Source organism: Sceloporus occidentalis, unplaced genomic scaffold, assembly GCF_023333645.1.
Source record: "Sceloporus occidentalis isolate IW3139 unplaced genomic scaffold, rSceOcc1.0.p SCAF_36, whole genome shotgun sequence".
NCBI lineage: Eukaryota > Metazoa > Chordata > Lepidosauria > Squamata > Phrynosomatidae > Sceloporus > Sceloporus occidentalis.
In genome coordinates this window covers 1245139-1317227 of record NW_028317016.1, presented here as the reverse complement: position 1 = coordinate 1317227, position 72089 = coordinate 1245139, and the positions used below count along the sequence as shown (strand labels likewise).

The 72089-nt window shown below is 43.1% G+C and overlaps 2 protein-coding genes across 4 annotated transcripts; both read left to right on the top strand.

Moving 5' to 3' along the window:
* Positions 1-14701: 14701 nt before the first annotated feature.
* Positions 14702-23340, top strand: LOC149297850 (calnexin-like). 3 transcript variants are annotated; one of them, XM_089488043.1, is made up of 14 exons: positions 14702-14914; positions 15117-15190; positions 15852-15910; positions 16800-16941; positions 17509-17590; positions 17846-18038; positions 18283-18472; positions 19369-19482; positions 19563-19719; positions 19939-20154; positions 20341-20460; positions 21008-21128; positions 21559-21665; positions 23287-23340. In XM_089488043.1, the coding sequence occupies exons 1-14, from the start codon at positions 14702-14704 to the stop codon at positions 23338-23340; spliced, it is 1842 nt and encodes a 613-aa protein (XP_089344169.1). The 3 variants fall into 3 exon arrangements, with proteins under 3 accessions (XP_089344169.1, XP_089344171.1, XP_089344172.1); XM_089488045.1 differs by having other exon boundaries at positions 21008-21156; positions 21599-21665; XM_089488046.1 differs by having other exon boundaries at positions 14822-14914; positions 21008-21143; positions 21571-21669; positions 23279-23340.
* An 18960-nt stretch (positions 23341-42300) lies between these two features.
* Positions 42301-71774, top strand: LOC149297849 (mastermind-like protein 1). The gene is made up of 5 exons (XM_089488119.1): positions 42301-42627; positions 67079-68485; positions 69008-69265; positions 70311-70428; positions 70798-71774. The coding sequence occupies exons 1-5, from the start codon at positions 42301-42303 to the stop codon at positions 71772-71774; spliced, it is 3087 nt and encodes a 1028-aa protein (XP_089344245.1).
* The last annotated feature ends 315 nt before the right edge of the window (positions 71775-72089 follow it).

Below are 72089 nucleotides of genomic sequence, written 5' to 3'. Positions count from 1 at the left end.
TTATCAGTCTCGCACATTGTTGTGGAGGAATTTTGGCCCACTCTGTTACTTCAGTTCATTGAGGTTTGCAGGCATTTGTTTATGCACAGCTCTCGTTAGGTCCTGCCAAAGCATTTCAATTGGGTTGAGGTCTAGACTTTGACTGGGCTATTGCAACACCTTGATTCTTTTCTTTTTCAGCTATTTTGTTGTAGATTTGCTTCATTTTTTTCTAATGGTACTGTAATGAACTTTAACATTTAACATGTTAACTGAGGCCTGTGGAATCTGAGATGTAACGTTTGGGTGTTTTTGCAATTTCTCTGAGCATTGCACGGTCTGACCTTGGGGCTACTGGGGCGCCCACTCCTGAGAAGATTGGAAACTGTCTTGAATGTTTTCCACTTTTGAATAATCTTTCTCACTGTAGAATTATGTAGACTTTAAATTGCTTGAAAAAGCCCTTATAACCCTTCCCAGGTTGCTTTTCTAAGATCTGCTGATGTCTTCCCTTAGCACACACACCTGAATGCTTCAGACTAGCAAACTGCTACAACTTCTTTTATAGAGGTGGTCACACTTGCTGATAATCAGTTAATCAATGGCATTTGATTAGCACAGCCTGTCAGATCCTTAGCAATTCCTAAGAAATCAGTAAGGGTGTACTTAGTTTTCCATGGATGGCTTCTGCATTTTGGCTTTATTTTTGTTGAATAAATCATGACACGGTGTAATATGTCATGTGCTGTTGTTCATCTGAGGTTTATTTACCTGTTTTAGACCTGCTAAGAAACAGATGATCATTATTATGTCCTGATATGCAAAACCATAGAATTCAAAGAGGGCGTACTTTCTTTTTCACACGCCTGTAGAAATACATGTAACCACTAACACTTTACACATACATGCATACACACAATCTTACAATATACAATTACAGATACATACACACACTGCCACTCTAACACAATACATTTACTCATTCATACACACACAGGCTCCCTAACAGCATAAATACATGCACACAGCCACTCTAACACCATACACTTACACATCTAATCATATATGCATACAAGCACATATGTACAGGGCCGGACTGGCCCACCGGGATACCGGGAAATTTCCCGGTGGGCCGGCAGATTCGTAGGCCGGGCGGCTGCCCGAAATCTAATCTAAACGGCCGGCGCTACTTCAATTCTTTTTTTATTAAAGTATTAAAGCAGCGCCGGCCGGCGGCATCAGCACTCAGCTGCCGTGTGCGATGGCCGCCTACTGATGGGAGCAGCGTGAGGGGTGAAAGCCCCGCCCCCTCGCACGGACCTTTCACCCCTCATGTTGCTCCCATCACTATGCGGCCATCAGATTAATGGAAATTTAATCGAAATGGCCGATGCGTGCTGACACCGCCGGCCGGAGCTACTTTAATACTTTTTTTATTTTACTTTATATGGCAAGCCGATCTGGCATATTCAATTTAAAAAAAAAAATAATTAAAGTAGCTCCGGCCGGCGGTGTCAGCACGCATCGGCCGTTTCGATTAAATTTCCATTAATCTGATGGCCGCATAGTGATGGGAGGAGCGTGAGGGGTAAAAGCTCCGCCCCCTCACACTCAGACTGCTGGAGTACCGGATGTCCTGTCACTGACATCCTGTCAACATAGAAAACGGCGGCCTGCAGCTACCAGAGGACGGAGGCCAGGATGAAAAAGCCCCAAAGTGGAAGAAGTAGAAGGTAAATAAACAAAATTTTTTTTTTAACAAACTGTATAATATTTTTTTATATAAAAGCCTTATGCCCCCCATATGCCACTCTGCCTCCCTGATATGCCTTATGCCCCTTATATGCCACTCTCCTTCCAGAAATGCCTTATACCCCTATATGCCACTCTGTTCCATGATATGCCTTGTAACCCCCTAAATGCCAGAGTGGCATATAGGGGTATAAGGCATTTCTGGAGTCAGAGTGGCATATAGGGGCTACAAGGCATTTCTGGAGGCAAAGTGGCATATAGGAGGTTAAAATGCATATCATGGGGCAGAGTGGCATATAGGAGGGTATAAGGCTTTTCTGGAGTGCCCCATGGTATGCCTTTTAACCCCCTATATGCCACTCTGCCTCTATAAATGCCTTTTAACCCCCTATATGCCACTCTGCCTCTATAAATGCCTTTTAACCCCCTATATGGCAGAGTGGCATATAGGGGGTATAAGGCATTTCTGGAGGCAGAGGGGCATATAGGGAGTTAAAAGGCAGAGTGGCAAGCCTGGGGCAGATGTCTGGCACTCCACCAGAATTGATCTGCGTTTGTTTTCTGGATGTACCCTGCAATACGAAAAGACATCAGATTCTACTAACTTAATCAGGTTCTATTAACTTAAGTAATTGAAAGCTCCTTGACATGGGGCTCTGTGCAAAAGAAAATAAAAAGGGGGTAGAAGGGGCTGTTGGCAGGTTGGCAAATAAAAGGAAATAAAAACAAAAACAAAAAATGTCTCAATCTAAAAATGTCTGCAGTAGTAAATGTTTTGATTCCATTATGTGTAATATATTTCATTTATTAGGGCCTTTTAACAGCTTTGCTTTCTGGTATTTTAATACAAATAATATGATAAAAAGAATGTTTTATAGTTATTTATACGGCAAATAGTGTGACTCGGGTATGTATAAGGGGTGCGTGTGGGTATAAGAGCTCAATCGCGAGATAAACTATATGGGGCTGCTCTCCAAATGTTTCCAGGGCTGCTTTTCAGTCCCAGTCCGGCCCTGCATATGTACCCTCTACATGCACACACAATCTAAAAACATACACTTATTTACACACACAGCCACTCCAACAATATACACTTACACATATGTACATACACACATTCATTCTCTCTGATAACCCATGCAGCTCACACACATGCCCCTCCTTCAGCCTCTCTCTCTCTCTTACATTTTAGCTCTAATATTGTTTAGGAGAGCTACAAGTTTATTTGCACTGTTTACTACCTACTGTTAAAGTAATTTTCCTGTTTAAAATAACTTTCAGTAATATATTGAAAAATATTTGAAGATGGTCTTAGATGTTCCCAGGAGCCAGCCTTTTTATCTTTTTTGCCTACTTTGCTTTTTACAGCTCCTGATAAAGAGGTCATGAGTCTATGGTAGAGGGTTTCCTTAAGAGTCCATTGCAGAACCAACAAGTTTTATATAATCTCTCTCAGAGATGTCCAATATTAAGTTTTTTAGAGTGACCTAAAAACGTACCACCCGCCTAACGCTTGCTGTTCCCCCTACTCCGTTACATTAAACATTTGTATAACTACAGTGGGGCAAAAAAGTATTTAGTCAGCCACCAATTGTGCAAGTTCTCCCACTTAAAAAGATGAGAGAGGCCTGTAATTTTCACCATAGGTACACTTCAACTATGAGAGACAGAATAGGGGGAAAGAATACAGGAAATCACATTGTAGGATTTCTAATGAATTCATTGGTAAATTCCTCGGTAAAATAAGTATTTGGTCATCCAAAAAACAAGCAAGATATCTGGCTCTCACAGACCTGTAACATCTTCTTTAAGAGTCTCCTCTGTCCTCCACTCGTTACCTGTATTAATGGCACCTGTTTGAACTTGTAATCAGTATAAAAGATACCTGTCCACAACCTCAAACAGTCATACTCTAAACCCCACTATGGCCGAGACCAAAGAGCTGTCGAAGGACACCAGAAACAAAATTGTAGACCTGCACCAGGCTGGGAAGACTGAACCTGCAATAGGCAAGCAGCTTGGTGTGAAGAAATCAACTGTGGGAGCAATTATTCAAAAATGGAAGACATACAGGACCACTGATAATCTCCCTCGATCTGGGGCTCCACGCAAGATCTCACCCCGTGGTGTCAAAATGATCACAAGAACAGTGAGCAAAAATCCCAGAACCACACGGGGGGACCTAGTGAATGACCTGCAGAGAGCTGGGACCAAAGTAAAAAAGGCTACCATCAGTAACACACTACGCCGCCAGGGACTCAAATCATGCAGTGCCAGACGTGTCCTCCTGCTTAAGCCAGTACATGTCCGGGCCCGTCTAAAGTTTGCTAGAGAGCATTTGGATGATCCAGAAGAGGATTGGGCGAATGTCATATGGTCAGATGAAACCAAGGTAGAACTTTTTGGTAGAAAATCAACTCGTCGTGTTTGGAGGAGAAAGAATGCTGAGTTGCATCCAAAGAACACCATACCTACGGTGAAGCACGGGGGTGGAAACATCATGCTTTGGGGCTGTTTTTATGCAAAGGGACCAGGACGACCGATCCGTGTAAAGGAAAGAATGAATGGGGCCATGTATCTTGAGATTTTGAGTGAAAACCTCCTTCCATCAGCAAGGGCATTGAAGATGAAACGTGGCTGGGTCTTTCAGCATGACAATGATCCCAAACACACCGCCAGGGCAACAAAGGAGTGGCTTCGTAAGAAGCATTTCAAGGTCCTGGAGTGGCCTAGCCAGTCTCCAGATCTCAACCCCATAGAAAACCTTTGGAGGGAGTTGAAAGTCTGTGTTGCCCAGCGACAGCCCCAAAACATCACTGCTCTAGAGGAGATCTGCATGGAGGAATGGTCCAAAATACCAGCAACAGTGTGTGAAAACCTTGTGAAGACTTACAGAAAACGTTTGACCTCTGTCATTGCCAACAAAGGGTATATAACAAAGTATTGATATGAACTTTTGTTACAGACCAAATACTTATTTTCCACCATAATTTGCAAATAAATTCTTTAAAAATCAGACAATGTGATTTATGGACTTTGTTGTCTCATTCTGTCTCTCATAGGTGAAAATTACAGGCCTCTCTCATCTTTGTAAGTGGGAGAACTTGCACAATTGGTGGCTGACTAAATACTTTTTTGCCCCCTGTAAATGCTGCCTTAAAAAAACATTAGTCCTAGTCCTCGACCACATATTTCCCATAAATTACTCTGTAACTACGTGGTATCAATTCATTCAGTAGTAAGATTTAACATGGGACACTTGTAAACATTTGGATATGAATAATTCAGTAGTTGTAGTTTAAAAACATTTTTTTCCCCAAAAATTCTAAGCATGCATAACTTTTCTATAGCGAGAGTTTGTGTTTGCTGTTGTTGCCAACGGAAACCTTTTGTTGCAAGACTCCAGCGACAACAAGCATGCAGCCTCATGCAGTGGAGAGTCTGTCTCAAAGATTAATTTCTATGGCCGCAAACAAAGATCAGTTGTGTGAAACTGTTAGATCTATTTTAAAAGATGGTCTATTAGACATGTGTGCCTTTATATTACAAGGACTTTTAGCCATTGTATGCACTTCAATGTATAGGATAGCTGAGGCCCCTTTAAAATTTTCATGGTGTCCAACTAGCAAATGCATGGGGGGATATTCTGGCATGTGATATACTTACTGCCAGCCATCTCCGGCACTGGCTCTACTAAAGTTGCAGGGGGTGAGGGGTCTAATGGAAATCATCAGACCATGGAGGAGGGGAAGTGTTTCTTTAATCTATTTTAATTAAGCATTAAAATTCACAGCACGCACACATACTAAAAGGCAAGGCGCTCTGAGTCCCAAAAGTTTGGGGCCCCTGATCTCTGCTTGGCAGGTAGATGGCCTTGTATAATGCACAGCTGGCCCCATACAGGCCCAAAACTGTTTTTTCTGGGTTTGGCCGTTTAAACCGCGTAGCGGGGTCAGAGAGATTCAATTTTCCAAATGATTGCATGTCAACGGTTACAAAACCGAAAGGGGATGGCGCAGGGACACCAAAACAACTTGAAAGACAATAAATATTATTATTATTATTTATTGTTTTATATAGCCCCATCAAGTTCCGTAGCGCTGTACAATGGGTAGACAAGACAGAACAAGTAGTATGTAACATAACAAATTGACTAACAGAGACAACAGGTGAGGAGGGCCCTGCTCAAAAAGCTTACAATACACAACAGTTTGACCCGGAGAACTCCAGGTGAAGCACCGCTTCTCCGGGTCAACGGCTGAATCCTCCGGGTCGCGGGGTTTTGACACACCCCACTCCCACCCGTTTCCCTTTTAAATGTCAGTGGGAACACCCCTCGTTATCGTTGGAACCGCCCGCTGACGTCAGTGGGACCGCCCACCGACATCAGGATACCGCCCGCTGACATCAGTGGGCAGTCCTGGCCGCATCCTGCAAGGGAAGGCTCAGGGTAGCAGATGGGTAGGAATGCACACCATATAAGAAAAGATGAAGCTCTGGCCTGAGTTCTTTCTTCGTCAAAAAAAAAAAACTTCAATAAAAAAAACATAGAAATACCACCAATGCTGTAATATCCAAGAACCACAGGCGTACCTCAGCTAAAGTATACACTTACAGGAGCCACACTGAAACAAGTTTGGTACCTGCAGGCTCATAATAACACGAGGGACGCGATCACCCCAGAGTTATTAACGTACAAGGTACCATAACATCAGAATATGACATATTGAAATATCAGGTTTTTACAACCCAGTCGTAAAGTGCTTGGGCCACACACTCCCCTCCCCATGTGACACCAAATGGGCGTCTCCCAGAGACAAAGGAAGAAGATTCCTTGCAGAATAAAAAAATTTAATTTCTTTATATTTTGTACTTGGGACTGTAACAGCGACAACTTTCTGTAGGTTTTCTGGGATTTTATCCTTATTTTATACTGATTTACTATGTATTTTTTGTATGTTCTCTCTCTGTAACTATTACCAGCTGTCAAGCTCGTTTTTACCATTAACCATTTCACACTCACTTAACAGCTGAGTGATCCATTATAAAATGGAATAATGTACTTCTTTTTTACTAAACTTTATTTAAAAACATCGTTTCTGCTATTTCTGCACATATCATTGGGACCTACTGCTTTAGAACACTGTGATCCAGCCATACTTAGCAAGCATTCTGAGATCTTAAGAAAGAGGAACAAAGGGATACGGGTGACAATGAAGTACAGTGCCTCCTAAACAGGGACACTTAGGATGTATGTGACCTTGTTATCAGAATTAACTGGGTGACATGAAGAAGTACAAAATGACAAAAATATAACTTAATATAAAACAGATCCTTATAAAATGCTGGTTAACGTTACGTGCACAGATTGTAAGCACGTGTTAAGATTTTGTACGTGTATGATCCATTCAGCCATGACAGGGGGGAATGAATGGGGCTTTATCATCCATTTTGCGCTAAAGCACTTCCTTGTCTTCTTACCCTCGCCCTCATCCGCCTACAAACCTTAGTAACCCAATTACCTTTCAGCGCTTCGTCGTCAACTAACCAATCAAATCTATCCACGAATTGAAGGTCCATGAAGGTATCCGCCCTGTATATGATGGACATTTCTTCTAGTCAATAGGTTACCAGGGTTTCTCTGTAGGCCAGGCTGGGCCTCTCCCTCCATCCAATAGCATGGCGGAGAGAGTGCGCACACCGGACAGTTTCGGCTTCCCTTTTAGGCTGAGGCTCCACCCTTTTTGCTTCACTCCCGGCTAGACACGTGACGGTTCCGTTGCTGCAGCGGCGGGTGGTGTACCGAAGTGAAGAGGCGATCGTGTCCCGGCGGTGAGAACATTGGGGCGGAAATTGGGGCGCATTGGTCGGGAGGGGGTACGGTTTCGCGCTCGCTTTAATCTCCTACTCGGAAATAGGCCCGGTTCTGCATTCTGAGGATCCAGGAGGTAGTAGGCCTCGCCCCAAGTAACGATGTTCGAGGGGTCTCTTTATCCGAAGCCCGTAATGAGGTGTCATCTGTCACTGAAATATGTCTTCCTGCATTGTATATGTCAGCGAGTTTATTTCATAACACGCTAATCCGAATAAGATGTATTTTGATGAATTAGAGAGATTCTCGTTTTCCTAAACTCCGGTTTTCGTTTTTTTAATAATGCATGTAAAGAATGTAAACAATACGTACATGTCATGTGTGCATCATATGTAGTGAATGGGAACAGTAGTAATTTAGTGGCTTGGAACCTCCATGTTAATTATACAATGTGTACTATTGCTCAGATATTTAATATATACAAATGATGTCACCTTCCCCTGGGATGATGTCAATAACCATGCTTTCTGTGAATAGGGGAAACATACTCTTTGTCTTATTGCATGGATTCTACATCACCGTTGTGATCGTAGATTAGAAGGTGGTTCAGGGTTATACATGGTTCCAGCCACTGATGACGGAAGGCATAATGGAGACGCCTACCCTGGGGGCTGCTATTAAATTAATGATGCATTGCACAGATCAACCCATTGTACAGCGCTACGGGATATGATGGCACCATATAAAACCAATAAGAACCGGGCTTATTCATTCAAGATAGGTGCTGATATAACCCAGCCCTGGTGCTTCCCTTAGACCGCTGTGGAACGTTATCTACAAATCTGGGTAAAAATTAAGATCCAGGTGGAAACTATAGGGATTTCTGCTTATAGATAAATCCTACAATTTGATGGCAACCATTTGACTCTTCATATCTGCCGGTTTGTTTCCTGATGTAAAGACTCAGATCTTAATCAGTCTTTTGTATTCTGCCAGAAGACTTTTCTTCCACCGTCTCAGTAACACAATACTTCATTTAAATATTAGGAGTCTGGTTTAACAGATCACTAGGATTAGTGGGGGTAGGTTATGACTGTAGAAGGTCCCTGGCCGCCCGACTGTAGAAGGTGCCGGAGCGCCTGGCCGCCCGACTGTAGAAGGTGCCGGAGCGCCTGGCCGCCCGGCTGTAGAAGGTGCCGGAGCGCCTGGCCGCCCGGCTGTAGAAGGTGCCGGAGCGCCTGGCCGCCCGGCTGTAGAAGGTGCCGGAGCGCCTGGCCGCCCGGCTGTAGAAGGTGCCGGAGCGCCTGGCCGCCCGGCTGTAGAAGGTGCCGGAGCGCCTGGCCGCCCGACTGTAGAAGGTGCCGGAGCGCCTGGCTGCAGAAGGCGCCTGGCCGTAGATTATCTTGATCTGATCTACCAGGCAAAGTAAATTATACATCCTTGTGATAAACAATAGAATGGCTCCAGAAATATCATGCCTGGCAACAATGGCGGTCTGAAGATAGAGGAAGTTTCTTCAGTGCCAAACTACATATAGAGAACTCTTAAAGAATTTTTTTTCTTCATGGGACTTTTAAGTGCAAAAATAGAAACTAGAGTTAGACGATTTTCTATTTGATTTGATAGGATCAATTAAAGAATTGTTGCTGCTATAAAATATGTATCATGCGGAGAATGTGACAACTTTTCTTCTTTGTATAGCGGTTCAAATGAATTGGTAACAATTGCACGCGTGGGGGGGTTGCTGTTTGATTTAAAGTGCGGTCGTTAACTGGATAAAAAGACTAGCTGGGTAAATAAAATTTTATTCATAGCAGCTTCTATTCTGAGTGCCCTGCACTGCCGTTCAGGAGCCACTAGGTGGTGCTCTGTAAACCAGCAGCTTCCCACGAGAATGCCATTCACCAGTGTTATTTTCTGTAGTAGACATTCTCTACGTGTATGTTGTGTGGGTTGGCTACTGGCCCGCGAAGCAGCTTGGTCAAGCAACAGCATCTTTGCATAGCTTTATGTAGCGAAAACAAAATGCCTCACCAATGTGCCTTAGATTTACTTCAACTGTCCATCGGTTCCACATCACCGGCAAACCACAAATTAGTAGCAATATATGTCACCGGATCCATCCTGTTCTGTATAGAACAGTCTGAAGAATCAATGCTCTTCTTAATGAAAAATGTCCTTAGATAACCAGTTTGCAGTTAAAAAAAAAAAAAAAAAAGTTTTATTCAGTTCTTTAAATTTCTAGTGCTTGACTTTCAGTTCATCTTCATAGTACAGGACTTCCCAGACTTTGGGAATTGTAATCGGTCGTAATGTGAAAGTGTAGGAACAATTCACGTGTTCAATTTACACCAGAGGTGCTCCTATATGTAACATCTATTGCGTGTCTGTTTAGAATTTTTGCCATCTGATGCTACTGTGCCAAGTGTTTTTTTTTTTTATTATTTTTAGGTTTTTTTTCCCTTAAAAAAAAAAATAAAAAAAAAGCTTTTTCCCTGTTTGTAATTTACAAAGCTCCAAATATTTTTTGTTTTTAATAAATCAGAATGAAATGCATTTGGAGGAAACATCTATGCAAAGATAATTTTCTATTTAGGATACATTATAGGTTCATTCAATTCAACCTTCATTCAAAGGTTATTCAGCATGAAATAGAGCTTAGTTATTTTTTAAAGATATTTTGTTCACCCCCTTCAGTTAATAAGCATCCATCAACGTTTAAGAAAATACAAGAATATGTACTAAATAATTGTCTTTTAGTTGAATAAAACAATTTAGATCTCAAAATATGAGTGATTAACCTATTAAACTAAAATCAGTTCTGATATACCTATACTTTATACCTTACCTTTAACTGACCCAGTCATTCATAAAGCTTGACTATAATTGTTAAACATAGGCTATGTGTTATTAATTGATATATATTAATCCCCGACTATCTGAACAAGCTTACTTATTAGTTAAGGCATTTCACACTCTGATGGAGCAGTCAAGGGAAAAACCTAAGGATGCCTATGAGGGTCAAAGTTCCCCAGTTTACTTTGGTTAGAATATCCACACCTAACTGTAATAAAGCTGGCACATGTAAAGTAATTACTCATGCATAGGAGCTTAAGATATTTGTGAGCTATAGAAAGGTCAAAGTTGTTTTAAAAAATAAAATGTTTTTTAGTAAATGTAGACAGTTGAGTGCATATGATACATGTATACATGACACTGTATGTGAAGTCTTCATGCAGCTTTAGTTCTTAATTGTACTACTTAAGTAAGCATTACAGGTTTGCACAGTTGTTGCCTTTCAAGATGAATACGATAAAACCAACTAACTTAATTCCCAATGATCATTTACTGGAAGCATAGAAATTTGGAATTGGGCTTAGGTTAGATTCAACCTGTTTTTCCAGATGCGGGTTCCAGATGCTGGATTTTCAACACCCACAGTGAGGATCTGACAGAGTGTATGTGTGTGTGTGTATACTGTAGTATCATAATCGGTGTGTGTATGTGTCAATGTATAGTGCCAGAGTAAATATGTCTACAGTATTGTAGTGCCAAATTCAGTGTGTATGTATGCATAGTGGTAGTGTGTACATACTTAACCAGTATATGTATAGTGTTAACCCGTGTGTGAATGTTTTTGGGTAGTATGATACAGTATGGCACTAGCATGCGTGTGTATGTCAGCATATAGTGTATGTATTGGTGTATGGTGGTAGCGTGTGTATATGAGTGTAGAGTGTTGGCGTGTGTTACGTTAAGGTTTGTGAGCATAACACGTTAGCATATGTTTGTTACTGTGTGGCGTTAGTGTGCGTAAGTGTAGGAATGATTAATACAAGATTGAGTCTTAATTATACACCTTGTCATTAAGGGGTTAACTGCAGTGCTGTACAAAATGGTGCAGCATTTCACTGTGTTTTATTTGCCCCAATAAACATCCTTTAACTGCAGACCAGGGGGTAATAAATGGAAAATGAAAACATTATTGTGGAAGAAAAAAAGCTGGCTCCTAAATTTTTTGGCTTGATCCTAGATCTCTGGCTTAAAGGTGCGCATACTCTATTTTAACAGACCTGTCATCAACTGATGTGGGTGGCTGAGTGCGATACATATTAAGTGTGACACTTTTAGTGCTAGTGAAATTCGTTTGTTAAAACCATTTCATTAAGAACATTCTAGGCTGATTAGTAGATGCTGAGCCTGCTTTTATTTTGAATGGGTTCAGGATGTATTGCACAAGATACAGTCTGTGGTTTAATTGCGGGTGTGACTGCTTACCAGTGTGTGTGTTGTAGTAATTTCTGTTTCAGAGGGATGCAGGGTGGAGCTGGTGGATACTAATGTCTTACCCCCCAGTGTCAAACTGGTCCGACTCCTTTTTAATAAGCAGAGATGGTTAACCCCTACCAGGTATGTTGTGGGTTAAAAATGGCTCCACATTGCTACAATCGCAAGGTCATTACTGGGTCGGTTTTCGGCAGATTTCTTGTGCAACCAATCACATGCACAGACAGTAAGCACAAGCTTTGTCTCTGTTCTCTGCGTCTAATATGATCGAGAGCTGGAGAGACAGAACAGCAAGAAAAAGTGACTTTTTTAACGTATAGGTTTAAGTGGATTTTGTGTAGTTAATATGGAGTTGGTTTGATGGGTTTAATGTTGGGTAAGAGCTATTAAAAACTGTTTTTGAAAAAAAAAAAAATTTGAATAAAATGATATAGCGATATAGGGTGGTTTGTAAATCTTGTCAAGAAAACAGATGTATTTATAGGTTTTTTTCCATTTATTCTAGCTGTGGATAATTTTATATATGCAATATAAATGTCTCCCATGTATGAATATGGTTAAAAAAGCCATACTTGTCACCAAAAAATATAATTTAATGGGTACACTAAATTATAAAGAAAGAAATAAGTTAAATAAAACATAAATATGTAGTGTAAAATATCCCTGGTCCTTAAGAGGTTAATGTGTTTGGTGCTAGGTTAATGTCCAAAACCTAACTTTTTGTGAAGCCATAGACACTCTCATGTTTAAATAACACATTCCGATTTGCATTTAATGTGACTCATTAGTCTCTTGTATAAAGGGGTCCTTCTTTGAGACTGCATAATTTATAAACTCCTCCACACTGTACATCTGGTGGTGGTAAGCCCTGCCTTTCACACAAATGTTCTTGCTAGTATTGGTATATGCAGAATAAAGGAGTGCAACTTAACATAGAGACTACAACCAGTGTTGAATAAAGTATATAAAAATATATAATCACTTCATAATCTTAGTAGCCATAGATCATTATAACGCTCTACTGAGCTTTGTACCATTCTCCATTAATTTTATGGAGACATTCCTTTCCTGTCCCCTAAACGAGAGTGATCAGTGGAGACCTGAAAACGCCATATACATTTTACACCCCTTACCCATTTGTACTGCACTAGATATTCTTACTGAGTTTTGTGCTGTTTGGCTTCATATAACTTTATTTCTCATATTATAATGGCAGTCACATGGACAAAGCATGCATATGATTGGGTTACTATATGTCAGTGCTCTTGTGATTGTACCATATAATTGTGTATAATGGTTGATCTGTAGAATAAATAATGCTCCATTTTGACCCATCACTTTTTTATGCCATCACATTGTTGAGTATGTGGTTCCTTTCGCAATCTAGTTATTTAATTTCTCAGAAAAGGTAGTCCCCAGACAGTTGAGTATTAGGTTAAAAATCCATTAATGAATCTTACGTCTTCAAAGGAGAACCACTGAAGCTTTGAGACACAACATGCTTCTTTTCCTCTGCTGTGGAGGCTCAGCCACTATTACTCTTAAAGCAGATCTGTCACTTGAAAGTCTTACATTTTATAGTTTTTCACTCTATAAACCTACGTAATGTACTACAAAGCATTTTAAAAATTGAATTTAATAATGTTAACTTAATGATGCGTGGCTCACGTTTCCTCTTTAAACCTAGGGACATTTATTTTTCTAAATAGTTTGGAAATGTAAAAAGAAAATGCAATATAATATCGAAAGGCCAAATATACGTATGATTACTGGCAGTTTTGAAGACTGTATAATTTCTCCATGGGTGTAGGGGCGTTTTTTCTTCATCTGACCTCAAACCAGTAACACTGGGATTTAGGTATAGCAATTGATTCTGTTCTAAGGTTTGTAAAGTGGATTTATCACCATAGCAACTGCTGGAATTGACCATTGCTGTTTAAGCTATATAGGCAGAGCAGGACGTGCTTTCTAGAACCGTTGTAGATGTATGATGAGAACATTGCACCTGAGGTGTGCGGAAAAACTTTTTTTGCTTCTGGTTATTGGCATGATGGACATTATTTTATATCCAAATAATGCTGCAGCTTGCGTATAAAAAGGGATTTGCAAAGAGGTCCTCTCGCCTCAGCGATCAACGGGTTTGGGCATTCAACTCTTTCCACTGCTTGCCACGTGTCTCCTAATGTATGTGCATCTGTCACTTTTTACAAAACCTACATTTTACAATTCCGTACACTAAATTATCCAATAAATTGTTGTATAAAACCAAGCAATGATATGTTTTATACAGCACCATCGTATTCCTTATGTACATATTTTAAAAAAATACATACTATACGATGGGGAACCTGCAGCTCTGCTTTTCCCTTCCTGCTGCTTTATTAAATCACATTGGTGTCCTAGACAGACAGTGTTATCTTTTTTTCGTAAAATATTACAAATCATCTTTATTCTTCCACCTCAGGACAAATACATTGCCTTTTTATTATATTAAAAGATCTTATGGCTGTCCAAGCTGTTCATTCCAGGTCATGTAAAAGATCATTTCATGGAAGCTGAGATCTGTCTCTAGATGTGGCAGGGCTGAAGTTATTGACGTTATGTAATAACCTTTAGTTACCTCGTTTCTCATCAGCCTAACTTTGCGAAAGGTTATCGACAAACTGAAATTGAAGAATAAACTGTTTATGTACCTCCACCTCTCTTGCCAACGTCACCTCTGGTGAATAAGCCCCAGTGTTTAGCTGCCTTTCTAAAGGTTGCAAGACCAACTCCCATTATTGTCAACTCTTCATTGGCTGTGAATTTGTGTTCTTTTCTATGCTAAGTGGTAACTCAACAAATATTTAAATTGTGTTCTGATTTTAGATCATGGATATGAAATGGCTTATCTGTTTGACCTTCCTGATCTTTGGAGTAGTAATAGTTCACTCTCATGGTGACCATGATCACCACCATCATGACCACGATCACCACCACCACCAACACGACCATGATGATGATGGCTTGGATATAGATGACCTTGATGTCGAGGAACCAGAGGAGTTAAAGCCAGAAGTCAGCACCCCGCCTCCTGCTCCAAAGGTTAGTGTATTTATCTGAAAATAACTCCCACTGACATATTATTTGCAGTATTGGATTAGTAGAGTCTGGTTTTGTCAGTTTAAAGTAAAAACAGATACTATAAAGAATGAGTTGAATTTATATAATTGACCACCCTCTATGTTAAAATACTGGAGCATGACAAAGACACACTAATCTGACTCTATTGTATTTATTTTTGTAGGTTACCTATAAGGCCCCCGTCCCAACTGGAGAGGTCTACCTCGCAGAGTCCTTTGATAAAGGCACTTTGGAAGGGTAAGAATAAAAGTACAAATATTTACCATCAGAGCTACATATATAATGGATATGGATCAACAAGAAATAAACGCGCATAAAACATATCATCGATGGCTCCTGTAATGCATGGAAAAAAAGAAGGGAGTGCAAACCTTATGGCCCTGGGCTACCTGATTAAATGTATCAGTGCGGTTACATTGAAAGAGAAATTTCCTGCTGGCGACTTATGACCAAAACTGGGTCTCCTGCCACATTACCTTGCATGTTTATGAATGCTGCAGCCCCTGCTGCTGTACAGAGGTACCCTACTGGTTTGCCATTTAAAAATGTTATTTGTACAAAATAATTTCAATTTATGAATGTGGTTTCAAAAGAAAAGTCCTCTCCACTGAGAGAAGGAGAATGCAGTTGAACAGAGACATAGTAACCCTGAAGTGGCGTTGAACAAAACCTCAGGCTGTATGTAGTTTCATTTTGCTGTGACAGTTCTCGTGTAAATCCAAGAAGTACGATTGAAGTGTACATTGCTACTCTATTACTTTATTATGTTTACGCCATTAAAACACTGCACATTACGTACTGTGTGGCCATCCACTTCCCATGTGAGGGTAACGTTTGTTGGTATTGTACGCCTGCCAGACACTGACCTATTCACAGAGCATACAAAATCTTCTTGCAGTTGGGTCGTTTCCAGGGCCAAGAAAGAGGATACTGATGACGAGATCGCCAAGTATGATGGTAAGAGCTTCTGACAAGCTTCCATTACGGTTTCTTTTCTGTCGATCACTTATCCATTTTTTTAAAATAACGGTTTCATGATGCCTAGCCTTCATTCCTTACGAAGACGAGCAGCAGTATTGTTTAGCTTGAGTTTAGTTGCGTTGCCCGGCATGCTTGCATCAGATGCTGCTAGGAGAAAAGGCATTGGGCGATGTGCTACTCGGGTATAAAGCACATACTCCTTGTCTGATTAATTCAACAGAAGGAAAACTTGAGACTTCAGACGTGTCATCTGAAAGTAATTAATACAAATTAATAAAATGTAGGGACGTTATATTAATGTATGTTAACATTTTAAGCAATCATTCTGTTAACTCTCTTGTGTGCCAAGGCCACGTGGCTGTCATAGAATTCATCGGACCTCTTCGCCATTATTGTGGAGTGTTCTTGATTTTTTCCTTTAGTCTTTAGCACTTTCTTGTGTCTGTTACAGAACTGCTGGTCTTTCTTATGTAACGATTTTTTTCCATAGAAGGTGACCCTTAAAATATTGTGTACTGTGTCCATGGATGGCCATGAGCCTTCATGCTCCTTAAGTAATATATTCTTGTTAAGTTTTGTTCTGTTTGGAAGCCTTTTCCATCAGCTTTCTACGCATTTTTCATTGGATATGCTACATCTTCCTTCTGTAATTCTTTGCGTGTAGTTGGGAAACATTATGATAAAGGTTAGCAGTCGTTCTGTAGGCCACGTAATCAACCGATGGACCTGTAGCTTGACAGATCCCACAAAGCCCTTTGTCCAGGCTGCAGGAAGCTCTGAAAGGTTATCTGCTTGCGTGGCGCGGGTTTTGTGTTTCATTTTAAACAATCAACAGGACGGATCAGTGATTGTTGCCCTTTCGCAGGTAAATGGGAAGTGACTGAAATGAAAGACTCTAAGCTGCCCGGGGATAAAGGACTCGTGCTGATGTCACGCGCCAAACATCATGCAGTTGCCAGTAAACTGAAGAAGCCATTCGTCTTCGATAAGAAACCTATGATTTTGCAGTAAGTATGGTGAACTCTTACTTTGTGCTGGGGAAACATCTTTAATAGCCATAAATGTCCTAGGATTTGTCTGTGCAGTTGAAATAGATAGTAGAATTCATAACCCATCCTAGGCTTCATATGTTAGAGGATGGTTGACTTAATTTGGACTGGAGATGTTTCACCTGTATGTAGGGCCTTCCTGGCCTCATCTTAAATTTAACTTGCCACCTTCTGATTAGTTGATGGAGCAGTTATGTTAACGTGACTCAAGGAAGATTTCTCCATGAATATTCCAGGTCTTGTACTTTAGCAAATAGTCTTCCAAACAATGACTTTTGCTCCTACCGCACAGATATAATTAAATAAAAGCATGAAACCTATTTTCATGATCAGCTCCCTTTTTTTACATAGGGTTTTTTTTGTTATTTCTATTGGCTTGCAGTAGTTTGATTCTTACCGATGGCGCCTCCATGCGGTGCGCTTGGCTGAACATTAATCCTAGGAGGCATTTGTATTCCGTGTTTTCATTACTTTTGATGTTGGGGAATTTTGTTTAAATGTCAGCAAATGTTTCTCTTTTTAAAGGTATGAAGTCAATTTTCAGAATGGAATAGAGTGTGGAGGAGCTTATGTGAAACTCCTGTCTAAGATCTCTGGTCATAACCTGGTGAGTATGGTTAAGATTATACTTTTGAAACTCAAGTGTTGTGTATATATATATTTCTAGAATGATTCAGATGACTTTATTACTGCATTTGTATCCGAGTATATATCGGCTCGTTAAGTTGCGCTATAACAGTCTTGAAGTTATCAGCATTTGGCTGCAAAACCAAACCACTTAAAACGTGAATGTGCTGTTAATTCCAAGTTTTGTTAATGTCAGCCATTCTAATGACCAGCTGAACACTTTCCCCATCTTCAGGATCAGCTCTATGACAAAACTCCCTACACAATTATGTTTGGACCTGACAAGTGCGGAGAAGATTACAAGTTGCACTTCATCTTCCGTCACAAGAACCCCAAAACGGGAGAGTACGAGGAGAAACACGCAAAGAAACCCGATGCAGATCTTAAATCTTACTTCTCAGACAAAAAAACTCATCTCTACACGCTAGGTAATGCTTTGCTGGCACTGTGCGGCTTTTTAGTTTAGAGATTATGGCTATTTTGTACAAATATCGGTGCCAGGTTTTACCCATGCATGTAAAGTATCCTAATATTACATATTTGTATAATATATCCAAATATTGCATTTTATTTTTTCCTAAATCTTCCCTTTAATCTAAATACGTTTGCTGTCTTCCATGATGGATAAAACAGGCTGTTTTTTTCTAAAGCATGTTTCTTTCTCCCACTCAGTTCTGAATCCCGACAATAGCTTTGAAATACTGGTTGACCAAACTGTTGTAAACAGTGGCAACCTGCTTACTGACATGAACCCCCCTGTGAACCCTCCCAATGAAATTGAGGATCCAGAAGACGAGAAACCCGAAGACTGGGACGAGAGACCCAAAATTGCAGATCCCGATGCTGTCAAACCAGATGATTGGTAAGTAGTAAGGAAGTTAATAGGATGTTTAAGTGTTGGAGCTGCTTACCACATCAGCCTTACTCTGCTTAGTTACATGATTTAATATCTGGTTGGATGATAGAGAGCATAAGATTCCACAACATAAACTTGCTCTTTAGTCTGCGAATTCAGATTTAAGCACAATGAGGGATGGAAAGTAACACTCTTAACTTAAAAATGATTCAGACAAATATTTCGGTTTGCCTTTTGGCCCATTAGTTTTCAGACAACAAATTCCATTTTCTGCCCATTAGTTTCATTGGGGTTTTCTAATTTTGTAAAGGAAATTCTTTGTCCCTTGCCCATTCACACACACACGCATCACACGCTCTGGATGTCTACCTACCTTCTCTGCCAACCGTTCCGCCTCTTCTCTGGCATCTTCTTGTTTTTCTGTCTTCGTCTGCATTTCTGTGGACATGGCATCCTGGTAAACTTCCTTAGAAATGGTGGTTGGGAGACATTCATAGAGCTTTGGGAGTGAATGAGCCCACCAAATTTGAATGAAAAATGTGCTTAATATTCATTCGTTTTGTTGGGGGCTTGAATTATTTTCGCATGAATAGTGAAATAATGCAAACTTTGTGTGAATCCAGATGCATTTATTCTACTAAGCGCTACTATGTATTTATACAAACGTTTTTAAAGCAATGTCCATGTAAATTGTAGATAGGTGGGGTAAATCCGCATAGAATGTGAGATTGTTAAATATGGTGTCATTTTCTGTTACAAAACTGTAATCGTTTTCATTTTTCCAAAGGAATCATCGGTGATCTTTGTCGTTCTGGTTATTCTTTAAATGTCTATCTAACTTGTGTGTTCTTTGGGAATTTGTTCCGGGTTACTGATTTCTGTATGACCCTTTCCGTATACAGGGATGAGGATGCACCCGCAAAGATCCCTGATGAAAACGCTGTGAAACCAGAAGGATGGCTGGATGATGAACCCGAGTACATTGCTGATCCAGATGCAGAGAAGCCAGAGGACTGGTATGTCCCATCAACACTTGTCTTATTCTGCTTTGTGACTGTAGATTTCCAAATTTTATGATGTTTATTATTTCTCCTAGGGATGAAGATATGGATGGTGAATGGGAAGCCCCTCAGGTGGCAAACCCCAAGTGTGAGTCTGCCCCTGGCTGTGGAGTCTGGGAACGCCCAACTATTGATAATCCTAACTACAAAGGCAAATGGAAGGCCCCAATGATTGACAATCCTAACTACCAGGTGAGGACTTCTTCCTGGTGTACCAGTGATCTGTCTGGAAGCCACCCTCTGTACAATGAATAATGCTCGGTGGCTTTGATTACCCTTATTTCTTATCTTTAAAGCTGCGATTGTAAACAGCAGTTAGTTTTCATTTTTATATGGCGCGAACACTCCTATGAGCCATAATTGAAATAATTTTAGTAAATGGGTTTTGAACCATGTGCCATTTTGTTACAGGGCATCTGGAAACCACGAAAGATTCCAAACCCAGATTTCTTTGAAGACCTGGAACCATTCAAGATGACTCCATTCTACGCCTTGGGGCTTGAGCTGTGGTCAATGACATCAGATATCTTCTTTGACAACTTCATTGTGTGCTCTGATAGAGCTGTCGCTGATGACTGGGCTAATGATGGATGGGGCTTGAAGAAGGCAGCGGATGGAGCTTCTGAGGTAGGTCAATGGTGTCACCTCCCAGAAACAATTGCTCAGTTTATATATGTAGCCGTTTGTATGCACTTTATGTACTACTGTTAAATGTAATGATGGCGTAACTCCTATAGAAATGGACATGTGAATCTGACTTGTTAATTTTATGTTGATTATGTTTTTAATGATAAAACTTGTGATTCTTTTCAGCCTGGTGTTGTGGGACAGATGATGGCTGCTGCTGAGGAGAGACCCTGGCTTTGGATTGTCTACATTCTGACTGTGGCTCTACCAGTCTTTCTCATCATCCTGTTCTGCTGCTCAGGAAAGGTAAGACATAACATGGCAAGAATGACTCCCCTTGTGCACTAACTGATTAACAAAACAAATTGGAATAAGTATTCCTGCTACTTGCATATAAATTGATCACAACCCCTTTAAATGTATAGCTGTTTTTTGAGGCTGACATTGATACGGTGTTTCTCCTGCCCCAACTCGACTCTTTCCTAGCACACATGTTTTGTGGAACCTCTAATCACTATTAAGTAATGTTACCTAATCAGACACTTTGTTAGAGGAGCCAAACATGTCTCTAATGGCATTAATGGTGTAAAAATGGGTAACGTTTGTTTGTGGTCAATCTAACACTCAACTGGTTTTAATAAAAGTTGGGAGTCTATAAATTAAATTAAAATATATAAAAAAAAAAACTCTTCAAGCTTTAAATCTGTTTGGTAATTGTCTGTTTCTCTCTAATATAAGGTGAGATTCGGTGTTCTGAGTGTGGTGTCTGTTTTTCCTCTCTGTGCTTTCGCTGTATCCGGATGACTTTTTTGATCCTATATTCTCCTCTGATCACCGCTATCCATAATTGCAGAAACAGACAGCAGATGCATCCTATAAAAAGACCGACGCTCCCCAGCCTGATGTGAAAGAAGAAGAAAAGGAAAGCAAGGGTGTAGAGGAAGAAGAGGATGAGAATGCAGAAGAGGAAGAAGGTGATAAGGAGGGAGGTAGGTACAATGAGTTACTTTGACATCCCTTTACAAATATCTAGTACACAGTGATAGAAAAATACTTGAAAAGTGTGGTCCTTGAGTGCACTGCAGTTTTTCTGCGTATGTTAACAGATTGCACAGATTGACTTATCCTCTGTGCTCTTCATCATGGGGCTTGTTGAAGGCTTCTGAGGTCTTGCTGGACATAAATAGAATAGCACTGTTTCCTATGTTTCTAAACACAAGCCATCTACTTCAGCAACTCAGCAAAATGTCTGATATAAAGTTAATTTGGGAATTTTATGAAAATATTTGGCAAGGTTAAATTTGTTGGATGTTTAAATGGCTTCTTGAGTTCAGCTGTCCTCCACATTGCCCCTTAGTGAAATTAACTGGTACGTGTGATACGGTGTCTTGCTAATAGTGGAAGAGAATCAGGAAGAAGGTGAAGGAGATGCTGGACGTGGCAGCCAAGAAGAAGAAGAAGAGGAGGAGGAGGAGGAGGAGGAGGAGGATGAGCAAGAGACAGAACCCAAGGTGAGACAACCAACCTAGTGCACCCAGGGTTTGGGTGGGCTGGATCTCACTAATACCTTTTGTGCATACACATCTGCTACAGAATAGCCATCAATAGCTACGGAGTAGTCATCAGTAGAACATAACGACTGTTGTCGTCGTCTTTACGTTTTTTCAGAAGATACTTAAAAAGAAATTCACATTACTTTGTTTGGCGCCTACCACTGGTGTGCACAGAATGCATTGCAACACGAACGTCACGGTGACAGCCATATTAAAGGTTGCTGTTGTACAAACGTTAAGTTGTTGGGCACTGAAATAACAGGTCCTTGTCTTGGTTTGTAGGCTTGGATTTGGTAGCTGGTGCCAGAGGATGTTCTCTTTACAATAACGCAGTGACTGATCTGATGATGCTGTGTTGTAGAAAGAGAGACACTTGTACAGCTGAAAGTTTACATACAACTAGGCTAAAGACATTTAAACTCCTTTTCACAACTCCCTTCACGTATTTCAAGTTACCATAAATTTTGTTCGGCATGTCAAATAATGCAACTACACTGTTGACATGTTTGGGGCATTGCCATTTAATTGCTTAATTTGAATCAAATTCTTGCAGTAGCCCTCCACAAGCTTCTCGCCATACCTAGCTGGAATTTTTGCCCATTTATCCTGACAGAACTGGAATAACTCATTCAGGTTTGTGCGCATACATGCTCAGACACGCTTTTTCAGTTCCGTTCAGTCCAGTTTTCTATGGGCTTCAGGTCAGGGCTTTGTGATGGCCACTTCAGTCCTAAAAGCCATCATGTTACAACTTTGGAGGTATGCTTAGGTAGGGTTACCATATCCTGGTGAGTAGAAAAGAGGACTCCGTTACCACCCACTCACGTGTGGACACAATTTTTTTTTCCACACAAGAGGACATGTCCAGGGAAAATAGGATATATGGGAACTCTAGCTTGGGATGTCCTGTTAGAAGATCCAGTTGCAGCCAAGCTTTAGCTTTCTAGCTGCTGTAGTAAAGTGTTTCTTCAGTATTTCAGGATGATCCCTTTTCTAGCAAAACACCTCCACATTTATGATTGTCACCCTCATGCCTTACAGTTGGGATGGAGTTTTTTGGGGATTAAAAACCTCTCAACCCTTTTCCACTATACATAGCGCTGATCATTATGGCCAAACAGTTCTTTGTTTCATCTGACCAGAGAATGCTCCTTCAAAAGGCGAGGTTTTCATGCTGGTGATCAACGTGCAAACCTCATTCAGGCCTTTTTATGCTGGTCTTGGAGTAGGGGCTTCTTCCTACTTCCTTTGTTCTTAATGGTGAATATAGATACTTTGGTACCTGATGCATGCAACCCCTGCACCAGCCTCTTTTTGGACGATTGGCCAAAAGATCCTAAAAAATCTACATCAGTTTCTGGAAAGACAGTTGACTAGGTGTACGTAAACTTTTGACCCACTGAAATTCTCAGTGGTTTTAAAATAACCTTTTATGTGAATGGAGTAGTTGCCTTAATTAAAATGCCAAAAGAAACGCATGGTAACATGAAATCTAATGTCTTTAGCCTAGGTTTTCGGCCTCACAGAATATAAATGCAAGAACATAAGATCATTTTCTTTGCGGGGTTTTTTCCGACAGGAGGAGGAAGTTCCAAACAGATCTCCCAGAGTCCGGAAATCGAGAAGAGATTAAAACTATACGAAGATATCCAGTAAATGAACTGAAATATTTGGCAAAGTTAATATAAATAAAAAAAAAAAGCTTACCGTTTGTACAGAGTTGCAAAGAAGACCACCACCTGGGAGCACAATGCACTGAAAGCCACAAGGTCTCGTTACCCCCCCGTTTGAAGCGGAAAATTTGCAATTTTAAAGCGACGTGTCTAGATGTTGCGATTGCAAGTGTGGCAAAAAGTAAAATCCCATCATTCCTGTAACATGAATGCATTTAACATTAACCGACTTTTGTGGGATATGCAGTGTAAAAAAAAAAACTAACCTCACTGTTTTGGGTTTAAAGTTCGTTTCAAAAGAAGAAGAAAAAAAACAGTATAGTATTGCCAAAATGTTCAATCTTCAGTGTAATGAAATGTATTAATTCTAGAAAATAAAATTATGGAAAACCTTAGGAAAATATTGTTAGGTTTAAGATGCAGGATGTCTTGTGTGTTTTTATTTTTGTTTTTCATTTGGTTTTTTTTTTTTGGATCCCATTCTTTAACTCCTTGAGCCACCCTTGCCTCCTCGTTGTTTTAAAGAGTACCTCTAAATGTGTAAAAGTACATGCTTCTTTGGCACCAAAAAGCATGTTTGTTATTCTGACATTGCGCATGTTTGCCCTGGGTTGCTGCCAGCTGTAACACAGGAGGGCCTTACTGACCAAAACATTGGAACTCTGGTTATAATAGGTTCAGCAGGGATCTCCCTCTTTATGTGCGTGTGCATATGTAAATATAAATATATACATATACCTTTGCTTTGTGTGCTTATTTGGGGGGGGGGGGGGTTCTACAAAAAATGTCAATTTAAATATAATTTATACTTTGTTTCTTAAAACAACAATATTGAGTAGTCCCACTTTTTTTAATGTCCGCTACCTGTTTGGATTGATGGGAGGGGGTTGTTGGTTTTTTGATGACCCTTGACAAAGAAGAACGACTTGGCATGTTTCCACAGTGTTACTTTCTTTCTATTGGCCTGCGCTTCGGGTTGAGTGGTGCTATAACAAAAAACTAACAAAAATTATCTGCAAACATTCCTATCAAAATTGAGTGTTTTTACTAATGGATGTTCAAAAGTCCAAATGAAGTCTTCCAGTAGATCATTTTGCATGTAAGGATGCATGTTTATGTAACGGGGGGGGGGGGGCATAAAAATATCTTCAACGCTCCACACACCTGCCCTAAAATGTCCCTAAGACCCCCTCCCCGGTAATTTTTCCCAGGACAATACATAGTGCTGGGATTGAGTCCCATCTATATGTTTATACGGCCCACGTACTGCAGGGTATGTAATGCATCATCTAAATCTTTAATAAATGTGTCTTGGGAGAGAACGGCTGAGCTACTCACCCTTCTTAACAGCCGTTATGTGACAGAGGCTCCGTGTAGGCATCGGGGTTCTTTTTTGATTAGAGGCCTTAGCACTGTGTTCCTTATTAACCTACTTTGCCTCCGAGGGGTTTGCGTGACAATAAAACAGCAGCGCTCTAAGAGCCACACAAAAGCTGTTAGTTTAGAGCAGTCCACTGAAACTGCTCGCTATTGAATTAACAATTCCCGTGCTTCTCTCCAAACGTCTTGCCTAGCAGATAACCATGGGAGGTTACCATTGTAGAACGGACCAAGATCTTCTGTAGACCAAACGCCCCGTGATGCCAGTGTGTTGGATCTGTTCAACCTCACTGATAACTAAGTGGCTATTAGATGAGTGGTTTTATTTGTGAGAACACCCCGTTGTAGTCCAATGCTGCGTTTCTAACTCGTTGCTGCTGCTTTAAGAATAAATGTCAACTTCAAAAGTGGCACTTTTGTTAAATGAAATGACCTTTTCTGTCCTGTATAGCTAATATACGGTACTTTGGTTAAGAAAAACACCCTTTAAAGAACTTGTATTAATTGGGAAATAAGCATTTTCTCTTGGTGCTTGCAATGTTACCTGCTAAACGTCTTTACTGCGGGTGTAACCATTTTCCAGGGTTACGCAAGACTTAAAATACTCAATGGCTCGAAACGTCAAAAGATAAAAATGCTTATTTGGCAAAGATAATGTGATGGTGTGTTCTAGCAGGCAGGCCTTTCAATGTCCAACTGTGATGTTTTTCATTTACTCTTGTAGCATTTGCACCATAAAGTATATTGTTAATGTTAGGGTATAGCGTATAAACACAAAATAATAAACATTTTATATATAAAAAAATAAGTGTTGCTGCCATTGTTGTCTGTCAATCGATGTGGAAACAGCCAGCCTTCTAGAGATGTACCAATGGAGAAAATGGGTTAGTATCCCTTATATGTATATACAGACTGTATATATAAATTTAACCCCTTGATGACAATTGCCGGTCCGGGCACGTCACCGAAAATCGTGACGATTATGACAATTGACGTGCCAGGACCGGCACGTCTTTAAACGGGTGAAAAAATCGATCCGTGATCGATTTTTTTCACTCAAACGGTGTTGCTCTAATGCCTCGACATCGAGGCATTGAGCAACACCAAAAAAAACATTCCTGGCCCCCCCCCCCCCCGATCGCTCCTAGGAGCAAATAAAAAAACATGTTTGAAAGACTGCACGTCTTTCAAACATGGCGGCGCCCGCCACCAAAAAACGGGTTTAGGAAGCGATCGCGAGTCGCGTCCTTTGCTTAGCTGGTGTTGCTAAGATGCCTCAGTATCGAGGCATCTTTGCAACACCTGTTTAGCAAAGGAAGCGACCCGCGATCGCTTCCTAAATGCTTAACTTACCTTCCCGGTACCGGCGTCTTCAAAACACACGCGGTGTTTCAAGATGGCGGTGCCCATCAAGCCGGGGGCGGAGCCTGCTGTCATCATCGGGGGGGGGGGTGTGTTGCTGGATGTCATGGACATCCAGTGAATAACACCCCTAGTGGTCAGATCACTCATAAGAGTGATCATGATTTGCTAAATCAACGGCAATGTTTTCTAAACATTGCCTTTGATCAGTATTGGATCTGCCTCCCTCCTTCACTTGCTTCTAGTGAGGGAGAGAGACAGATCAGTGTGTTTTCAGGTATTCTCAATAATATATATATATATTGATCCAAAGGCTCTTATAAGAGCCACCCATTTAATATTAACCCCTTCATTGCCATTGATCACTGCATAAACAGTGATCTTGCATAGTGGCAATTGTTTTTGGGGTTCTTTTTTTTTACATTTTTTTGTACTTTTTTTTTTTTTTTTTACTTTTTTTTTTTAGGTTTTTTTTATTAGAGCCATTAACCCTTTCCTTCCCCACTATTTTTGCTGCAATTGTTGCCATGCAGCGGTATACGGCTGAGGAGGCATGTTCCAAATTTGGCCCTTTTGCCCCCAAACAATCTGACAAACCCATGCATGTGGGGTATCAATGTACTCAGGAGATGTTGCTGAACACATATCGGGGTGTTGTGTGACAGCAACAGCATACCAGGAGCTGTAATTTTACACCTGAAGTACAAAGTATGTTTAAAAAACAGCAAAAACAATTACTATCACAAACTTTGACAAGGGTTGGTGGTAGGATTAGTGCATGGAAAGGGTTAAACTATCAGCATCTAAAATACCCTGGGGTGTCTAGTTTTCAAAAATATATGGTTTGGTGGAGTAAATTTAATTTGCTGGCTTCAAAGATGCCCCAAATACCACATGGAGACAGAATTACCAGATTCAGAGAAAAATGGTTTTGAAATAGCAAAACGCTACTTGTACTTATTGCCCCATAACGTGTAGAAGAAAGCAAAAAAACATAAAAACATTGGGTATTTCTAAACTCGGGACAAATAGTAGAATCTATTTAGCAGGTTTTTTCAGTAGTTTTTTATGATGAATAAAAGATTTTTCAAATAAAAGTGAGAAATTTTTTTTTTTTTCAATTTTTCGTCATATTTTATTATTTTTATTATAGAAAATTACATCATATATAAAAAATTATGGTGTCTGAAGAAAGCCCTTCTTGTCCTGAAAAAAACAATATATAACTTGTGTGGGTTTAGTAAAAGGGGTTAAGAGAAAATTACAGCTAAACACAAACACCGCAGAAACGATAAAACAGCCATTGTCACGAAGGGTACAAAAAATAGAATCAGCCTTTGTCACGAAGGGGTTAATATATATATATATATGTATATATATATATATATATATATATATATATATATATATAAATATTGCCCCTTTCCTGATTACATCTATTTTTGCTTATTTGTTGCATTTAAGTATTTCAGATTAATTCATTTTAATATAAGACAGACGACATGAGTAAACGCAAAATGTAGCTTTTACATGATCTTTTAATCACTCGTGAAAAAGTAATTGTCCCCCCAAAACTAATAGGTGTTTGTGCCATGCATGGCACCTAAATTAAAGTCAGGACTTTCACTAGGCCACTCCAAAACCTTCGTTTTGTTCCTTTTGAGCCATTCAGAGGTAGACTCCCTTGTGTGCTTTGGATCATTGTCCTGCTGCTAAACCCAACTGCACTTGAGCTTTAGCTCGTAAACTGACGGCCGGACATTCTCCTTTGCGATTTTCTGATAGAATTCATGCTTCCATCAATTATGGCAAGCAGTCCCAGTCCATCACACCACCACTACTGCTTTGTTTTGCTGTTGGTATGAGGTTGTTACTGTGGAATGCTATTCGCTTTACACCAGATATATAATGGGACCCATGTCGTCCAAAAAGTTCCACTTTTCACTCATCAATCCACAGAATATCCCAACCCTGCAGCTTTTTTCCCATGGATGCCATTTTTGTAGGCTCTTTCTTATCGTGGAACTGAGAACGCTGACCTTAACTGAGGCAAGTGAGGCTTGCAGTTCTTTACATGTTAGCCTGGGCTCCTTTGTGATCTGGAGTCATCAATGTGCTCTTGGAGGACTTTTAGTAGGCCGGCGTCTCTTGTTTTCTCCATAGATGATGGCGCAGTGGCTTGCTGGAGTCCCAGAGCCTTAGAAATGGCTTTTGAACCCTTTCCAGACTGTTTCTAGTCTGGAAGAATCATCTGTTCTAGAATTTCTTCGCAGCATCATGTTTTGCTTCTTGAGATCTTTTATGTTATGAATTTAATTTGGTTTATTGGTTGTAACTAAGGGGGCAGTAGATTGGAATGATTTTTTTTCTTTCTATTCATGAAATCCTTTGAAAAATGCATTTTGTGTTTACTCTGGTTATCTTTGCCTAATATTAAAATTTGAAAATTGTGAAAAATATGCAAAAATAGAAGAAATTCAGCATGTTGTTTTCACTCTCTCCCTCCCTCAGTTCCCTCGTGATGTACCACAATTTGACCACTAGGTGGTGTGAGAAACTTGAATGACTTGGGATCTTAAAGGGGAATTACCACCCTTTTAGTTCTACTGTTGCATTAAGGCAACATTTTCAAACATGTTTTGTTTTCTGATTTAAAACATCTGAAAGCTGATTGTTGTGATTGTCCTATCTGTGTTATATTAACTAAATCAACTAAACACACAGATACCGTAACATAGTACTGCGTAACTAACAATTGAACCTCTATGGATGAAAGGATTTCACTGGATAAAAAGCCCTTCATTAGCTTGAGTGTCAGGGAATGGCAACCAAATGGCACATGGCTGCCTAAAGGTTCACAGATAAAAGCTTTACTGGAACAAAATGATATAAACTTCACATCACTTTACACATCACTGTATTTCATGATCAATGCCATTTTTCTGTGGGACTACTTCTTTAAAAGGAACATAACTTCTTACAACTGAGGAAAAAAAAGTAAAGTTACTCTACTTTGTCCTGCAGACTCAATCTTCCAGGATTTAAAAATAAACAAATCAAACTTGTTGGCCTTTTTAGAACCTGGCCTTGGTTTTGCACCTACATCAAAGTTATACAACGGGAACCAGATTGACCAAGAGGCCCATAACCTTCATTACCACCTTACTCTCAGGCTAAGGTTCTCCGAGTAAGGTGTCCTACTCTGGGGAAAGTCTACCAAAAAAAACCCATACCACCAATAACGACCAAACCCACCAATCAAAATGCAAAGTAAAATACACTTTATTGGGGGGGGGGGGACAGGTTTTCAAGGACAATGGTGACCTGGGTAAACACGCAGAAACACAAATCTAACCACCTGCTGTTATCTCCTGCAATGGAGCATTAAGCATGATGGGTGAGGGTTCATTTGGTCGACCAACAGATTTGAATCAGAAAAGGGGAAACACAGTGAACAATTCGGAGTGTCTTATTGGGTGGGAGTGAAAGGGGTGACCAACTAGAATGCTGCTTACAATTTGATTTCTTGCAACTTTTTTTTCATGTCTTCCTGACAGTAGGTCATTTTTCTAGTGCACACTGATGAGCTTAAGTATTAAGACTATTTTGTGGTTACGTGTCAGGCATTGTGAAGGCTTTAGTATTCCCATTTGTAAAGACAATGTCTGTATTTGCTCTTAACGATGGTTATGCTAAGATTTTGTTTACCTTTTAACCTGACACTATTTGTGAAGGTTTTCTAAGTGTATCCACGATGCAATGATCTGACCTCAAAAGACACCAATCTAGTTTGATCCGACATTAGGAAATACAGCCACACTCTGTCCTAGATCAAGTGAAACATAAGTTTCTTTAAACTGCCTTTTAACCCCTTAAGGACCGGGCTCATTTTTCGTTTTGTACCCTGTGGGACCGAGGCTGTTTTGACACTTTTGTGGTGCTTGTGTTCAGCTGTAATTTTCTCCTCACCCATTTACTGTACCCACATAAGTTATATATTGTTTTTTTCAGGACAAGATGGGCTTTCTTCAGATACCATTATTTTGATCATATCATCTTATTTACTATAAAAAAAATAAAAAAAACATGGTGAAAAATTGAAAAAAAACACATTTTATGACTTTTATTTGAAAAATCTTTTACTCACCTAAAAAAGCAAGTAAAAAAACTAGCTAAATAGATTCTACTACTTGTCCTGAGTTTAGAAATACCCAATGTTTTTATGTTTTTTTGCTGTTTTTTGTAAGTTATAGGGCAATAAGTACAAGCAGCGTTTTATGATTCCAAATCTTTTTTAACAAATCTGGTCAGTCTGCCTCCATCTCCTCTTTGGAATATCTTTGAAGCCGGTTAACTCAATTTAACCCATTTAAACCATATATTTTTGAAAACTAGACACCCCAGGGTATTCCAAATGCGGTTATTTTAACCCTTTCCATGCACCAATTATAGAACTACACTTTGTCAAACTTTGTAATAGTAATTTTTTTTTTTTTTTTTTTCACACAAATTGTACTTTAGTTATAGATATACAGGTCCTGGTATATGTCACTGTCAAACAACCCCCCAATATGTGTTCAGGAACATCTCCTGAGTACAGCGATACCCCACATGCATGGGTTTGTCAGATTGTTTGGCTGGTAAAAGGCTACTTTTGGGGCATGCGTAATCCAGGTGGTCATTTGGTCATTCTGCCTCCATCTCCTCTTTGGAATATCTTTGAAGCGGGTTAACTCAATTTAACCCATTCAAACCCTATATTTTTGAAAACTAGACACCCCAGGGTATTCCAAATGCTGTTATTTTAACCCTTTCCATGCACCAATTATAGAACTACACTTTGTCAAACTTTGTAATAGTAATTTTTTTTATTTTTTTTTCACACAAATTGTACTTTAGTTATAGATATACAGGTTCTGGTATATGTCACTGTCAAACAACCCCCCAATATGTGTTCAGCAACATCTCCTGAGTGCAGTGATACCTGACATGCATGGGTTTGTCGGGTTGTTTGAGATTTAAAATGCCACATTTGGGAAGTGCGCTTTTTTTCTCCATTTTGGTCAGTCTGTACCTATACCCTATCTTTGAGCTCGGCCACTCCAATTTACCCCATTTTATATATTAGACACCCCTTGGGTATTTGAAGTGCTTTTATTTTAACTCTTTGTTGAGATTTTTGAAATTTTAGCACTTGCTCAAAATAATAAACTTTATTATTTTATTTTATTTTTTTAATACTTTTTTTATATTTTTTTTACACATTTTGCTGGTACTGGATGGTTCATCAAGTGACATCACTGCATAATTATTTTTAAATGTTAGCACATTTTTTTTTATTTTTTTTTTCCATTTTTTATTATTTTTATTTTTTTTGAATATTTTGCTAATCACATAGTGATTAGAAAGCTGGGTTCCACTGACTTGCTTGGTTGAATGCAGTACCTGTATTCAACCTGCAAGTGGAGCCAGAGTTCTCTAGAGGGTCAGGAGACCGTCTAGCTAACTCTTTCTTCTTTATTGTTTTTTTTCCCGGGCCGCCGCCATCTTGCTGATGGCGAAGATCACCGGCAGCTGCGGCTGTGACCGCTCTCCGGAGCGGTCACAGCCCATCCAAAGGTAAGTGTTTGGTGTCGCTGGATGCCTCCTGATCGAGGCATTCCAGCGACACCATTTAAGTTTAGGAGGCGATCGTTGATCGTTGTATGGCGGCTGTTGACGCCCCGGGGAGGGGCCAGACATGGCCCCCGATGCCGATCTCGGCGTTACTGAATGCCTCGACATCGAGGCATTACAGTAACGCCGTTTAAGCGAAGAAAGTGATCGTTGATCACTTTCTAAGCTTATTTAATTTTTTGACGGTTCAGGACCGTCAAAGGTCATTTAGTGACCTTCTTGTCATGACGGTCCTGAACCGGCAAAGGTCGTGAAGGGGTTAACTTTAAGTTTTACTGTTTTGTTTTTTACCTGAACTGATCTTTAGGACACATACCTTAGTAGTCTAGATTGTAAGCTCGTTTGAGCAGGGCCCTCCTCACCTGTTGTCTCTGTAAGTCTAATTGTTATGTTACATACTACTTGTTATGTCCTGTCTACCCGTTGTACAGCGCTACGGAATTTGATGGCGTTATATGAAACAATAATAATAATAATCCCCTTTGGAAATTTCAAACTTATACATTTTTCTAGTAGGTATATTAATTCCATCTAGTGATGTTCTTTTATGTATGTGAGTGACTGTTTGCTGGCCACCAGAATCAAGCTGGTTCGCATGACCTGGAAGCCTCTTGGAAATGATGGAATGATGGAAATAATGCCTATTATTTCCATCATTCCATCATTTCCAAGAGGCTTCCAGGTCATGCGAACCAGCTTGATTCTGGTGGCCAGCAAACAGTCACTCACATACATAAAGACAACATTAGTCATATTACCTTGTTTAACACCCGGGTTCAGTACTGGCCACACTTAAGCACAGCATCCCAATTTGGACTGGCCCTGTTTGAAGAATTTGGACTGGCCCAGGGAGCAATACCCCTTATGGCCAGCTCACCCCAACCATAGTTACATAGATGTGACCAATTGGCCCATCCAGTGTGCCCTTTTGTATTCTCTTTTAACTTTAAATTCTTTAAGATCCCTTTGTACTCATCCCAAACTTCTTCAATTCATTTGCTGCTAATTCCTTTAAACCCTACTCTCAAAGCAGTATTTTCTGTTAATGCTTGTTCTTTTGCCTATTGCTACTTTTTTTTTTTTTTTTTAAATCTTGCCCTCCATTTTGTATAGGTTGAGTCTTCTCGGTCCATTGCTGTGCTTTGTGAATGATCATCTTATTATGATGGCCAGCTTAGCCTCTTTTAGAAAATGTTGGCAGTCTCCCAGTGAGTAAATCATTCCTTGCACACTGCCTGGTGTTGCGCAATTGTAAACACTGGCAGGCATGGGATACCACAACAAGAGAACACACTGCAAAATATACTAGTAGTCTCAACAAAAACTAAACTAACAATTAGAAGACCAATATGGAGAGGGACATACCAAAAGTCAAGGGTGGCAGTACAGTCTGTGCAGAGAAAGTACAAGGTGGGCAAATAAATAAAAGAAATAAAAGCTGCTGTAAGCAGGACCAGCCCAAAACATTGTGCTGTGTGAGTCAGAATTAAATACTGCCCCCCTCCTACCAAAACCACACCTGCATCCATTATGTTACATCATGAGTAATAACTTTACTCACTCACACACTCAGGTGTTCTCTCACACTCTCATTCACACTTCTCACATACTCTCTCAATGTCCCTTTCTCCTTTCGCGCAACTTTGATTCTACCCTTGCCTCTTCCTGTTCTTCTGTTTTCTTTCTTCGTCCTCTTCTCCCGGTGTCATATATCTTCGGCCGCTTCTCTGTGAACCTGGCCTCCCGGTGCACTTCTGCAAAAGGGCGGAGTTTCCAGACACACCCTTACCTATGATTGGAAGAACTGGGGAGAGCCTGTCCCAGTGGCCCCGCCCAGAATAATGCAGATAGATTTGCAGATAAAGAGAGGTGCAGAAACGCTTCTCTTTCTCCACAAATCTGACCCTGAAAGAGCCTGCCTGGGCCCCACGTAAGGGCTGGCTCTGGCTAAAAGTATAAAAGACTTGAGATTGTGTTTAAATCAAGAAAGGCTGTGGGCAGGAAAATAGTTAAACAATCCAAGGTCATGCAGAGGTTATCATTTGAGAAGGTTTTCTCAGGCTATGTAGACTTACATGTCAGTTAACATCAGAATCCAGAACCATAGTGAGGAAACAGATACACGTTATGAACAACAGTATGTGGCCACCCCTTCTAATTAGTATGTTTACATGTTTCAGCCACACCCATTGCTAACAGGTATATGAAATCAGCCACGTAGGAATGTCATCTCCAAAGACAAACACTGGCATTAAAATAAGTCATGCTAAACAGCTCAGTGACTTTAAGCATGGCAGTGTCATAGGATGCCACTTCTACCACAAGTCAGTTTGTGGACTTGCGGTCCTGTTAGATCTGCCCCGGTCTGCTGTAAGTGCTGTTATTGTGAAGTGGAAGCATCTATGATTAACAACAGCTCAGCCACGAAGCAGTAGACCACCCTCACAGAGCAGGGCCACCGAGTGCTAAAGTGCACCTGTCCTCTGTAGCATCAATCAGTACAGAGTTTGAAACTGCCTCTGGAGGCAACATCAGCACAAGCGCTGTGCGTCAAGAGCTTCATGAAATGGGCGGCCATAGCTGTGCAGCTGCACACAAGCCAAAGATCACTATGCACAATGCCAAGCATGGGCTGGAATGGTGTAAAGCGCACCGCCACTGGACTCTGGAGCAGTAGAAACATGCTCTCTGAAGTGGTGAATCGTGCTTCACTATCTGGAAGTCTGATGGGATGAGTCTGGGTTTAGCAGCTGTTGGAAGAACGCTACCTACCGAAACTGCATAGTAATGGTTTGGGGCTGGTTTTTAGGGTTTGGGAACCATAGTTCAAGTGAACATTAATGTTAATGCTACAGAATTCAAAGACATGTCAGACAGTTGCATGCTTTCAGCTTTGAAGCACCTGTTTGGGGAAGGCCCTTTCTATTCCAGCATCTTTTTTTTTTTACATCAAATCAACTTATAGGGGTTCACATATCACAGCATTTTATACCTAATCTAAAGATATCACATTGCCCATAATATAAATATAAATATATAAATAAATAAAGATAACACTGCCCATGCTAGTAGTTTAAGTACCCTCACTTCACTGTTCTATTGTGAAATAACTTATAATGTTCCCATGTTAATATAACTGTTATATAAAGCTATACAGTTTAGATAATGGCAGTGTTCTGTGTATTACAAATCCATTATGCTGTTTATGTAGCTGATTACACACAGATTGTACACCTGGGAAATTCCCAAGGTAGACTACATAGATCTTATTCTTTACCTCTCTGGAAGTGGTTTCATGAAGGAGCATGGCTGGCAGCAAGTTGAGGAGGAGCTAGCCTCATACAGTCTTTTAAGAGAAGTGGGGCAAGGAGTGCCCACAGAAAGAAGGAATTTAAGCAGGGCTTCACCCAGAGGCTCCTGATCAAACACAGAGAATTCACATGTATGATTATATGTACAGTCTTGTGAAAAAGAATGTACACCCTCAATGAATTCTCTGCTTTTACATATCCGGACATAATAGCAATCATCTTTTTCTTAGCATGTGTTGAAATTAGGTAAATACAACCTCTCAGAATAACACACGGCATAACACAGTGGTGAATCATAAGGTGTACTTAGTTTTGCATACATGGCTTCTCCATTTTGGCTTTTTTTGTTAATAAATTATGACACCTCAGGTAAAAAAAAAGCAATATGTCATGGGGGTTTTTTTGCCTTTTTTTTACCTGAGATTGTATTTACCTATTTTTTAGACCTGCTAAGGAACAGATGATTGTTATTATGCACTGATATGTAAAACCATAGAATTCAAAGAGGGTGTACTTTCTTTTTCACACGACTGTGTAGCCACTTCTAAAAAATAGGACCAGACCTAGGTTCAGAGACATAACCACTTTTACATGTTTTATTTCTATGTCAGACTAATACATCATCTGTGGGTTCTCCTTTTCTAAACAACCCCACCCCAAAAAAACCTGTGATCTGTTGAATCATAATGCTGGAATATGATGTTAGTTCAGAGGCATAACTGCTTTTACATATTTTACTTCTCGGTCAGACTAATACATCACCTGCAGGTTCTCTTTTTCTAAACTGCGTTTTGAGATCTGTTGCAGCATAATGCTGGAATATGGTGTCATATGCCTCTGCTCCACTTCTATAGATCTCCAAGAGGCAGCATCGTCAATTTAGCAGTTCAATGGGTCAGTTGAGATCCCCCAATCAGTCTAGGATCACCAGTACCTGCAAAAGCAAGACTATGGGGCAGCTCAGCAGGACAGTGCCAAAAGCAGGACTACCCTATCGAAAATCTGACACTTTGGAGTTATGCCCTTCTTCTTTCCCTTCCTTAAGGAGATCTGCATTGACAAAAAGTTAAATAAAATGTATAGAAATAATATAACGTTTAGGGTTCTTCTGAAAGCGGTCACAGAGAGATCCAAGACAGCTACCTATTGGCAACCCCATTCTTAGTCCATCTCGTCCTGGCTCTGTAGCTGTTAGGCAGATCATGTTACATGCTGTTGTGCATTTCACACAAAAATGTATGACCCCATATACCCCGCCTTCTATACATTGTTTTACCCCCTCAGTTCCTTTTAGAAGCATTTCCTTCCCTGACTACCCTCCTCTGTCTGACGTTCACCTCCCCCTCAATTCTGGAAGTGTTGAACTGCTTAAAAATCTCCATCACAGTGATCATCCTTAAAACAGTCAGAGTGATCACTTAAGTTTAAATAAATGCCTACTATAGTTTGGAAAATGTAAAAAGAAAACAACCAAAACACCTCCACTGGTTGTACTGCACGCAAATACCCCTTAGCCAATATTAGGATGGAGATTGTGGTTTAAAATTTCCAACATTCCAAAAGTATTTAAAATGTAGTAATCTTATGAATTTTCAAAAAGGTATGTGCATATATGTAAGTAATGAAAAGACTCCTAAACAAGTTTGTCCCTCTTAGGCATCCAAGTTAGTTTTTATTTTATAATCTAAGCACACTTGGAGTCTCTGAGAAAGCTCAAGCATTTTAAACAAATGTGATCTTTATCACAACTATGGAGGTTCATCAGAAAATACACATATCTGTAATAGAGGAATTATTTGCTATGAGGATTTAGTGCATCTTTACATAAAACATTTTGTTTGTCTGTAATACAAAAGCTATCTTTTGACATTAACTGGGTCTCTAACCAGCTATGGTGGAGGTGGATGTTTATTGATGGTGGTTATTGACTACAAATATTTTTCTATGACAATAGTGCATGGTATGTAGACATCAGCCATGTTTTCCAGGACACATATAATTGTTATGAATTACTGATCAGCCCAGATAAAGTACTGCCTGCAGTATGGGGGATATATATCACATACAGTACTGGGTGGTATAATGGACATCTCTTCTCCAGAAGGATACCTTCCAAGTGTACCATTATAAGCTGTATTGTCCTAATTTATGAGCTCTACCTAGTTGTCCCCTCAAGCTGCCCCACTGTCCTGCTTCTACTTTGAACAGTTTATTGGGCTGTGAATACATTTGTAGGTCCCACGAGGCCACCTTATGACATGACATACCCTACTGCTTTGCTTCAGTACATTGCAAGGTGGCTGGACAGCTAAGGTAGATGGATGGGCCTGATCACTGCCCTGTCTCTAACCATTCGCTGCCCCACCACTAATCACAGCCGCAACAAAAGTGTCCTTCTTTGGGGGCACAGAGTCCACAGAAGGACTATTCAAACAGGAAATGAATGATGACCATGGACAAAAGCGTCTTAAAATTTATGGTTGTAGGAAAAATGTGAGGGGCTACAGGAGAAATATTTCAAATACATGCATAGTACAGGGAGAGTAGGTTGTAAAGCAGCATGAATGCTAGGACAAAAAGGCAAATACTAAAATAAGGTAAATTGTCCAGATGTATGGTAATTCTCATGGTAACCCCCTTGAGGCTGAGGACACATGGAGTAGGTTTGAGGTTGGGAGGGGGTCATGGAGTGTCTCTTTACCAGCCTGCCAAGTCCCCTCTCATGTCTAATTTTCCCTGTGCTCAGTGGGGACACAGGCTGCCCTAACCAGACTCCCATGGACTAGATGGCTATGGGGGCTCTACATGGCTGGAAACGCTCCATGTGCCTGACCGGGACCTAGCCGCAAATCCATGGAACTGGATTAGGCAATGCCCACCAACATTTGTAATTGAGTAGTGTTGTACATCTGTTGCCCTACCACACATAGGCGTAGGAACCCCTAAAAATCTGAGGGGGACAGCATTTCCCCCCACTTTCTCCCCATCTCTCACACTATCTCCCCCCTCTCACACTTTCTTACTATCTACCCCCCTCCCTAACCTCCCTTCTCAAACTATCTACCCTCTCCCTACCCCCCTTCTCACTAGCTACCCTCTCCCTACCCCCCCTTCTCACTAGCTACCCTCTCCCTACCCCCTTCTCATTAGCTACCCTCTCCCTACCCCCCCTTCTCACTAGCTACCCTCTCCCAACCCCCCTTCTCACTGTCTACCCCAGGAGTGTCCAAGTTTTTTCTGCAGTGGGCCACTTCATCAGAATTGTATACGTGCGCGGGCCGCACTCATTTTTCACTGTGAGAAAATATGGCCTTTAATAAAATATGCAGATTAAAATAAAATAAATGACACAAAACCTTTACTTTTTCTCTCACTGATTTCTGGGCCTGGAAAGTTTTGTGACTACAAATTCAGGACTCAGGATAATTAAAAATGAAATAGTTCTATTTATTCTAGGGATGCACCAAAATGAAAATTCTGGACCAAAACATTCACAGTTCACTTAGCCAAAACCGAAAATGACCCCCCACCTTTAAAAATAATAATAAAAACTCACATTTTTAATAAAAGTAGGTAACACACCACAATTGGACAAAAAAAAATAGCAATATGACTTGGCATGCCAGTACATGCTGCTACAGGGTGGCTGTAAGTGATGTGCAGACCCCATATTGCTGGCAGCATGAATACAACAGGGGGGCTGCTAGCTAGGTTTCAGCATGTACTGGCTGACTTGGCATGATAGGAGTGTGATTGCTAACAGCAACCACAGTCCCATCATGCCTAGGTTCCAGCACTTACACATCCAACCAGTAAATGCTGGAACCTAGGCATGATGGGACTGTGATTGCTGTTAGCAATCACACTCCTATCATGCCAAGTCAGCCAGTACATGCTGGTACAGGGTGGCTGTAAGTGATGTGCAGACCCCATACTGCTGGCAGCATCAATAGACAAGGGGGGCAGCTAGCTAGGTTTCAGCATGTACTGGCTGACTTGGCATGATAGGAGTGTGATTGCTAACAGCAATCACACTCCCATCATGCCTGGGTTCCAGCACTTACACATCCATGCTATCACACACACACTCATTCATTCATATGCTCATTCATTCACAGATTAATTACTTCAGCAGGGGGCGCAGCCTCCCTCTACGTTCTCTGGTACTGCACAGAGGAAGCAGGATGTGATGTGATGTCACATGAACTCTGCTGGGTTCCGCTTCCTCTGTGCAGTACAGAAGACCCTCCCACAGGTAAGTAGCAGGGCTCTTGTTGTAGCAGGGCTCGAGGTGCGGACCGCGTAAGATCGGTTGCCCTGGCTGCCGATCTTACGAGGGCTGCACCTCGAGGTCTCGCGGGCCGCATTTGCGGCGTTTCTATTGGGGGGGGGTTACTGCGGCCCTGGGGGGGATTTCTTCATTATCGGTCCCCCCCGCATGAGTTACTGGGGGGTATCTGTCCCCCCCGGTTCCTAAGCCCATGCTACCACACTATGCTTGTGGTGGGTCACATTTGGGGGTGGTTACAGAGAGGGAGCTCTTTTGAGAGCCCTGGTTTTATTACCCATCCATAGAATCAGGGTTTACCCAGCACTGGTTATGGAACTTTGGCCCGGCTACCGTGCAGACTATTCCTGGGGACCTTCCCGACACTGTCGCTCAGGGTCCTGACGTCAAATCAAGTGGCTTTTTGGAACATCTTTGGACCCTGAGCTCTCCATCAAGAGGTAGGGTCATCGTTTGATGCCACTCCCCCGGGATCACCCCGAAATAGTGACTCTTTGTAGGGTGGGCATTGCTGCCCATAGAACTGTATGGAAGCGCCGGGCTGTCTGGTAGTTGATGAGATTATACTCCTGATCCAATTATGTTTTGTGTATAAATGTCTGTGCTGTTCCCAATAAACTCAGTCCTACACTAAATCTCGGCTAATGCTTGGGTGAATATGAATAACCCCTTGAGCAGGAGTACGGATTAGAATGTTTTCTCTTAACTAATAAGGTTGTATATAAATGGAACAGCCTCCCATCAGAAATGGGAGAAATAAATCCTGTGAGATAATGTAAGCATACATTGGATGGGCATAAGGCTGTCCTGACCATACAGTACCACAGGGCCAAGGATAAGGTAAGGTTTGAAGTATTGTGGCAGGTTAAAAGAAATAAGCTAACTAGATGGTACAAATTGCTCTTATGTGATATCAAATTATGTTTCCACATTTAATTGCTTTCATCATTATAGAAATGTGAGATACTTAGTAAGGTCATAACTCGATGTGCAAAAAACGTGCCTCCCGAGATGAAGATTCTGGCCTAAATCTCTCTTTCCTGTTCTCTTGTCCTGCTGACAAATAAATGACTAAAGGCAGAGGGGTATGACATCATACCCTGACACATCACATAAGAGGAAGCTGGGGAATAGAGAGGTGTGCCACAGGAGGCAACGGTCTCCCTGCTCCAGCTGTGCTGTTGGGCCCCTCTGCCAGAAAATAGGCCTGCTAAAAACGTGGATCTGTGAATGCCACCAAATTCTCCATGGCTGAGGTTCTTAACGTACTCATGGACTCTCGAGTCAAATAAAGTATCTTGATATCTGCGCTTGGTAAAACTCAAGTTTACCAGAGGTCTAGGAAATCTAGGAAACATGGGAAAGCTGATATCCCAACTTCTCCGAAGTAAAAGAATCCCATTATTTTTAAATCAAATATCTTCAAAATAATTGTGCTGATTACAAACTCTGCAGACCAAAAGTGGCTTAATAAATACATTTATTTTGGAGAAATGTGTGACTCTGACAGTTCATCTTGAAAGGGACAGGCCCACAAAAGTGTATTAAAATACTTAGCAAGTACTTAAGTATCCACTCTTATCAAAGCTCCACAGCTGCCTTCTCCCTCAGTGGTCTGATGATTCTTGCCACTGATTGGCTGCTTGAAGCAGCAAATTAGCAGAAGGAAAGTGCTTTCATTAAGATCAATGGAATCACTTCCCGGGCATGCTTACAGGGTTCTCGATAGACCCTGCCCGGAGTGTTTGCCTGGAGCTGACTGGCGCCGAGTATATTAGGGGCAGGGAGTGTTTGGCGGAACACATCTCCTGCATAAATAATAGATGGAAGGGAGCGAATGCATATGGTGGGATTCCGCAGAATGTATTTGCAAAAAGGGACACAGCAGTGGATATGATGGGTGGAGTGTGCCTTTAAGTAAAGGGTTTCAGTGCACCTCCCAGGAGGGACAAATAAAGGCCCCAAAGAGGGACACTTGCCATGGAGAAGACCTATCGGCAAAAGGGCCATCGGGTACGTTTAGACGGTTGGGCCAGTAAACCAGCATCTATTTTTTAGTTAGCGCCTAGCAGAATCTATGAGATACAAGTCCCCCAATTCCACGAATACTGATGGTTAGAGGGGCAGGTCGGATGATGTCTTGAAGGGCTTCCGGGTGGGCAATGTCAAGGTTAAGGTTTTAGGCCAACCTGAAGCCTGGCATAGAAAGCACCATAATGAGGGCTCCACACCAGAACATCATGGTCTTCAGGAAGAACCTGAGGAGCATAAAGGAATGTCAACAGCATCGAGCTTGCTAAAAATAGCTGATATTCCTCATTGTGTGGGCTGTTTGCTAATCACAAGGAACTGCCCTTCCTACTATTTTTAGAGACTCTGCAGAATCTGATCTTTGTTCCAAAACCGTATAAAAAAAACTAAACAAATAAGCCACTTGTTATGTTTTGTGCTGGTGACTCCACAGCAACTCCTGGCATAAGAGCATGCTGTCACTCAAAGTTCTAGCGCCACGCCTACTTAACTAGTACGTCAATCAATCTCAGGGGTGCCTGTGATAGGTCAGCACTGACTTGCCTCGAGTCACCGCCTTTTTTTCCCAGCGCACAATCCCCTCCCTGCTTGCGTAGACAGACAACTCCGTTTACAAAACACAGACGTCACAGCCTTAGCTACGCCCCCACACAGTTCTCATTGGCAGATGCCCGTTGCCCTGGGTGCCGTGACGTCACGCCCCCTTTTCTGTATCCCCTCCTTCTAAGAAAAAAGTGAAGTAGGTTCAAGATGGCGGCAGTGCTGACAACAATGGCGAGCGAGAGAAGGGGGCCTGGGGGATTGTGAGACAGGAGGAGGGGAGCGTCGGGTGCTCGTGTTTTCAGGCCGCTGTGGTAAGTTTCCCCCTCCGAATGGCGGACTTTGTAGTCCCCCGGCACAGCGCCGTGATGGAGCGCCTCCGCCGGCGGATAGAGCTCTGCCGGCGGCACCACGGCTCCTGCGAGTCGCGCTACGAAGCCGTGGCCGGGGAGAGGCTGGATCTTGAGAAACAACAGACCTTCCAGCTACACCAGCGCTGCCTGCAGGCCAAGGCCAAGCGAGCCGGCAAGCACCGCCAGCAGCCGTCGGCCAACCAGGAGCCCGGGGCCGGCAGGGGCAGTCAGGCCGGCAACATGGATCCTGGAGACGGAGGCGGAGGAGGCACGGGGGAGCAGTGCAGGAACAGCACCCTAATCGCGGTAAGGACACCTGCTCACACGCTCCGGGGGTTAATACGCTGATGAGGGGTCAGACCCCTTTGTCTTTTGCCCACATGTGTGTTCGGCCGGGCTGCGTTGTACATCGTAACAGTGGAAGCATTGATCGGCCAGCCAGCAGAGGTGGAAGATGCGGAATAAGCACCCCTAAAATAGGTCCTGTTGGGCAGAGTGGGTGGTAATGGGGGCATAAACTTTTCAGTGCCACAAGGGACCAAACGAGGGGGCTCGTAATCCACTGGGGTGAAAAAATGACTAAAGGAAGAGTCAACAATGGGCTTGCGGAGTCATTCATCAGGTGATTTGTCTTGGAGGGGAGATGAGATTACGTCTCGGGGGAGAACGTATGTCTGAGAAAAACTTTAAGCGTTGTTCTGGTGTGGCGCTATCACTAAAAGTTTTTGCTCCTGTAGTCTGCCACCCGGCAGGGTTGGTAGTGTAAATCGGGTAACATGATTTGGGCTTGATGGTAATACGCACTGTGAAAAGAATGTAAGATCTGCTTTGGAACGAGGGACTTTCCAAAGTGTATCGGGTGTTCTATTAGAATCTGTAGAAAAGTTTGTGAGTTGGTAGTAGTTGATCCATACGCTGGGAACAGGTAGTGTTGGTAGAGCCTACATCGGTTTGTTAATACTCCTGGGGGGGGCTTAGCACTGTTAATGAATTATTACTCCCATGGCAAGGTGATTTAAGAGGAAGTCTGGCTGAGGATCATGGGAGTTGCAGCCACACCACATGAGCTACCTGTTGGTTTTCAGCTGTTTGGAGAGGGCTTGTTAATTGCATGAGCAGTGTGTGCTTTTACTGAAAGAGTAGTGGGTGGATGGGCTGGTGTTATGGCAGAGTTGGTAGGGAAAAAACAAGTATACACTGTGATGACAAGTAAAGTATTGGTTCCCCGGGTATCTGGCGCATTAAACATGGCCGAGAGTCACTCAAGATAAGATACAAGCCTCTACCACTTCTGCTGGGAGTCTGTTCCACTTACCTACCACTCTCCATTTAGTTTTACATTGATGTTAGTGTGGAATATGCTTCCTGATAGAGTGGCAGCTGCTGGAATGTGATTGGACGCTTTGTACCAGATGACACTTTATCACTTGTGTCTCTTTGTTACCGTTCGTTAACCCTTTGAAGGCGACAGGCAGCTCCAGCGTATAATACCGTATTTGCTCGATTATAAGACGAGGTTTTTTTCAGAGCAAATGCTCTGAAAAATACCCCTCGTCTTCTAATCGGGGTCGTCTTCTAATCAGACCTCAAATAGAGGTCTGATTATGAGACTAAGATCCAGATCCCCCGCACCGCTGCAGGGGACCTGGATCCTCCTGTCTCCCCCCCCCACACTTACTTACCGGTGCTTCCTGCTGTATTGCCGGGGCAGCGGGTTGACGTCTATGCGATCCGCGTAGACAACGTCCGCTGCAGCCGGAAGGAGGTGTGGCTAGCAGCGGGGGTTGTCTGCGTCCGTCGCGGATACCTTCCCCGACTGTCAGAAATCAGAGTTCCCCGCACAGGTGCCGGAACTCTGATCTCTGACAGCCGGGAAAGGTATCCGCGACGGACGCAGACAAACCCCCGCTGCCAACTCCACCTCCTTCCGGCTGCAGCGGAACGAGACGTCAACCCGCTGCCCCGACAATACAGCAGGAATTTGGAAGCACCGGTAAGTGTGTGTGCGTGTGTGTGTTAAATGGGGGACATAGGGCATTTCTGGAATGCCTTATACCCCTATATGCCACTCTGGCACTTAGGGGGTTAAAAGGCATATTATGGGGCAGAGTGGCATATAGGGAGTTATAAGGCATTTCAGGAAGCAGAGTGGCGTTAAGGGGGCATTTAATAGAGCACTCTGCCTCCTGAAATGCCTTATACCTCCCTATATGCCACTCTGCCCCATAATATGCCTTTTAACCCCCTAAATGCCAGAGTGGCATATAGGGGTATAAGGCATTTCTGGAGGCAGAGTGGCACATAGGGGGTCAAAAGGCATACCATGGGGCACAGTGGCATATAGAGGGTTTAAAGGCATATCATGGGCCACAGTGCCATATTGGTGTGGCAAGCCTGGGGGCAGATGTGCGTAACTGGGGGACAGGTTGGAAAATACAAGAAATAAAAACAAAAAAAATATTTTTCTCAATCATAGCTTTTATTTAAAAAAAATAGTTTACATGAATTAACATTTACTGGTAAAACTTTTTTCCTTTAGGGTCGAAAAATTCAGGCTTTTTCTAATATTCAGATTTTGGGGGGTCGTCTTATAATCGAGCAATCGTGTCTGTGAGATTCCACTCTATCAGCCCGACAGAAGGCTAGATTGTGGCTCTGAAAGTGTTAACGCGTGTGTGAGTGCGCGGTTTGTCGCGCGTGTCATCATGTGTCACATGGCGCGCTACCGTGTCTCCCTTGTAATTCTCTGTGCGTTAAAACTGTAAGCGCTTAACAGTCATGTGACGGCTACGGGAGCCACGCTAACTGCTCGCCCCCTGCGTGCCACCCGCTGTATGCCAGCCCAGAAGCGGTGCTAGACGGTTACCGATGACGGAAGTCCCGATTTACAGCGTGTTCCTAAAGTACCGCGGAGGAGTTCCGCAGCATCCTGTCGGGGATGTCGCGCGTGCTCGTGTTTATCTACGGTGCGGGGGTCCGGGAGTATTAATGTTATTAATGTATTAAATCAGGGGTTAAATGTACAGCCTTGGAGTCCACATTCACTTGAAGGTTCTGCATTGCTCATTTTCATTACTATTCTATTATTGCTATTTTTATTGTATTGTATTGTTTTTATTTTTATCATTTGTATCGTTGTTACGTTGCCCCTGAACTGCCAAATCTCGGAATCTGCTTGTTCTCGCTCTGCGCTGAACGCCGGCTGACCGCGATGTCCGGCCGCTGAGGGACCTCCGCGCCCTCGGGCCGCGTTGGCTGGGCTCGGCGTCCTCTCTCGTCAGCGTGCCTGTCGGCTGCCGAGCCGCGAGGTCCCTTTGCTCTGCTGGCACGGCTGCTGGTTGGCAGGCAGGCAGGGATCTGTCTGCCGACGTCGTTAGCAGCCGCGCTAACTGCAGACGGCCGTGGAACTCGTCTCCGCTGTCTAGCTGTGAAGTTTACGAGCGGGTCTCGAGATGCTGGCCTGGCCTCCGCACGACACTTGTTTCTCCATCTTTTCTTCGCGTTTTCTTTCTTCGTTCGTTGACGAGCTTTCTAGTGTTCTTTCTAGCTCTATTGTGTGTTGGGTATGTGTGTAAGAATTGTGTATAGTGTGTGTTGTTGGTGCATAAACGTCTGTATGTAAAGAGGAAGTGGTGCTCGGGCTGTACATACATGGAAACTTTCTTCTGGAATCCGGTAGCTGATCTTTCTCCACCGCCAGCGATGACGGCTGGAAATTAACCCTCCGTGCGCTGGCGGGGAGGAGATGCGTGGCTCCGTGTGTATTTCTGTTCATGTATGTATTGCTGATTCAGTCGCACTGCTTGGAAACTCCCCGTGTAGTCACTGGAAGTGTCTCTGCAGTTGCGTCACGTCGTATATAATTCTATTTAGCGCCGTTTAGTGATCCGGTGCCCAGTGATACGGGGGTTTAACCCCTGCTGTGTGTTGCGTGGGCTTCTGCTCATTAGCGTGTACCTGCGGCAGCAGCCGGTGGGAGCGAGTGGGGCTTCCCTGTGGATGTGATTGCTGAGAGCTCCTTAAATCCTGCCTTTGGTTTATCGTGTAGCTGACAGCCGCACGCTGCGGGACCTGATCTGCCGCCGCGGCCACGACAGTCCACCGTGTCCTTGCCAGATGGCCGGGGAAAGGTTTCTCAGCAACGCAGCCATTTAGGCATTCAGCCCTTCTTCCGATTCACTCCCTCATTCAGCTATCCTTTCAATGAACGACCCCAGCAGGTGTAAAAGACCCCAGCAGGTGTATGGTGGTAAAAAGCATTAGGTGGCTGGGGAGGAAATGTTCCGTGCGAGGCGCCGGTTCCGTGTATCTTTGTACTCGGAGGAACGCTGCGTCCTTTGAATTTCCGAGTTGTTTGATGTCTTTGGGTTATTTTTGCGGAGACACCGAGGGCACTGACTCGCGATGGTGCGCTGATCAGAAGCTCTTTAGAACTTGTTTAATGGCTTCCAGCTGTGAATGCCGATTGCCACGCTCTCCGTCCGCTGCGGATCTGGAGCCGCTTGGTGATTTTACTCGCTCTGCTCGTACACATTGATCCATCCGAAATGAAACCGCTCACAAGCCGTCTGAGCGCTGCGTGTTATTGGACGCGGTGTCTCTGTATACGTTTTTGAGGCATTTCTATTGGTTATAAGGTTATTAGTCTTAATGTAAAAGTATGTTCTCGATAGCTGCTCCAGAATCGGGTTTCATGGTGAGATTTACCAGGGGTCCGAAATCCACAAGCAAAGTCCCCGGGTAACACACATGTCTACTAAATGGCTCCCAGTTGGCCCGCGGGCCTTATCTCTTTAATCTGTCGTATCAGCCGGCCGACCGCCGCTCAGTCAGATTCTGAATTTTGTCCTTTTTTTGGTGCTGTTGGCTACAGCTTGACTTAATCCCAAACCCCGAATCCCCCGCCGCCCCTCTTCCATGTAACGCTTCGCTTGTTTAACCCCTCCACTCCCATGTCTTAGGCTTGCCTCAAAAAGCCTTCTCCTGCGTGTCATCACCGGGACGAGGGATAGGCTTCTAAACTCGCCTCGTGTCCTCGCATCAACCCCTCGCTGCACATTCCAAAGCTCCATGTAATCGCTCGTTCTTCAACCCTGAGCTATCCTGTTAAAGGTGCAGTCCCACTGAGGATTGGCATGCTGTGCAGGTCTGTTCCGAGGCCTATTGGGCATTAAAGGTGTATTAAATACGCTGATCTGAGCTGGCGAGGCGGACCTGATGGTTCCAGTTACACAAACCACAATTCTCATAAATATCTGTTTTTTCCCTGGCTTTGAGAAATCTTTTACTTTAGATCTATAAAAGGCTTTGTAGATATGGGTCAGTAGACCGGATGCAGGTGTTTAGGATGTGTTGGAAGCAGAAGGTTAATCCGTCTGCGTCTTGATCCCTGCTGGGTACAGAACCCCGAATGTCCATGTGAGGAGAGCCTGGAATCCATAACTGTAGATGAAGGACCATTCCGTGTTGAAGTACTCGGTATTTTAGGAGATGACGGCCATAGCCGCGATTCAGCTGGACAGGAGATACCTTTTGGGGGTGTAGGCATTACCTTATTCTTATTACTGTTATTATGGTTAATGTTGTGTTACGGATAATATTACTGTCTTTTTATATTATTGGAGCGAGAGCTTCCTTTGGCCGCAGGAACAAAAATAGAATGGGATCAATAAGCAGTAGCTGAAGAATGGTGTGTATAAGCCGTGGCGTTTGCGTTATTACACTGCGAGCCCTGCCTCTCGGGCAGACTTACTCGACTGGATTGACGTGATTGACTTCCGCTGGGAACCTGAATGGAGCAAAGGTGATGTTTGAGCATTTGCTCCACTCTTGGGGATAAGGGCATGCTTGATTCAAACAGAAGACCATGGTGGGCTGGGGGTAAAGCAGAGTTCAGGTGTCCCCTGTGTTGACGTGAAGCTGTTCTTGGTTGAGTCTCCCTACAGTGTGTGAATCTCCGAGTCTCTTCCTGTCCCCATCGTTCTACCTGAGATCTCCTAATTACCATCCGTGGCCTGCAGTCATTTCCGCGGCTGGGCTTTTGGAGACTCTGGCATGGTGAGGAATTTGTGGCTCGTAGAGCGTCGGGTTACAGCGGGGCCCCTCTGTGAGACCTCTGTATGCCAAACCCCCCAGACTCTTGTCATATGCAAAGTATCTTTTGTGTTGCTTTTTAACCCATCGCAGAAGGTTCAAGAATGTAACTTAAGCAGCAAGCCCGTTTGCCAGCGTGCTCAGGAACACACGCTTACATAGCCCATAACCACCGATACCGGAGAATCCAAGCTGGCCAGGCCCTCCTTCTGGACAATAATGTGTTAAAATGTTCTGATGACATTGTATACATTTCCATTACGCAATAACTGCATGCAAATGAGTGCGTGTCGCACACAGTGTACTTAAGTACACTTTCTGCACACTAGCGCTTGTTGGCTCAACTGAATGACTGCCAGTTAAGCTTCCGTTGACATTAGTTGGCTTTTTAACTCGTATGCTTATGGTGGACTCACCATGTGCATTAAAAAGCCAAGAAACATCAGGAGTGTGGTCTTAATGTACTTTGCTAGATTCTTGTAACACAATCGGAAGTTTAAAGGGTTTATGGGCTTGCCCAACAGGATTGGGAAGTTAAATTGTAAAGAGGAGATTGTTCTTGGCAAGCTGTACAATATGGAGTTATGGCGTAACATGTCTTAAAGGGGCACTCCAGCATTAATGCACACAATAGCCGGGCGCCGGCTAAACACATCTGCTTGCTGCTGCACAGGCGCGATATACTCCCGGCCGGCTCCTCGCACACCTTTCTTTACCCTTACAGATTTAATTCATCATTATAAATTAATCATTCGTCCCGTTACGTACAACGGGGATCTGTTGCTTGTCTCTGCGGACCTGTAAGTCCATCACAAGGCCGCTGCGATGGACACATACTCCAGTAGCTCCAGCAGCCATCATTTGTCTTGGTGGAAGTGGATGATGTTGACAGGATACGTCCTAGAGAGGAGTCCTGGCTTTAGGTGCGACATACGCAGTACCTGGACCAGGAGAACCCCTCTTCCTCCCCGCGTTTATCCAGTCACGCGTGGAACCGTGCATTACCACTCCCTTGGCGTGTGTGTTTTATTCTTTAATGCATGCCTCCCAGTAAGTGCCGAATGGGCTTCCTGTTGCTGCGTTGGGGGCCGCGCAGGCTCCTGGCAGCCCCCTCCCGCCATTCTCTCTGCATTCCCAGACTGCTCCCGGTCTGCCTCGCATTCCCCGCTGTGGATGTCATGAGGAGGCGAAGCTGCATTCCTTATCTCCGGCAGCACTTCCCGTGTGTGACACGTCTGGCCTGCAACCCTCTCCACCGACACGGCAAACTTCTTACACCAATAATAATAATAATAATAATAATGCTGCCGCGGGGGACAGCGGGAACACCACATCTTGGCAGAGGCATTGTGAATAACATGAAGCTTAACATAGCTTGGGGTTTTCAGAGCTTTCCGTCAAGCCTTGGTCAATATATATATATATATAATTTTAGTTAGTATTCTGTTAACATGCTTTATTGGGGACTAATGAAATCCTGGTCAGCTTAGGCGTTTTTGACATCTTTTTCCTGCGCGCGCTGCCGTTACAAATAAGAAAAAGGAAGTGACCGCAGACGAACAATAGAGAGGTGGCCAAAGGCTCCATGTCCCCGGCGGCCAGGACGTGTGCCATCATCTGGCACTCGCAGGGTTAACATGTCACTGTGCGTCTGTGTAACAGGTTAACACGCGTGTACTTGGAAGTTAGGCCAGAGTTTCTGTGTTTCATTTTGTTCCTGCTCTGTAGCAGCCGCGATATCATTAATCTGGAAGCTGTTGATATAAAAAGTCGTGCCGGCCGGCGCGTGCTTTCTCTATACATTACGTCTTTAATGCCTGTTGCCCGGTGCACATGTGTGGTATTCTGCCAGCCGGCTTCAGCGGGTCTATGACGACCCCCCTCTCGACATGGCACCGTATTTTCACAAACTGGGCCTTGGACCGGGAACTCTCCCGGTGTGTGCTCTTTGTTTTTCCTTCTCTGCGGAGGGGGTGGTAGGTAAATGGAACAGCCTCTCATCAGAAGTGCTAGAAGCTAGTAGAGTGAGGGAATTTATTCTTGCGTGGGCTCAGCATAAAGCTATCCTGAATATATGATGAGACCGATGGCTAATGAAGGTCTGGGTCTTTTCATCAGAAAAACGGACAGACCGAATTGTTCTTATCTGGTGTCAGGTTCTGTGTTTTGCTAAAAAGTTTCTCTGCCCCCATCAGAAATGTATCCTGATGTATTCATTAGCAGTCAGAGGCTACATCAAGCCACCATGAAGAGGGTGATGGCACTTCCAATGATTAGACCCTTCTCCATTATAACATGACAATAGACCTCTCCTTTGATCAGTTTCCTATTGTATTGGACAATAGTCCCTCCCTTAGGGCAAAAGGGGCTTCCCATACCCTAAAGAGATAAAAGACCTCTGCGCGCATACTTCAGTTGCACTTACCCGGCCTCCATTAACGAAGGTCAGAGCCCTCGGGACACCCGTTAACTCGCTGCAACCGATGACCAGTTTGTGCGCATCGCCCGGTGAAAGCCACAGCTCCGTCTTGTGACCGGTATTCCCGTAATGCTTGTGTCTCGGGTATTAGAACGTTTTCAATTCTAGAACGCTTGTGTGTTGTGCTCTGCTGCTTGTAAAAGGCCTCATTGGTTCCTAATATAATCTGGAGCTCTCTGAGGGATCTGATTGGGCGCGAGCGATCATAAGCCCAGGAGCTTTCCTTCATCATATTCTGCTTCTGCCTCCTTTCCTGCCAGAGCGATGACCTGGGGTGCGTGGCTTCCCGAGCCGGTTGAGCAGCTATTTTTTTATTAATTGATTTCTTTTCACCGCGATGAAGCCAGCAGGTGTTCTTTTTACCCCCCCTACAGGGTGCAAGGTGTTCAATCAGCTCACCACTCGTTACTAGCCCATTGCTTCAGGACCCCCACCAGATCCACTGCGGGAAATGAAGTGCACCTGAAAGCTGAAAGAGTTAATTTTAAGCCCTCGGTCCTGGTTAGAGTGCTGTAGAGAATCGCTGCTTGTTTATCTGATAATCGATCACTTTTCTGGCCCTTTTAAATTTCAATCTACAGAAAGAAAGCAAATGCTGTTGAGTTAAACAGTAAAGGTCCCTTTTTAAATCCCGCTTTCTGAATCTGTTCCGTTTACCGAGCTGTAGCCGAGTCCTTCCGCGGGGCTGTTAATCCATTGTTTTGTTTATGCAAGTTTTAAGAGCGTCACGGGGTAATCTTGTCAGCTGGCCGCAAAAACAAATCCAAAATACAGCTCAACTATCGATGGTGACGGCAGCCGCAGTTTACTGGAGTGAATCTTACTTTATTATTCCGCAGGGAGGGGTTAACTGTGGTTCGTTTTCCCCTGGGATAAACCAGCCCTGCACAATGCATAGTTCAAGAACTCACATTAATGCTCATTTAATGCTGCATTATACAAGAAGTTCAGTCCCTTTTTTTTTTTTTTTTTGCAGGAGATTCTCACTGGGGTTGGCCCTTTAATAATGGATAGTGGGGTCACCGACCCCCTTCACTGAATAACCCACTTGGGTCTCCTAAAGCGGGGTAGCCGATTTAGTTTACAAATGCACTTTACCCTAAAATGTAAGCGTGTGCGCGCGTGGTGTGTCTTTAAGGAATGTATCAGTGAGTCACTGCATAAATAATTTCTACAATCCTCTCTGACCTCAGATCATCGGAGTGTGATGGAACAAAGTGCTAGTTTACCGCAGATCAGCAGGAGGTTTTATTCGAAGAGCAGACCCCATTAGAATCCTCATCAGCCGGGTCTGAACGTAGACATTGTACTTAACACTTCTCTTTCTTTTTGTCCAAATAAAATCCAGGGCAATGATCATGGAAATAGGGGAGTTGCCCCTTACTGATTTCCTTGTGTGTCTTTCCTTTGAAGCTCGCGAGCTATACTGTGCGTCGCAGAGAACAGAGTTGATCCCTTGAAATCAAACAGATTAATGTGCATTTAAAGAAGCTCTCACACCAATTATTAGTTTCAATATTTCTATAAATTAGCTTTTTCAAAAATATAATGCGGTTTCCTTTTAAATTCAGTGTGATGGCGCGTAATGTTAGCCGTTTGTAGGTGTTCTAGTTCTGTTATCTTAGCCCAGTCTTCCCGACTCCTTCTCCTACTGCCTTGTTCAATACAATAGAACGGCTCAGTCACTAATGAAATTCTCTTCAGGAACAGACTTCATTAGCGTTGCCATAAAGTATCGGCTCAGTGTGGTGTTTGAGCAAGAAAGTCACCCGACTTATTATTATGAGTGACAACAATGGCAGCCTCTGGGTCTGTAGGTAAAGGAAGTTTAGTGGAACAAAATGGGGCAAAAGCAGTTTTTCCTCAATACCAACCTAACCTGCACTGCAAAATGACTTTATTCTTCAAAAGATGTCGGTCTTCAGCTTTAACAACTTAAGCCCTCCATTTTATTTATAAAGACAGCCTCGTCTCCTTTTCCAGTACAGCACAGCCGTGGCAGCTTAATGACCCTGCCGAAAAATAGAAATTAATTGGTAATTAGCATCTGCTAATTATCCAGTGTGTGTTAAAAGGTAATCCTATTGTGCCGTGTATGTGTGTGTGGCTGCCCGGTGATGTGGAGGAATCCTTTTGTTTGGATTGAGAGCCATATACATGGATAGATGATACGCCTGTATGTAAGATGCAAAATAATTTACTTTATGGTCTTGGGATGGACACGTTTCCCACCAGCGCTTCGTGCCCCGGCTTTACGCATCACAATAACATCTTTATATTGCCAAGGGAAGACGTGCCCACAAGAATGAACCATCTGTAATGGCGTTGATTCGCATTAAATACCAGTTGAAATCCTGTTACTAAAGTGCAATGCAGGGTTTACAGCCTCTTTGTTTCATGCGAGGGCCAGGAAGTGTAAATTGGATTAATTCACCCCAGTATTCAAGCAAATGAGATTAGAGGCCACCTATCCTCTGCTGTGCCTGTAAATGAGAATATTTAAGCAACGCTCAGAAAAGGCTTTATTTCATCATAGGGGGATAGATACTCGTTAACCCTGGGGTATCCGATACACTGCTGCTGGTGATCACCTGGGACGTAAAAGGGCGATTATCTGACAGCCACGCCAGAGAATGAAACTACTCTCAAAATCCTCCTCCGTGGTCCAACAGTTCTGGCCACTGATTGCTTGTAGCAGGCAGTCGGTGGCAGGTAAGCACTCCCATTGAAATCGTTCAGAGTGCTTTCTTCGCAGGCACCCAGTCCTCGCAGGCACCCAGTCCTCGCAGGCACCCAGTCCTCGCAGGCACCCAGTCCTCGCAGGCACCCAGTCCTCGCAGGCACCCAGTCCTCAGTAGACCTCTCCCCGCAGCAGTTGCCAAGTTAGCTCTGGAGCAGACTGGCAATAAGTATGTTGCGGGACATATTTGGCCGAACACATCTCCAACACGGAATATGCATGTGGGGGGCATTTTGCAGGCGTAAGTGTGTGTGTGTGACGGTATGTAAGCACATATGATTTCATTGCATGCTATGTATGAAAGCGACTCTGGGTTTGCCGATATTGTTACTTTTCATCACTACAGGGGGTCTGTTTTCAGGAAACCGATCCACGCCGTGTAGTCAGCGTTTCTCTCGCTGAAGAGATGTCCCTTTTCAGAGGACCTTTTTTTCCCCCCTTGGCTCGCTCTGTGATTTCACCATCCGCAAACACGTCAGGAAACCAGTTCTTCTGTTTTACGTGGAGTCCGGAGCCGTGGTGCGTGAGAAGGCTCTGTGTGAAAGCAGACGTCAGCGGCCGGCAGGCGTGACGGCACGAATCCTCTTCCACGCACTCGCAGAAACACAGCGCTGGGAGGTTGGGTAGACAAATCCCTCAGATCTTTCTCCGTCTCGTAGCACGAAGCGGTTTGGGGCGGGTGGATCTTACGCCACTCCTCGGTGCTCACAAGCACAAACAAGGCGACAGATTGTTCACGGTGAGAGGATCTTTTTGTCTTGATTGTTCATATCCTACGCCGTTTGGATGTTAAATCAAGCGAGCCACCGGCATCCAGTATTATGCCCTCTAGCGAGCCACTGGCATCCAGTATTATGCCCTCTAGCGAGCCAGCCCTGCAGCCTGGAGTCTGCTGGCGCTCTATAAAGACACGTAATGTATACAGCGATTTACAAACTTTCTAGATTGTAAACTCCTTTGAGCAGGGCCGTCCTGACGTTGCCCTAATTATTACGTCATGCACTAATTATATCCCGTTTACGCGTTGTACAGTTCTGTGGAAATGGTGCTACGTAATACAATGAGAAGTTATGCAGAAGCCTCCGATGATAAGAACCCGGGGCTTATTCCCCAAAGTGAGTTTCATTGTGAAGGGCCGTCCCTGGCGATGTTCTCTGCAAGAGATGCCGAGCTGGCCTCGTGTGATGTATAGTTCAATTTGTGGGCATCGACGAATTTGGTTTAGATAAAGGAACCAGCCCAAAAAACTTAGGAGCCGGTTTTTGACCCCCAATAACTGAGGCGGCAGTTGCGGGCACCCGCGTTACATGGCGCCGGAAGACAGCAGATGGCTTACAGGTCTGAGGAAGTGTGGGGGTTATTATTATATGCAACAATCCTCTATATGTCACTTTTGCATCAACTCAACTTGGTGTTGTGAGTAACTTTGAGAGCAGCCGGGGATCTCGAATGCTGGGAGAGGAAAAGCTCACAGATGCCAGGTAGTGATTTTAAATCGCCACGCCGACCTTGTGTGTAATAAATATACACGTGTATATATACTCGCACACATATAAATACAAGTGTCATAAGTGAGGGGAAACTGCGGCTCACCAGCAAATTCTGCCAACCCCCTCTTTAGTGAATAAATCTGTAACGTTACAGCTGGCTGTTGATGTGTTTTATGTGGTGGCTTATGTGTCTTTCTAATATAAAGGATCTATAGCCCAGCAGGCCCTTTGAAGCTGGTGCGTTTATAAAGGTATAATATATACTGTCTGGGTCCTGGTCTTCACATTCGTTTTGTCTGCATGTCTTCTGTCTGTGCCGTTGATGAGGGCCCCAGAATTCCTTCCGGAAGCTTCTGCACAGTAGTGTGTTGAAGGCCACTGAGGTTTGTCTGGAAGTCCCATCTTTGTTTCTGATAAATGGTGTGTTCTGGTTGTGTTAAAGATCTCTCGTGCGTTCTCTTTCCAACCAGAAGTCGGTCGTTAAGCATACTTCGCTTACAGAAAAAGACAAATAAGCAGCAGCTTTCTGAACAGGTGCCCTGGGGCAATCTCCCAAAGCAAGATCGTCTTACAGCCGTATCAGTTTATCTGAGGCCGTAGAAGGTAACTTCCTGCCAATTAACGGGGCCGCCTGCAAACAACACTTCAACCCCCAAACCATTGTCACTTTCTGCAAGTGCCCATTCCAAAATGGTTCTTTTATGGGCCAATAAACATGACACCGTTTTCCGGCTAGAGGGGGGGGGGGGGGGAGTTGCTTTTTAGTAATGGGCAGAAGTCTATCAGTTTGTGCTGTGAAGTTTGCCTTTTTATTTTGATGTTGAGGACTACTCGTTTATTTTCATAGTAGCCGCTCTTGTCTACCCCTAAGCACATTGGCTTCAGTGTGAGCTCGATGGGCAGTAAGTGTAGACTATTCCCACTATCTACGGAGGCCGAAGAATCTCCGGTAACATGCAGTAGAGCCGGTCTAATATGTTACACGGGAAGCTATGGCGGGAACGATTCCTTTAACCACCTGATGAGTACAAGTCACTGCGTCTTAGTATTCCCTCGCAGAAGGACATGTTTGCACTAGTCACATACTTATGGCATTAATCTTTTGTGACTCGCAAAAAAACCGCGTGAGATAGTAGCAGGAGCCTTGTTAACATCCAAGCCCGGTCCCTATATTATCGGCAAAAATCCCTCATCTGTCCACGTCTCTTCTTGGAGACTGGAGTGGCTGTATGGATTTATTGGGCATGTGCTGATACTGTGGCTAAAAAGAATCAATTGTATGTTTGTGTCTATAAGTGGAAGTACAGAAGCGTCTTCCATTCCCTGGTCTATGATAGCCCGGTCATGTCTGAGCCATTACATTTCTCATCTGTTTACCACCGACTGGTGCGCATCGTCGCCCTCTGTATACTGTAACGTATACGATAGCCGAGCGTAACCCCCGTATTAGTTATCGTTTATATGGTCCATAGGCGCGGAGGAAGCTTAGTAGGCTGGGTGGCGATTATCGTGAGTGTTACGTCTTTGGCTCCGACGAGCTGCTGTGACGTTCTGGTTTCTCGCGGGGAGCGCCGTGTCTTTTTGAACCCGTGAAACCTGAGACTCCTGTAGCTGAGACTGTCCTGGGCTGGATCTCCGGCGCTGCATTGCCGGTTAATGCGAGGCTGCAGGAATGCATTGTTCCGTGTTTGCGTGGGTGGGGGAGAAGCAGATTTCGTTTAGCCGAACAATTTGTTTGAACAGTGAGCCATCCTGCTGAGCCTCGAGGCCGTCTACCTCGCAGAGCCGTAGATTCCAAGGGGTTAATTGGCACTGCGTGCCTCCCTGCCCCCTTCACTCAAACAGGGGCACATGTTGTAACCCGAGAAGCCCCTAATAAAACCTGTGGCTTTACTAGATTGTCAGCTCCATAGAGCAGCACCGCTCTGCTTCTGTGGGACTCGCTGCTTGTTGTACAGCGCTGCGGATTATGACGCCGATATGTAAATCAATAAGTCATTTTCGTCCGAGATTGCATATGACATCAGTAGGAAAGAGGTGGGTAGCCCTAGTCCCTTTCATTGTTACCGTACGTTTGATGTCCAGGAATCTTGTTACATCCTTCTATGTACTTATGTTTCTAAAAGTATCTTTTTCTTTATTTGTAAAAAATTCTAAAGTCGGCGCTTTGCTGAGAGACGTGTAGTTTGATGGATTTCTTTTGGAAGTGTGCTGGAATATTTCTTGATTTTGATGAAAAGGGGTTGTTGTAGCTTTTGCTTACTAATTGGTATTAGGACTAGGACAGCATAACTAAGCGACTATGGTTTACTGCTCTTGGGGACCACTTCAAAAATGCAGGACCACCGTTCTATAACGCTGTATAAGTGTCAGTAGTCTGGTGCACAGATGTGTTCAACCTTAATTGTAAAGCAGGGCTGTTCTGCTCGCCTATGTCTGCTTCTTCCCTCGTATAAACACATCTTCTGTATGACTATCTTTGTACCACCTCCCGACACCGCTGCTGTTGGACCACAGTCTGAAGATGACAGGACGGGGTTTTTGTGCCCCGGCGTGTTTCATCTATAAAATCTCCGTAACCTAAGGCTGCTTTACTTCCCGGTTGCCCATACGGGTCATGAATCTGTTATGACATCACTATCCTGTAGATGATATCATTGAATGTACACCCAATGTGATCATACCTAAAGAAAGGCCCAGTGCTTGGTAACGTGACTCTGATGTGGCTTCAGTAGCCGTTCTAATCGGCTCTTTTAGAATCGAATCAGATAATCTGCGTTGGGACAGGAGTGTTTTTCTTTTCACACGTGTGATTGTATTCAAGCACTTTGAGGGTTTAATCTCGTAACCCCAACCCCTGAGTAGCTCCCGCTTTCTGCACTCCGTGGAAACCCGCTTCTGCCCTTTTACGTTTATCCTTGCTCCTAATATAGCAATAAAGATGTTCGCCGATCCTTCAGGAAATACAGCTTGTCACCGTGATTTCACTTTCTGAATCTTACAGAAAGTAAACAAGTCCTGTCTACAGAAACTAGAAGACTCGGTTGCAAGGGCAATCTATAGGGGGGTTGGGGGGGGGGTTGTTGCCCTTGCAGATTTTTACTCCCCCCATCTCCCTCCCCCCAGCGCACATTTCTACTTTGACCGCTTTTACTTCTAAAACGACCAGCTGGTCTGAGTCTGGCAGCCCCCCCAGCCGCCAAGGGGTTAATGTTGGCCTGGGTTGCTAAAGCAACCAGCTCTGCATTCTTCAGAGCCCCAGCAGACAAAAGAGAGAGTATTAAAGGGTTAGTGTCATTCATGTTGGAACAAATGGCACGGAGCTTCAGCCAAGGCTGGTGTTCCTCCCCGTTTCCACTGATACTGAAACAAAACAGTCGTCCTCTCTGTGCGTGTCCCCGGTGGAGGCGAACGGGGCCAAGAAAAGTCTCGTACCGTTTGTATTTTCACACCATGTGTGGACTTTATACACACGATGCCTTCTCCAGCTCTGGTGGCCGCCTCTCTCCCGTCCGCCTAACAATCGTGTCCGGTACTTAAGGTCCAACTGCATAGAGCAGCGAGGTTGGGCCAAGGGGGCAATGACTTAAGAGTTTTAGGATTGTTTTATTGTGGTCTGGCTCCACACAGGCCGGGGGGGTATTTTCTGGCTAGGACGTCTTTCTAGTATTACTTTGTGTACAGTTGTTACGTGGCCCAGTGTTGTGGTGTTCAGTAGAGGAAAGCCATTTGTAATAGTGTTTCCTAGTGATGAGTGTTTCAATGCTTCCACTATGGAGTGTCTCTATGGATATGTACCAAGGACACATGTTTAAACTCGGCTGTCACGTGCTGAACATGAGGAGGACTAGGATCCTTTTTACTAGAATTTAGAGCTAGATTTGTATTAAAGGGAGAGACTTCTGGACACCCAGCAGTCGTGTTTAGAGTACGTCTCCCATACACATACGCACACGCATGCTAACCCGAAAATGAAAAATGTGCTAAAATAATTAGGTAACTTATCCTGAGATGAGGGGGCTCTTGTGTATCACAGCTGTGTATATATATATATATATATATATATATGTGTGTGTGTATGTATGTGTGTGTGTGTGTATATGTGTATATATATATATATATATGTATATATATAATTTTTTTTTTTTAAACTTGTCATTAAACGGCAAGAGGCTTGTATGTGTTCACACTGAGGGACAGCCCTGTGGCATACAAAGGGTGTTGCGTGAGTTGTGTGGATTTTTGGTTTTACAGGTGTGAATCTTTTTGTGAATGGCCTTTTGTGCGGGGAGGAAGTATATAATAAAACGGGCTGCTCGTCTGTGTGCTTAGCCCGGTGTCTATTGAATTCACCGAGCTGCTTCCTGGGAAGGATTTCATTGCTCACGAGCGCTCGGGATTTCTGTCTGTCCTAACCCGCTTGCTTGTCTGTCCTTTTAGGTCAGAGTGCGTTTTTGATCTTCTTCTTTTTTGCGTGTTTCACAGACATGATAATGAGCGCGATATGTTTGTTCTCTTTGGAAGGCCTGTGTATTCATGAAAATATCCCGGATGTGACTCGGGTCAAACAAAGCAATGTGGAAGAAGTGAAAGTGATCAATAATATTGTAAAATGATCATTAATATTATAAAAAGTTTGGCTTTCTCAAATCTTGTGGCCACTTTAAGTGCCACCTACGTAGACCATACGCACAATGTTCATCTCATGTAGCCTTCATTGAAACCATTCACGGCTTTGGACATGTTGGTTGGAAGACATTGTGTTTAGATAGGGACTTCCCCGTTGAAAAGGAAGCTGTATGAAGAAGGAGGAGATATTAATATCCCCGAGAACCTCGCACCCGCCATAGAATTTCTTAACCGTTTATATAGACTTCTCGGTCACTACTTTGGGACCCTCTCTCTATCACCATCTAATAACTGCGTTAATAAAGGTCTGAGTCTGAGATAAAACCGCTTCTGCTTATACAGCTTAAGGGCAGAATGAGGCCGCTTTCTAGTTGTGCTGCGGTTTCTGATCTGTGCTTGGCTCCAGAATGTCGCGTCATGGCCAGTAGAAGAGATGAGCCGCTGCTACGTCTATCGAAATGAAGTGTAATTGTACATAATATCTCATTTGTTAGTTCTGGCAGGCATTTTTGGATATGCCAAGAAGTAGATGATAAAAATAAACCCGTACCCCTAGGAAGGATCCAGAAGTTCTTTAAGCCGCATGATCAAAGCCCCTGTCTGGGGTGGGGTGCTGGTAACGGTTAGGAGTACAGAACATGCAGTCTCGCACACTCTTGGGTAATCCGGCCAGAAATGAGAACGACTTTGTTGTACCGCTCACGCTGGCATAATTACTCTGTGTGAGGCATCTCCTTTTTGTCTCGTGGCAATGCTTATTTTACAAAGAAGGAACGAATGCACATGTTTCTGCGCCAGATGTGCGCTCCCGGGGCGATGTCCCCAAGGGTAAAGGCAAAGCAGCCAGGGCGGAAAGAGATCAAACCACGGATCCCAAGTGCAGCTTCGTCACTTAATCGATCGTCAACCGCAACAGGCCCAATAAAGGGCCAACGTGCCCCATGCTGCAGGGGGAGGCTTCATAATACTATAAGGAAAATCCCATCTGATCACGGCCCTTCAATGCAAGGGTTGGAGAGTAAAGCCTGCTGTGCTCCAAGCTCGAGAAATCACCTAACCTCTTACGCATCTGACTCTGTTAAAGGGCTTCGGATGGGAAGTTAATTGAATAGCTCGTTCTGTTTCAGATCTTTGCCATGCATACGATGTCGGTGAAAAGGACTCCACCTTTAAATGTCTACCCAAGTTTTTGTGCCCCCGAGTGAAGCCGGTTCTACTGGTTCCTAGACCTGCTTGGGTTTCTTGGGGTTTGCTGCGTTGTCGGCAGATTCATCCTTGACTGATAGGAAGCTGTGAGGTCCGACTGAGTTTTTACATCAGCAATTATCTTCTTTAATCCCTATGTCACATGCCAGCAAGAACATTATTCTAGTAATAAACCATTTTCCGTCCTCGGTATTTGTGGGTATGAAGAATGTATGTATAAACGGACTGCTCCTTCCAGTTAGTGTTTATTAGTTAAAACCGCTCCTAATGTGCTTGCATTGTACTTGAATTTGTATTTTTTTTTTTTATTATTTAATTTAGAGGATTGTTAAGTATTCTGGGAATTTGACTATAATGGAGCTACTGTGCTTGATAGAAAGCGTGTCTAGCGTACGTCTCGTGATGTCGCTGCTGGGACTGTGAAAGAATTAGCCTTCTGTAAATGGTTTAAAGACACGAGGAAAGGTCAGTGCGTCGCTGTTTTGTGTAATATTGTATTGTAACTGACACAAAGTGTACAAGAATCTACATACCAGCTCAACGTAGAACATTAACAAGTGGAGGAAAGAAGGTAAGTCCTTTTGTGATCTTTACTGATGTTTTGTCAGGATAGAATTCACGGGTACTTGCCTTCTCCATGCTCCTTGTATCGTAAATTCTTGTACTCTAGACTCCCTGTGTATATATAATATATAATTGTGTGTATGTATGTATGTATGCATATATACAATATGTGTGCGTATATAACAAACTGGTATGCTGACCTTTCTTCGTGTATCTGATGTATGTTGACTTGTGGAAGCAAACGTTTGAGGACCGCGAGGAATCAGGCAGCAGTAAAGCTGTTCTAAGCCAGCTAAGGTAGAGGTGTGTGTGTGTGTGTGTGTGTGTGTGTGTGTGTGTGTGTGTGTGTGTGTGTGTGTGTGTGTGTGTGTGTGTGTGTGTGTGTGTGTGTGTGTGTGTGTGTGTGTGTGTGTGTGTGTGTGTGTGTGTGTGTGTGTGTGTGTGTGTGTGTGTTTGTTGCTTATGAAGAATTGGGTAATGGCTCCTTGGTATGAACTCAGTTTGTATATAAAGACCACGCAAGTGAGAATTAGGTGGATCCTACATGAGGGGCAGGTATAGACTGAATAATGGATACTTTATAAGCAAACAGGAATACCTATCGCTTGGGACAGCATGGTTCGCATAGTGGGCTGAACATGCGAATAGTACATTCCCAATGTGTTTCATTCGTCCGCATCCCACAAATACTTTCAGGGGACTGTTGGACGGCCTCCAGGCTCTCGCCATCCTGCGTCCCTTCCTGTTCTCATAATTTCCGCTGGAGAGTTTAACCTTTTGCTGGCCCATTAATGCCTTGCAAACAGTTCACGCGTCGCATAGATGGAGACCTCGAGTATGTTTCTTCTGCATGACCCCCGTTAGACGTGGCTAAATAACTGGAGTACTTTTACATTTTGTGAGGGTTTTCTTCCCTGGCAACGAAATAAACCCTAAATTAATCCAGGACTACTACCTCCTTGTTGTGTTGGTGCGAAACCTCCTTCGGAAACCTTAATGAGTTTGGTTTATTTTTTGTTACTCCTCCAAGAGTTAGAGGCCCTTAGAGACGCTCCACAAATGAAGTTGAAGGGGTTGTTGTTTTTGTGCGTCTAATTTACTTTTCAAAATAAAAGCAGTCCTAATGGGCTGACTAGTCCTTGAAGGACTTGCCATCTAATGCCCCCATCATCTTTAGCCATTATTCGTTCCTCTGACAAAGATTAATTGGCTTACAGATGAGCAGCCTTTTACCGTGTATTAAGCACAGTGTTTTGGTATCTGCTAGGCAAGTGACTTATTCACTAATATTAATCAGTTTAATTGCCCGACGGGGTTAAAGGCAAAATGTCTCGTGGTCTATGTTTTTGTTACCAGCCACGTCTGGTGCCCCTCCTTTTCCTTTTATCTTCTGCAGCCAGCGAGGGCCGCATTATCCATTATAAGTTAAACTCTATTGTTTTGCTGGCTATTTCTTCTCTAATTTTAGTAACGTCGATTCTACTTGTGTTTTCTCTAGCAAGTAACTTTAAGCGTCTACCTCACCCCTGCCAGTGAGGGTCCAAATTGTACGCCAAAACAAAGTCACAAAAATTCTTACCAGGAAAATAGATGCGATGTAAACAATACAATGTAAAGAGAGAATCTTTATATGTAGCAGCAGTGGATTCTACAGTCCCTTAAAGTGACTTTATAGGTCATCCTATAGAATAATATATATATATATATATATATATATATATATATATATATATATATATAATGTGTGTGTTTTTGGACTTGGACTCTAAACAAAAAAAAAATATTCTTTGTAGTCACAGCAATATTTTTTTTTCCTATGATTAGGTATGTTCTGCTTTGGGCATGTAACTAACACGCAAGCAGGTTAACCCCTGCAGATGCGTTTTATATTTCTACACATGAGGACGCTCCTGCACTTTAATGCTTTCTGACAGCTCGTTGTCCTCCTTAACGTGTCTTCTTCCCCTTGCAAATGCATGAAGAGGGGTTCTCTATCCCCAGCTGCTTGACTTACTTGCAGATATGTTGTGTTGGGCTGCGCATGTCCTCTGCGTGTGAAAGTTCACATGTGCTATACTCACCAGCTTGTGTGAGATTTCCAGAGGGTCTAACAAGACCTCCCATGCTCATGTGCAGAAGACACTCCCGGCAACTGGTTGCTTCTATCGGACAAAACCAGGGCAAACATTGGGCGGTTGAGGAGTTATTCTAATTGTGAGCACCTTTTCTTTCTTTCCCAACCCTTACACCGTACTTTTTAATATGGTTCTTCATGGAGCATTGAATTGACGGATAGCCCCGCCACTTTCTTTTGCTACCAGCTCTGCAGGATTTGTGTCAGAGATTCCTTTCTCTTCCTTCCTAAAGAGGATGTTCCCTTTTTTTCAGAAGCCCCAGCAGTTGTGTGAAAGCTAAGCTTACTGCGGTTCTCTGTTACTTGAGAACTTTGGCCAGGAACAAAGTCACCATATTGTCTGAGGGCTGCTGGTCTGCACATGCCCGAGGGAGAGTCGCACTGCTCCTGTCTGTAGCGTGCTGAGAGACTCTACACATACTACTAAAACCATACTATGCCAGGGCCTGACATAGGCTTCATGGTTCTGAGAATCTCTCAACTACGGCACCAACCTTGTTTACAGGAACAAGAAAGCCTGGCTACTCGTGGAAGAGCGATCTGCGGTCTCTGGTCACCCTCTCATCCGTCAGCCGGTCAGCACACCGCTAGCACTGCATCTCGCACTGCATGCTCAACAGTAAGATGCACTTCTAGGTAAATGTTATCTGCCAACCTGAAAACACTTATTTAAAGTGTCGGTGAACAAAGAAACCAATATCCTTTATTTACTCAACACCAACATTTTACGCTGTGCTTCATACAATACATACAAAGTGTATAACAAAGCTAGAGCTGACAGACAGAGGGCTACAAGAGGGTCCGGCTTACAACATCTAGTGTCCTGTGTGGGCTGTGATACCCATGTTCCAGTCTCATGATCCCCATAGCATGATGAGGCCGCGACCATGCTTAACTATAGAGGTTGCATGTTTTGAGGCATGGGAACTGTTTGGTTTGGCCACACGTAGTACTTTGAGTTGTGATCATTAACCTTTTACATGTTGCATATGGGATAATTCCTGCTTTCTGACAAACTCCAGATGTGTTGTCATTTGACTTATTTTGCGTTAGGGAGTCTTTCTTGCCGCCCTTCTATACTGGCCAGCGTTGAGCGAAGCTCCATTACACCCAGCCTCTGAACTCTGTAGCTCCTTCAAAGTGATTGTTGGCCGCTTTGTGGCCTCTTGCGTGTCTACTTCTTCTTCGAGTGTGGCTTTTTCTTGGCAGTGCTCGAGTGTTGCAACTTCAGCATCTTGATTATTGATTCAACTGAACTCACCGAGCCAAACACTTGGATTTTGTTTTGTACTCATTCTCCTAAACCTCGCGTCTCTCCAGCTTCTGAAACATGTTCTTTGGGTTTTCAGAACCACAGCCTGGCCATTTGATCCTTCAACAGTCAGGTTTTAAACATTTAATATTGTTTTTAATTTACAGATTGGGTCCAATGGTAAGGTAATTTTGCCCGTGTTAGGGTAGTTTATCTTTGTAAACTGAGAGCTTCCAGGGCACAGAGGTTGAATCACTTTATTCAATCGGCATCTTTTACTTTATTGATCTTTTTTTTTTTTTAACAAACCTTTTATAATTGATTTTTTTTAATTAGTGTGTTTAAAATCAGGAGTGAAATGTCAAATATACCATTTGTGATTCAGTCCTTTGATGTAAGGGTAGGTGATCAGTAGATGGGTGGAATAGAAGCGGGGTATGATTTTTGTGCTTGTCTGGTTACGTGGTAATGTTTTTTTTTGTTGCAAATGTTGCTACTGGTCCTTCGCCCGAGTGACCGAGCCAGTTTCACACATTATCAGTAGACTTTCCCATGTTCGGTTAGCGTGTGCGTTGGGTCTACAGCAACCAGATAGCAAAAGGACCTTTCAGGATTCCCACCAACAAAAGCTTCGAGTAGATAAACCCCTTCTCTAGCTCTACTCTGTTTAGCACAGATGATTTTATTTATTTAAATGGCTTATGGCTAGATAGGTGCTGCATAAAACTATTTCCCTTTGCATTTAACCTTTTATGCTACTAAAATTATGAGCCTCTTGCTGGCATTCCCTGTTACGTAAAAATTCCACGCAGAGTTTTCCATTGATGATTTAAGTACATTATATCTTAACAGACGTGAAACAGCACAATAATTTGAAAAGGTCACTGTAACCGCAGTGGAATATATTTCACGCGCACTTCTGTCTCCCCGACTGGAAGGTGAATAAAGAGTTTGCCTTTGCTTAGGCTGCCCCCTAGTGTTTGACTTTGGGTCAGCACGCAGGAGGAGAATAAAATGCCACTTTCTTGTTTTCCATCCAACTGCGTTCACTGAACAAGTCATAGAAAGTCTGCTTAAGCGGCTTAGTGGTAGTTATGTAACAAATGGTCTATTTTATTATACAAGAAATGTTATACCTCCTACCAGTTTGCGAGCGGCTGACCAAAAATTTATATAGTGCCATTATATTCAGTGAGCGCTGCAGAGTGGCTTAGCAGGGCATAGGTATGGCATTGCGTACCAATTCGTTCTTACAGAAACTAAAGGCCAGAAGGTCTCTCCTGAAACGGGCGAACGATCTAGAAGGGGCTGGGTGTACATTACACAAGATGTGAAAGTGCACGTGTTTGGGGTGGACCAGCCACAAAGCTGGATGTGTGTTAAGTAGTGTTACTAGATATGACCTAGGGGCAAGTGTGCATGGCGAGAGATACCAGGCAGGTGGAGTGAGGTTAAGAGAGGTGAAAGGAGGGAAGTTAACCTGTCCGTTGCTTTCCGGAAGAAGTAAATATTAGGGATATTTGAATGAATTGGAGACAAGCCTTGGTTCTAAAAAAAACTGGAGTAGGACGTTCAGTAGAAGATAGGGAAGCCCTTGAAAAGTCTAGTTAGCTTGAGAGGATGAGATGAAAGCAAAGCTTAGGCAAAGATCAGATGAACGGAGGGACTGGGTAGGTGTGTATTAAGGAGTTTAAGATGAATCTTGAAAGATACAAGCAGCTGGTGAAGAGATTGGGAGAGGGTCGAGGTGTTAAAAGTGTAACGGACACGTAGGCAGCAGTTTTTTTGTTTTTTTTTGGAAACAGAATGAATAAGAAGGATGAAGGAGAGGTTGAAGTCCGTGGTGGCACCCGTGCAATAAGTGGGTGCGGTAGGGATGACGGCTGCATTAAAATGAATCACACTTTCTAGTATGCGTAGTGATTAAACCATAGCAGATCTGTAATTTTATATTTTCTTCACTTAAAATTATATTACTAATATTTCAGCACTTTTTTTTTTTTTTTTTTTAAAGGTCCTCTATTGTGGAAAATATGAAATTGAATCAAGCTGAAAATTAAACATGTTAATGAAAATGGAGTTGTGGGTGTATATATTTTTGGAAGTCTCCTATAGTGGTAGAAACAGTAATGTATGGAAGTATATTTAATCAAGTGACTTTTTCTTTCAGCAGCTCCATGAAACAGTTAAACGGAAACTGGACAGCGCGGCTTCACCACCAAATGGGGATCAACAAAATGGTTACGGAGACATGTTTTCAGTGCCCAAAAAACTCCGACATGATGATGGACTGACTGGAGTAATTGGGTCTTCAAATGGAATGCCTCCCGTTTCTCCGCTACATCAAATGGACAGCAAGCCTCCCAATGGGGATTCTTTGCAAATAAACGGGAACCACTCAATTGGACTTGATGGTGTCAATAAAAAGTGTCTTCCGGATACAGGCCTACAACTGAACGGAGACGTAGATGAGTTTGCTCTTTGCTTAGGCAAAGAGATGAAGCAGGAACCAGTTGATGATCTACCTTGTATGATCTCTGGAGTAGGGGGTGTCATGTCTCAAAATAACTTACCCGACCTAAACCTTAATGAGCAAGAATGGAAGGAACTCATAGAAGAACTTAACAAATCTGTACCTGATGAAGACATGAAGGATATCTTTGGCGATGATTTCGGAGAGAAAAAGGACAGCGATGCCTCAAACTCGGCAACACAAACTCCTCTACCACAAGACATTCATATAAAGAGTGAGTTCTCTCCGGCAACTTTTGAGCAGGAATCCATCGGGTCACCACAAGTGAGGTCGGCCTCCTCCGGACCCTATGTTGGAAAACCTTCGGTGCCTGCTGGGAGTGCATCTCCAGTAGTGGGTGGCGGGGCACAGACTGTGTTCCAGCCATCCACTCAGACTGTGACTGATTCATCAAATCAGAATATGATGCAAACCTCTAACCAGGCACCAAATGTGCAGAGACCTCTACCCAATGTGTTATTGCAAGGACAGAGCACTGGAACTGCCAAAGAATTGTCCTCGGCACATCAACTTCAGCAGATAGCAGCAAAGCAGAAGAGGGACCAGATGCTACAGAACCAGTCGCAGGTTCACCAAGCAAATCAGATGACCAACTGGCCTCAATCTAGGTCATCCCAAAGCCCTTTAGGTGTTCCATACAACATGGAGAAGCCGACCAGCCCCTCTGTTTATCAGCAAGACTTTAACAACCAGAAAATGATGATGCAGAACATGAACAAGAGTTCACCACGTGGTGGAGGCAACTACATGCAGCCAAACCATGTCAACATGATTGGTCACAAGCCTCCAAACAATATGAACCCTGGCCAGGTTTCTGGTCCAAATCCAATGCTGGACTATGGCAACACCAAACCCCTCTCCCATTATGAAGCCGACTGTGGTCCAGGGGTGGCAGCACAAAATCAGAGCAAAGCTGCAATGCTGACATATCTTCAGCAACGTCAACCACAGCAAATGCCGCACATGACTGATGAGCAGAGCCAAATGTTCCTAATGAAAAGAAAAGCTGGAATTCCGTATAGACCTTTAGTACCTCACGGTCAGGTAAGCTGGTTTGTGTGTTTTGGTTTTCTTTTTTTAGCACGTGAGTGACTAGATGAAGATTTAAGGAGGCCACATCTGTCTTATGCATTAAAGTGCGTATGATAGCTGATGTCCATGTCTTTAATACCGGCTTTATACGGTTGATAAATTACTAGATGCTGCAGACATATACATACATTATATGGCTAGAATGAAGATCTCACTTTTTCATCAGAAATGGGAACTCTTCTCCTTTGTGGTGCCACAGGGTGTTGGCGCCTGCAATTTCCTTTTTTTTTTTTTTGTTTTTTGGTGCTTCTGCTCAAGAAAATGTCTATGAGCATAAACAATTTCAATATCTTATTTACTCCCTGTCCGTAGAAATAGTATGTTCCCTTCTTTGAAAGATTCATGAACAGGGCAGACTTTTTTCAAATAGCGGTATCGCCACAGCCCTGAATTCATGCACCAACGTGGAGAGGTGGGAGGATGTGAAGGAATGAAGCATTGGGTTTTCAAAATCTTTTTCTTCCAATTTTTCAGGATCAGAACCCCCAGCCTAATGTCCAGCGTGTTGCTGTCTCAGCACCCGGACCCGGTGTGAGCACACAACCTCCACAGGTCTCTATGGCTGGTAACCACAGCAATGGCAACTACCTGAGCAGCCAGCAGCAAGCTGTGATGAAGCAGCAGCAGCAGCTAATGATGGAGCAGAAGCAGAGGGAGCAGCTACTCATGGAACAGCAGAAGCAGCAGCAGTATCATCTAATGGGGCAACGGCAGCAGCTTCTGGCTGAGCAGGTACTGTCCAACTGCAGGAGAGTTATGATGAGATACTGAGAATAGACTGTGCTTATGACGTCACCATGTGAAGTTCCCACATGTACCATATTTGCTCGATTATAAAACAAGATTTTTTTCCGGATCAAATGCTCTTAAAAATACCCCTCGTCTTATATTCAAAATAGAGGTCTGACTATAAGACTAAGATCCCCCACAGCGCTGCAGGGGACCTGAATCCTCCGCTGCTGCCAGCACTTCCTCTGGGGGCTTCTATGACGGAGCACCGGTGTGACCTTTCCAGTGCTCCATCATGGAAGCTCCAGCGGAAGTGGCGGCAGCAGCGGAGGTTGTCCTAGGCGCATAGCGCAGACATTCACTGTCTGCCAGAGAAGAAAATCCCTTGCAGGGGACGTGGATCCTCTTCGTTGAATGTCTGTGTGATGCGCACAACAACCACCTCCGCTGCTGCTGGGGCTTCTATGACTGAGCACTGGTGTGACATGACCTTCCGGTGCTCAGTCATAGAAGCCCCGGCGGGCAGCAGAGGTTGTCTATGTGCATGTCTACTGGCTTGCTGTCTAAGGAATGGATAAGACCATTGAAGGGAGATCACTTTGCTGGTGAACTATTGGGGTTTTCTGAACTGTAACTCATTGGACACCTGGGACAGATACCTTTTTGAGCAGTGATTGAAGCTCTGCTCGGAGAGAGGCATGTGAAATCATAGGTTCCTGTCAATTATAGAAACACTAGGTAGACTGTCTACATAGGAAAAAACCTCTCTGCTACAAATAGCTTAGCATGAATGACTGCTAGTGAGATAAAACTCCAAGTTATTCCTTTAATATAAAACTATCACGATTTTCTGATTTTAGTGTGACATGCTTTTATAGAACACTTGAAGGTCCCCGAGGCCCAGTGGATAACGCATTCCCATTCATTACTGCGTGTCATTGAAAGCTTTCTTTTCATAGATTTTTTTTTTATCCAGCTATAAATGCCTTATTTTGTTTGGTCATGTTTTATCTAGATTCTTACAAATGCTAAAATATTCTATTTACAGGAAAAGCAGAGACACCAACAGGAACAGCAGCTACAACGACACCTGACTAGACCTCCACCTCAGTATCAGGATCAGCCTCCGAATTCATATCCGCAACAGCAAGTTGGCCCTTTTCCAGGTACATTCTTGCCTTCCCTACCTGTCTTGGGATAAAAATAAACAGCACTATATATACGATGCGGACGGATGCTGTGCTAATGCAGTTTACTTATGTTTTGAGAGTTTACATATATAGATCTCAATTATTTTTATTTTATGTAATGTTGTATGTTATGAGTGAGATTCCAGTTTATACAGGAAATTATGCAGTTTTGATTGTTTGTTAGTCTGTAGAGGCTAATCTGTGAAACTAGTTTCCGCCATGGACTGTTTTTCGGAGTTTAATGGTTCTTAACTCTGTTATTATGTGGATCCAGAAAATAGCTTTTTACTAACTTTTGTAGTGTTGGAAACACATGTATAACTTAATCTGCTTTCTGTATTCCAGGGTCAAATTCAGTTATGAATCATCCCACCTCTGGAAGTCCACGCATGTTTTCACAGACACAGTCCATGATCCAGATGGGTACTGGACATGCCTCTGTGACGTCCTTGCCATCTGGTTCTAACCCCCAAGACCGGGCTGTTTCCCAGTATCCTAACTTGCAAAGTGTGCAGCGTGGTGGAATGTATAACATGGGGTCAGGTCTCCCACAAATGGTGCCAAATCATGCAACACAACCTAACATAGCGAATGGACAGCCTCAAATTCAGAGGCCGACCAACATGGGTCAAGGAAATCCTCTCCCTGCTGGCTACGGGCAAAACGTTATGGGAAATGCTGGCTTACCGCCTCAGCACAACAAAGGCATGAACCCTGCCCTGGCAAAGGCCCAGATGCCAAGAATGCCCACAACCATGGCAGCTCAGAACCCAACATGGCAGCATCAAGGCATGCAGAACATGAACAGTCAGGCCCAAGGAAATAACGGCTTGGGTGGATTCAACCCTGCCAGTGCTGGATTTCACCTCCAGCAGAATCATCACAAAATGGCTAACCAGCAGTTTGGACAAGGCATGCCACAGGTTGGTCTCGGATCCAGTCGACCAATGTCATCGATAAACTCTTCCGTCCCTGGTCAGATGATACCAAACATGGCATCCCAGCAAAGGACAAATCCTGCCAGTCAACAGCCAGCCCCCAAACAGCAGGTGCTACCGGTGATGAACCAAGCAGTACCAGACCTGAATGCGTTCAACCAGAATCCGGGACAACAGATGGCTAACCGAGCCGGTCTCCACTGTAATCAAAATTACCAGGTGAGATCAGCCAATCAGGATCTGCCGTTTGTCTACGGCAACCAGTCAGGCAATGGTGCGCTACAGAATTTATCTGGGGACGCTGACTTGTTGGACTCGCTACTAAAAAACAGGACTTCGGAAGAGTGGATGAATGATTTGGATGAGCTGCTGGGGAATCATTGATACTGAGCTGGTTCATTTTTTTTTTTTATTACGGGACGTTTTAGTACATTTTTATAAAAAAAAAATATATATAAAAAACTAAAATGTATATTACATTTGGACCAAAAACCTGTGCCATGGTGATATATCACTGGGGATGGAAAGTGGTTACTGCTTCCACCCTACTTTCTTTAGACAGTTGATGCCTGGAGCATGTTTCTTCGCTTGTCACTGGCTATTTTATGTTGTTGATCCTGGCAGGATCCCTTCTCATCTCTCCGAAAGGCCTTATGTTTGTTATAAGCACTGCAGATTTGGGATGAATCGGTAACATTT

Excerpts from the sequence above, each read along its gene's own strand:
- LOC149297850 (XM_089488043.1), top strand. The coding sequence starts at position 14,702 with ATGGATATGAAATGGCTTATCTGTTTGACCTTCCTGATCTTTGGAGTA. Across the intron at positions 15,191-15,851 it reads GATAAAGGCACTTTGGAAGG|TTGGGTCGTTTCCAGGGCCA; the intron begins GTAAGAATAAAA and ends ATCTTCTTGCAG. Across the intron at positions 20,461-21,007 it reads TGTTCTGCTGCTCAGGAAAG|AAACAGACAGCAGATGCATC; the intron begins GTAAGACATAAC and ends CCATAATTGCAG.
- LOC149297849 (XM_089488119.1), top strand. The coding sequence starts at position 42,301 with ATGGCGGACTTTGTAGTCCCCCGGCACAGCGCCGTGATGGAGCGCCTC. Across the intron at positions 42,628-67,078 it reads GGAACAGCACCCTAATCGCG|CAGCTCCATGAAACAGTTAA; the intron begins GTAAGGACACCT and ends TTTTTCTTTCAG. Across the intron at positions 69,266-70,310 it reads AGCAGCTTCTGGCTGAGCAG|GAAAAGCAGAGACACCAACA; the intron begins GTACTGTCCAAC and ends TTCTATTTACAG.